This window comes from Protomyctophum parallelum (genome assembly GCF_964188405.1).
Source record: "Protomyctophum parallelum genome assembly, chromosome: 10".
NCBI classification, from domain to species: Eukaryota; Metazoa; Chordata; class Actinopteri; order Myctophiformes; family Myctophidae; genus Protomyctophum; species Protomyctophum parallelum.
This window is the reverse complement of record NC_139704.1, coordinates 48,214,710-48,282,209: the sequence shown is the minus strand read 5'-3', so window position 1 is coordinate 48,282,209 and position 67,500 is coordinate 48,214,710. Positions and strand designations below refer to the sequence as shown.

Genomic DNA, 67,500 nt, shown 5'->3' with positions numbered 1-67,500 from the left:
AGCCTTCAGCTCTGAGCCTGTGTCCGTGGTCACCGAGCGGTCCTTCTGGGTGACGTTGAGCTCCAGGTCGGCCAGGTTGGTCACCTTCTGACCTGACACGACGAGACCATGACAATAACATTACTACTGGTCACCTTCTGACATGACGAGACCATGACAATAACATTACTACTGGCCCAGGCTGGTCACCTTCTGACATGACGAGACCATGACAATAACATTACTACTGACCCAGGCTGGTCACCTTCTGACATGATGAGACCATGACAATAACATTACTACTGGCCCAGACTGGTCACCTTCTGACATGACATGACGAGACCATGACAATAACATTACTACTGACCCAGGCTGGTCACCTTCTGACATGATGAGACCATGACAATAACATTACTACTGGCCCAGGCTGGTCACCTTCTGACCTATCACAACAAGACAACAGCTTTACTGACCCAGGTAAAACAAAGCACTAGTAGTCAATTAATCATTAGCAATTAAACTTAATGTTGATATGACTCACTGACTATCAAGAAAATAAAAACTTGGGCACGTCATGTCAAAAAGGCTGCCGACCCTGATCTACAGTTGTGTTATTTGTATTCTTTGATCTACACGTTAGTGTATTCTTTGAGACATGCATGCAGGTTATTTACGGGTCTTTCGAGGCTTGCTTGAATCCTCCATTGCTTCATTAGTTAGGTAAGGTTACATTAAGTTGTGGCAAATCTGGGGAAAAATGCTTACCACTAGCTTTCTTCACAGACACATTTTTCTGTGATAGTAGACACCTTTATTAACACATCTGTGAAGAAAGCTAGTGGTAAGCATTTGCCACAACTTAAGGAAACTTTACCTAATTACATGGGGTGAAAACATGCAACACAGCTCACCATTGGAACTGCATTGGGCATGCTACATGTTACATTTCATGGGTTTATTTTGTCATAGTGCAACATAGTGGTGAAGTAGCCTACAGTATTGAAGTGCAGGTGATTGCAACAACCACCACAACCTTCTGTGATTCATTTGGCCAAAAAATTGTGTTCTTTGAGACACAAGATCTGAGGTTTTTTTTTGCAGGGCCAAACAAATAATCACATGACGTTGATCCCCACTCCCTATTGGCTGGTCCTAGGACATGTGACCGTGTTGTGTGTTTACCCAGAATGAGTTTGACTCCTTTCTCCAGCAGGATTTCTTTGGCCTGTCGTCTCACGCTGGGGAGAAGCTCCGGGTCGCCCAGACCCACGTGGGAATGGACCAGGATCACCTGACAACACACGCACGCAGGCACGCACATGCACACACACACACACACACACACACACACACACACACACACACACGCACATAGGAGTAAGAGTGTCATTGTTGCGTTGAATTATTGTTACAGTACTGTATATAGGCCTGGAAATTGGAATAATTATTCTGGAAAAGTTTGGGGAATTCATTGGTACAAAATTGTGTTGGAATCCTGTTTCTAAGCCTCATGTACATGAGCATCGCGCCTGTCACAGACATGATGTCACAGACATGATGTCACAGACATGATGTCACAGACATGATATCACAGACATGATGTCACAGACATGCGCAGAGCAAGTTCAGTCAGGAAACCTCAGTTGAGTTGCCGGCGGCCATTGATTGGTCCGCCTCAGCATCACGTTCTCATTCACATGATTCACTTCAGCCAATCACACGCACTCATTCCATTTTCATACCGGCTATTTAAACTGGAGGTTTGCACTGCTCATCCCTGCTTGCTGCTGAACACTGATACTGCTGTGCTGCTGTCTGCTTAAACCTTTCTGCGCAGGAACCCATTTTGGTGTCAGCATCATGTTATGCTTTAGCTATTGAAAAATAGCAGATCTACAAGCTCATAGCGCGCCACCGAGTGGCGCGCTATGAGCTTGTAGGTCTGCTATTTTTTGAAAAATCGAAGAACGACTGACATTTTTAGAATCTGATCTCAGGTCAGAATGGGTTGATCAGACCAGTGTGTGTCCAGTGGAAACCTCGTATGAATCTGATCTCAGGTCAGAATGACTTGCTGCTCACCCTTCTCCACCCCAGCTACCACGGACCCTCACCTTCTTGCCTGGGTGTTCCGTCTTGACCTCGGCAGCCATCTCCACGCCGGTCGAGCCTCCTCCGACCACCAGCACCGTGTCTGCTGCCTGGATCTGGACCCACCGAACCGACCACAACACAACGCCACTAGACATGTATGTACAGTATGTATCGTAAAGCTATAAATTCAATTGTCTCGCATACGGTGCCTACATGTGTGCATACTGTACATGTGCACAGAACAAACAGCCGACAGCTGACAGCATGACGAGAACCATGCAGCATTAAGAAAATATCTTCTTAATGAACTTAATGTGTGATTAATATTAATATATAATTGTAATATACTTCAGGGAGTGGCAGCTTGCATAGCTAGCTGGGCATCCACTGTTTGCTTTGAATGATTTCTTTCGGCAGGGGGAGGTATAGCTTAAGCCCTACACACACCGTCTGCGAACGACCGCACGTCAAAACAGCCGCCTACGTTATTTTCAATGAACCTATCCCACACCGGCGGCGTCCAACGCGCGTTCACGCCTCGCCTGACGCTCCGATACGCCACTGTTCTATTTTCCGCCGCGCGGCAACGCCTGTACACGCGTCGCTGCACACGCGGTGTGTGTTGGGCTTTAGGGAGGTAGTGGCTCAGAGGTAGAATGGGTGTGTGTTGGGCTTTAGGGAGGTAGTGGCTCAGAGGTAGAAAGGCCAGATGGGTACGTGAGGTTCCCAGATCGATCCCTGTGGTCTCCTCCCCCAGAGTTACTGTCGAAGTGTCCTTGAGCAAGACGCTGAACCCCCGATAATGGGCAGGTTGGTGCCTTGCATGGTTTCCGCCGCCATCGGTGTGTGTGAATGCAATACACAATCTATGTAAAGCGCTTTGGATAAAAGCACTATATATAAATGCACCATTTTACCATTTTCTTCTTCAGTGGAGGACGAGGCATTGTTGTTGAGTGTAGACAGAACCCCAGAAGGAGTACGGAGCCATACTGCTGTGTTGCTTTTATACAGTGTATGAGGACGGGTGGCTTGATTTCCTGTAAAAGTTGCTAAAATGTTGGTATAGTTGCGTGTTGCTGTTTGTCTTTTTTTTCCTTCTTCTTCATTTTGGCTTGTTTCTAAAGTTTAGTTGCTTATTTGGGCTCGCTTCCCAATTTAATTTTTCGATTATCGTTTTAAAATAGCCGATCTGCAAGCTCACAACGTGTCACATCACGCCACGTTGTGGGCTTGTAGATTGTCTATTTTACTGTATAGACAACTGTACAACTGTACGTGTACTGTAACTGTACCTCGTTGACAAACTCCTGGTACTTGTGGATGGCAGTGTGGTAGGAGGCCAGGCTGTTGTACTTCCCAGGGAAAGGCCCGTCAGTCCCAGTACACAGAACCAGATGAGAGAACTGGATCTCCTGATGGGAAGGAGAACAAAACAAAACACAGAATTCAGTTAAATTCCAGTGGTGGATAAAGTACTCACATTCTTGTATTAAGTAAAAGTATCAATACTGCAATATAGAAATACTCTGTTACAAATAAAAGTCTTAGAATTCAGTAAGTAAAAGTACAAAAGTATTGGCTTCAAAATGTACTTAAAGTACCCAAATAAGTAAAAGTACTAATTATGCAGAATGTTCCATTCAAAGTTATCAAATGTATAATAATCTTTTGAAAATAGCAAAAATAGAAAATACTGTATATCTGGGGCTGAAGTGGTTAATGCATGTTTTGTAATAATAATCTAAATCTACAAAGTAACTAGTAAACTAAAGTTTTCAAATAACTGTAGTGGAGTAAAAGTACAATATTTGCCTCTGAGATGTAGTGGAGTAGAAGTAAAAGTACTGAAAATTGGAAATACTCAAAAGAAGTTACCTCAAAATTGTACAGTACTTCAACTTAGTTACTTTACAGTACTTTACAATCGAAACTGGCCCCCGTAAAATCTGAATCCCCCCCCCACCGCCCCCCCCCCTTTTCCCCCTCACTGTATATGTTTCTTTTCTCTTTTTACCTCCTTTATGATGAATTCCTGTTCTGTTCTTTAACTATATAGAAGTGTCTATTTGTACGTCTGATTGATTGATTGAAATATTTATTAACAGTTTGCAGAATTACAGTACATTTTAAGCACAAACTCAATACAAAGACTGTCAACTGTGAGTGGACGACCCAATTGAGCATTACACTTGTTTACAACAGGGTCCACCATGTTCAATTCATCAAACAACGTCTCTAAATGTTTTGATGAATTGAACAAGGTGGACTCTGTTGTAAACAAGTGTAATGCTTAATTGGGTCGTCCACTCACAGTTAACAGTCTTTGTATTGAGTTTGTGCTTTAAATGTTACTGTAATTCTGCAAACTATTTCTGCAAAATATGCAAAGTACATGACTGCCCATACGTTTTGTGTGTGTTGTCTCCCTCTCCTGGCGGAGACAGGCAAATGCTCTGCAATCCATTAATGTAGTTGTGTTCAGGAGTAGACTAGAGACCCCCCTCTGCTTAGCACGGCCACCTCCCTATCTACCACACCCTCACTCATTAGCCACTCCCCCGTTCACAATCACCCTGTATCCACAACACCTGCCTCCACTCTCCACAGCCAATCCCTGCTGCAATCACCACCGTGTAAATACACCTGTGATGTCTCGGCCCCGGCTTGTCTGTTCTGCTTCACAACAACAGATCAAACGCGGGTCGTGAGTACTCTGCTCTTGTAGATCGTTCTATTTCTGCCATTCACTGCGTTCAAATTCATCGTCCTCCTCCTCCACCCTGACCTCCTCCTCCATTCTCGCTCTTCCTTCTGTCTCTATTTCTCTAGGAATCGCCCCCACCCCGAGTCTCACGGCTCTCGCCCTAACCTTGGGTTCCTCATTCATCCCATTCCACATTCATCTCATTTTGTTTCAATAAACTGTCAAACTCAAGCAGAGGTGTGTGTGTGTGTGTGGTCTCTTACTTAGTGAAACTACAATAAACAGACATGTGAGGGAAGTTAGGAAGAGGCCTATCTATACTTTCTTTCCAGAATCATCTTTATTGTAGCATCACAGTTTTACAAGTAAAGTGGGTCAAATTCGTTTTTTGTGCATAGTTCCCATCGTGCATAAAAAATAAAGAATTTCACCCAGTCTGGCTGCTGTGTAGTAGAGCCTGGTGTGTTGTGTGCCAAAGGGGAAATTAAGCCACACGGTGTTCAGCCGTGTGTGTGTGTGCAGTGGCGTGCACAGATAGACACTAGGGGGTGCTAGAGCACCCCCTGCCCTTTTGGCAATTTTGCTCTTAAAAAAAAAGAAAAAAAGTTTATTTTTCTTAATTTGTAGTGTGTGGACCATGCGGTGACATTGATCAAATCTTGATTAAAAAAAAACGCTTCTACTATATTATTTAGGCCCCCACAATCTAAAGCTATGTTTCTGTGTCAGTGGTTATTCGATTAAAGAAAAATAGCAGACCTACAAGCTCGTAGCGCGCCACTCGGTGGCACGCTATGAGCTTGTAGATCTGCTATTTTTCAATAGCTAAAGCACCAAAATGTGTTCCCGCCCCAAAATGCGCTGCACAAGGTGCCCCTTTTTTTTCACTTGAGCACCTGCCCCTCTAAATGTCTGTGCACGCCACTGTGTGTGTGTGTGTGTGTGTGTGTGTGTGATTCAGTGTCTTATTTGTCGAGCGATGTGTTGTTTTAAATCTGTGTTGAGAACATGAACCGGAAAGGTGTTTGTAAAACAAACATTAAATCACCAAGGATGCGAGACGTGGACATTGTTTCATTGTACCTGTCTCGCTAAACTGAACCTGTTCGCCCCTCACCGTCTCATTCGCTGAAGTAACTACGTCATTTACAGTTATAGATTTGTTGTCTCCACCAGGCCGAAGGCATGTGGGGAGAGTATGTTTTGCACTCCGTCCGTCCGCGTGTCCGTCCGTGTGTCCGTGTGTCCGTGAACAGCTAATCTCGGCCACCGTTAACCCGGTCGATGCCATATTTTGCACACACACTCCCTGGATGCCAACCATGAACCTCTGCCCCAAACTTTCCAGAACGGCCTGTTATAGCGCCACCAGGAGGCCGCTTTGTGCAAAACAAGTTTTTCGATGCCATATTTTGCACACACACTCCCTGGATGCCAACCATGAACCTCTGCCCCAAACTTTCCAGAACGGCCTGTTATAGCGCCACCAGGAGGCCGCTTTGTGCAAAACAAGTTTTTGCACAGTACACCTACAGATTTTGTCCAAACATCACGCAAATTGGTACACAGTCTCTCTAGAGCCATTCAACGAAACGGGTCTTTCAGATTTATCAGACTCCATCCTGATTGGTTAAGATTGGCTTCCAAAGTTCACAGGAGTGCTCAGTTTCAAACAAAATGCTGCAAATCATGAACACATCGCGTGATTTCCGTGAAATTGTGCACCCACATTCCCACTAGGCCCAGGACGAAATGCCACATGAACAATTTCAACTCAGCCTCAAGGTGGCGCTATAACTGGCCGAAAAGTGTTTTTACCTCTAACTGCACGGATCTGTGGATAACCTGGTGGAGACCTGTGCCCGGAAGGGCACTTTTTCTAGTTTGTAATGCTTTGAACTCAGTATTGTATACATGGATGCTGTTTAGCTACTGTATATGAAACATAATAATCAAATCGTATCCCTCAGTGAGATTTTGGTCTATGCTGGTTTTTGTTTTTGTAGAATGAAAACTAGAATAGATAGATAATCTTTATTGTCATTGTAACATAACATGTACAACGGAATTAAAAGTGCCACTGCCAACCAATCAGTGCATCCTATCACAAAACAACATGAAGCTAAAACTATGAAACAACAAAACACTTCCCGTTATTGCACAACCCCTGTAGCACTAGGCATATTATATTGCACAAAAACATGTAATTGCAGCTGTTGTTGCACAAACCCTTATTGCACATTCTGACCGGGCACCCATTTTGGTGTCAGCATCATGTTATGCTTTTAGCTATTGAAAAATAGCAGATCTACAAGCTCATATCGCGCCACCGAGTGGCGCGATACGAGCTTGTAGGTCTGCTATTTTTGAAAAATCGAAGAACGACTGACATTTTTTAGAATCTGATCTCAGGTCAGAATGGGTTCATCAGACCAGTGTGTGTCCGGCGGAAACCTCGTATGAATCTGATCTCAGGTCAGAATGGGTTAAGACATCAGAAGAAAAGAACAAAACATGTATCGCAACAACGGATCATTTCTTAGCAGCATTGTGTGCAACTACCGCTGTGGGACAGAAGCTGTTATTGTTGTTGAATCTGTTGGTCCCTGAACTTGATCACTCTGTACCGTCTGCCTGATACAGTTCAAACAGTGAGTGACCGGGGTCAAGGGTCAAGGGTCTTTCATAATCTGTGCTTTTTTTAAGACCACCACTATTCATATATATATATTTTTCATTTTGTCCTAGCTTTGCTGAATGACCTTTAATTAAACTTGAAACATTAAAATATCAACTGGGACAATTTGAGCCACACGGTCACTTGTGTTACCACCAGGGACATGCAGAGAGTGTCCCAAGAGGGCAATTTGGACAAAAATAGAAGATCTACCAGCTCACAACACGTCACAGCATGACTCATTGAGAGCTTGTAGATCAGCTATTTTCGGGGCGCAACCCTGCACTCTATAGCTAGTGGAGATGCAGGTGTGTAACGACATGGATTTATAAACACATTTGTTCAACGCAAAATACTGTGTTCAAGTTCAGGAGACTTTCGGGGGAAAAAAATCAATTCTCCTGAATGCTGCCTTCCTTCCGGCATGGCATGGAAAGGAGAGGAGTGCATTTTGCATTTCTGTCACCATGTATACAGTAAATGCTGCATTCGTGGTCTGGAGAGGGCAGTTGTTTTACAGACGGGTAAACGGGCAGGGGCTGAAGCCCCCTTTGATGTCTATGTGTTCACGTCCCTGAGTGTTCTCCCCTACTTTACCACTGACTGCGCCACCCGAACACCGCCCTCTGGGTCCCACCTGCCCTCCTCCCAGTACCCTGTAGTTTACCCCTGTAGTTTAGCCCTCGGGGTCCCAGAGCTTACCTGTCCTCCTCCCAGTATGACGGTCTGCCTCTCGGTGTCCACTCGCTCCACTCTGCCCTGAACGAAACTGTCCCCGAAGGTCTCTGCATACGGAATGAAGGTCTTCTGGGCGAACCCTGCGTGTGTGTGTGGGGGGGGGGGGGGGGGGGGGAGCAGTGATGACAGTGAACTCCAGACACCGTGAGAGCATGACAAACATACTGTACAGTCCAAAGGCAAACAGTGGCAGCTACTGTTTAAAAAAAAAGGTTACAGGTCAGGTCATTACTATAGGCTTTAGAGTTAGAGCTAAATCTACAGGTCCATGAGTACTAGTGGTTCTCTTTGTACACTCCCTGGTTTAAATGGACACTGGTTGTCATACCGTAAAACAGAGAACCCATTTATCAGTGTTCCAAACCCTGTTCAGTCTGCTCATTGTTTTTGTAATTTGAGCTCAATTGAACATGAACATTTAACATTCAGTAGATTTTCCTGTGGTCTGGGGTTTTCTGGCTCAAACAATGGCTCATGATTTTCCTGTGGACTGTGATGTAACAGTCCACAAATACCATATAGAGCGTCGCAGTCCCGCCCCCTCGAGAGACCCGGAAAATAAATCGCCGTTCATTTTCCTCATAGACTTTTCAGAAAGTATTTATTTAAAGACGTTTACGCCGCGGACAAAGACAACTCGGATCGTGACAAATCATGACAATGAACACAATGTTTTGGGCCAAACAAATAATTAGAAAGTAGAAAAAAAACGGCAGGTTACAACACTTTTTTTGTTGTTTTTCTTCTTATAAATTATTTGATCGGCCCAAAACATTGTGTTCATTGTCGTGATTTGTCACGATCCGAGTTGGTTTTGTCCGCGGCGTAACCGTCTTTAAATAAATACTTTAGGAAAAGCCTATGGAGAAAATGAATGGAGAACCATTTCCTGGGCCACTCGTTGTTCTGAAAGGGGGAGGGACTGCGACGCTCCATACCGGTATGACGTCACATAACAATTTGCCAGCAATGAGGGATTTTGCCTGTTTTCATTTGCAAGCTAAAAGAAAAGCAAAAAAGAAAAGAAAAGCCATGTCATGGAGCCGTCCGTCCGTACGCACCGGGCTGCACCGAGGCGCGAAGCGCCGCCACGTTGTGGTGGAAGGCGTCGCGCTGGTCCACCAGGGTGAACGGGACGCGGCGGGACTTCAGCTGCAGGGCGGCGGCGATCCCTCCGAAGCCGCCGCCCACCACCACCACGTGGACCACCCGCTGCTGTGTCCCCCCGACGCCGCCCCCCCTGTCCAACGCGGAGCCCTGGGCACCCATCCGTCCGTCCGTCTGTCTCTCCTCGCGTCTGTCCACACACCTGCTCCGAGAACAACAGAAGGATTTACACTTTAATGCCACACGCGTGAGAAATAAGGAATATAACGTCTGCCAGGGGTCAGGGGTCATCTCCATGCTGGCTCGGGGTGGACCTTTTTGTCAAAATTCCATTTTCTTCTTCTTTAGGCTCATACATAGTCTGGATTTTGCGGTGGTTAGGTGACCACCACCGAACTACAACATGGCGTCACTGAGCCGTGGTGAAGAGCAAGCCACCGCCACCGCTCCAGCCCTTCTCTCTGTTTTTTACTCACCACCGCTCAACGTTGTTTCAGCTCCGGTGGTCAGCTCACCACCGGAGCGGTGGTCACCTCACCACCGGAGCGGTGGTGGTCACCTCACCACCGAAAATCCAGACTATGAATAGGCCTTTAGTAGGGTCGGACCGGGCGGTGAGTGCGCCGGGCACTCAGCATACCCACCCACCCGCCCCGGGTGTGCTGAGTGCCCCGCAGCGCACTGCCCCGGTGCGCCCCGCACTGCCCCAGATTCTCGAACGACAACGCACCAAGTAAGTGCACCGAACATATGAACGACAAAGAGGGCACACCGGTGCGCTCAGTGCGAGTTTCCGAACGCACCCCTTATTAGCCTATACTTGTGTAGTTGACAGTTGTGTAATAATACTAGGCTAAACTAGTCCCAACAACATCAGTTATGCTTACATGGTACATTTTGAGGCATTTGTCTTGGCATTGGGTTGCAATCAGAAATAGCTCAAATAGCTCTGTGTGCACACAGAGTAACTCTTCCTACTTCCGGGCCCTTTCCGTTACTCCCCACTTCCTTCAGGTGTTACAGATGACACTAATGAAGGCTCTGTTTCATTCTGGTCAAACAGAGTCAGGGTGCTGCTAGTGTTGGCTAGTATTGTAATCATGTCTTTCATAACTGTAGAAACAAAATGAAGGGGTTTCTGTGAGGAATGCACATTCTTTAACCCATTCTGACCTGAGATCAGATTCATACGAGGTTTCCACTGGACACACACTGGTCTGATGAACCCATTCTGACCTGAGATCAGATTCTAAAAATGTCAGTCGTTCTTCGATTTTTTTCAAAAGTAGCAGACCTACAAGCTCGTATCGCGCCACTCGGTGGCGCGATATGAGCTTGTAGATCTGCTATTTTTAAATAGCTAAAGCATAACATGATGCTGACACCAAAATGGGTTAAAAACAGAATGAGCCTGTATGCCAGTCTTTCATTCACCCTCATCCATGACAGCCTGGCAGGCATAGCATCCATTCCACACTATAGTCCCGACAGAGCAATGTGCTATAGCAGGGGTCCTCAACTAGAAATTATGAAGGTCCACAAATATTTTTTTGAATAAGACCGAGGTCCCGTCCCATGCGCGGCGTCCATCGGAGAGCGGGGCTCTATGCCCGTTTAGTATGGTCAAGCCAAGCTTATACAAATCAGATCGCCTTCCACCCAACCAATAATGGGGTGCAGAGTGCAGGCCCGGAGTGGAACTCCAAATCCAAATCACACTTTGGGGGCCCTTGGGGGACATTTTGGGGGCCTTTGCAGCAATTTCACATGAGAAATGTACCATCTGATGTTATTTATATTATTAACTTCTTCCCTCCATTAACATAAGACACACAATGTATAGTTGTGCTGCAGCAACACTGCCTGAATTGAATTGAAATTGACTGTGGCTGGCCTGGCCTGAGTTTTTCTTTCTTTTTTTGCCTAGGGTCCGCAGAGAGGTGGTCCGCGGTCCGGTCGTGGACCGCGGACCACCAGTTGAGTACCCCTGTGCTATAGTCTTGCCGCCCTGTTCTGAGCAAGCTGGAGTTTACTACGTTCTTGCTTTGATGCACGTAGACCAGATAACAGGACAGATCACAGGTATTTTTTTTACAAGAAAAAGGTTACCAAGGGGACAACGGTCAATTAATTTCACCCCGATAACCCTACAGCACCCTTCACCTTGTTATCATTGTTGACTGAGAACTGTGTGTAGAGACTGATCGACTCTGGTCATTATGTTTTGTAACTTGTTTAACTGTTCTTTATTCTAGTGGTTATCAAGTTCAGCTCTTGTGGTTAGAGTGTCCGCCCTGACACTGGGAGATCGGGGTTCAATCCCTGGCCCGGTCATACCAAAGACTCTAAAAATGGGACCCAGTGCCTCCCTGCTTGACACTCAGCATCAAGGGTTGGATTGGGGGTATAAGTCCCTGCGACATACTAGCGTCATGTCCAGGGGGTGTACTTGTACATCAAGCTGCCTCACGCTACAGAAACAGGAGATAGGCTCCTGCCCTATGGGCCTCATGGCTCGGCAAGGCTACTTACTACTACTTATCAAGTTCAACCCTTTTAGTTTTCAGATATCAAGGTCCATTATTCATTCTGCATTTGAGCCACGGGACCACCATTTGATTCAGTTGAGATTTAGCCTCTCAGACCCAAAGCTAAGAATATTGTTGTTGTTGAATACACTTTTTGTCCACAATTCCATGCTGTATTGATGTTGGTACCATACAAGAGATAACAGACAGGCAAACGTTGATCAAAATAACAATTGTTCTACATTCTCGACTTGTGTAGACTTCTTGTAAGTCGAGTAATGCAGATGTTTAACAATAATTTAACTCTTGAGAGAATACAATGAAACCATTTAGTTTCATTTTACGCACTCTAGCGTTGGAATGGAGATCTATGAGATCTGTCCATTTGGTTACCAACTCTCCATCATTTAACTGGGGGACCCCCTGGAACCCCTTGAAAGCAATCATTTACGCTCTCTATATAGCTAAATTATTGTTAAACATCTGCATTTATCTACTTAATTTACGTCTAAAACAATTAGAGGATGTAGAATAACTGATATTTTGATCTACGTTTGCCTGTTATCTCTCCTATTATGGTACATTAACATCGTGGAATTGTACTGGACACACTCTTAACCCATTCTGACCGGGCACCCAATTTGGTGTTGGCATCATGTTATGCTTTATCTATTGAAAAATAGCAGATCTACAAGCTCATATCGCGCCACCGAGTGGCGCGATACGAGCTTGTAGGTCTGCTATTTTTGAAAAACCGAAGACACTTTTAGAATCTGATCTCAGGTCAGAATGGGTTAATAATGAAACTGTCAGGATGTAATAGACATTTTTAGAATCTGATCTCAGGTCAGAATGGGTTCGTTTTGGGTCTGAGTCTGATGGGCTAAATGTCATCATCAAATGGACCTTGATCTGAAAGGGGTTGAAAACCACTGGTTGTCTGGTTTAGAGTAGATTGATTGATTGGTTGATTTAAATATTCATTAACAGTTTGCAGAATTACAGTAGCCTACAATTCAAGCACAACCCAGTACAAAGACTGTTGTTAACTGTGAGTGGACGACCCAATAAAGATATACTTTATTAATACAGTTTACAAGAGGGTCCACCTTGTTCAATTCATCAAAACATTTAGAGACGTACAAATATACACTTCTATAAAGCCAACATACATAGGTCCTTGGTTTACCTGTGATTCTACCCTGCTTCAGTGCTTACTGTAACTTCTGATAAATGCCTACATAATCATTGTTTGTATAACAGAAGTTACAGATCCAAGAACACAAACGAAACAAGTCAACAACAGATATTTAAAGATTTGAAATAAGAACTTTCATAGAAAGTCAATAATACTAGCCTAAAGTTATATAGTAAAGTCAACATCTTGCGAAACCATAGCATGATATTGGGAAAACGATTTCTTAAATACATAATCAAGCTCCCATTGTGACAAATGTGACAAAATACACGAATCAATAAGATAATAAAACTCACCGCTGAGTAGAATCCAGATATAATGTGTCCACTCAACCATGAGTCCGTTACTTTGAAATCTGGTTACAGTGTAGCCTACAGTGACAGTCTGCCTCTCACTGGAGCTTCAAGTTCAGCCTGTACTCTGTTGCAAAACAAAAAACAAAATAGCTGATCTTCAAGCTCACAACGCGTCGTGGCGCGTGGCGTGGTGAGCCTGTAGATCTGCAATGTTTTCGCAGCACTATAGCCTCCGCCCCCTCGCATTTACGTAAACGCGCAGTTGTTGTCCACCAATAGGTCCCAAAAGAGGGCGGGGTCTTAGATAAGTATGATTCATGTGGTTCATGCGTCATTCGTCGCTCGCCCGCAGTGAATTATGGGTAGTGTTACATATTTGATATTCTAGCATCAAAGTATTGACTTTAAACGGCTTTCTCTGTCGATGTGCTCACATTCAATGTGTGTTGTGTAAAAGAATGGCCGTTTTAAACCATAGAGCGTCCAAGTGACATTTTTGTTTATTTGTAATACCAACCGTTACTCTAAGTGACGTTCACACGAATCACCTCTCCCTCGCGCCCGTTCCAACGGCAAGACTATACTTTCAGGGATCATTTCTATAGTTTTCGACTTGAGAAATGAGTTTCTAAAATGTTTGGTCTCGCTAGCCACGATGATGAGTCGTGACGTTCCCTTCTGAGCGCGAAGCGGGCAGTGGATAATGATTCAGTTCATACGTCCACTGTCATTGATGACCGTTCTTTGCTTCCCTCGTGGAGCATTGAGGAAGGGGAACGTTGTCAGAGTGGTTTTCTAGCTTACTGTTAAATGGAAAATGTGGGACGGGTCATTGGTGCTACTGTTTTGTAGACACTGGGTGGACAGTTTAAACATATTTAAAGGACTACTTTAGTTTTTTTCAACCAAGGTTCATGTTTTAGCTTGTTATTAGATTAAGTAAAAGGTGAGTGTTAATCTTTTTTCATTTGCTGCTTTCTTTCGTTTTAGGGATTTTAGCTGTTTTTGACAGGGGGCGGGGGCATTCGAGCATGGGGCTAAATATGTATTCTTTAACACAATTTTATGGTGATTTCTTTTTGTATTATTTACTATAGTCCTAATAAACGCCAGGAAATTACATCTGGCCACATTAGATCACAGGATCTACTGAATGTGAAGGTAGCCTACTGGGGGAAGGCTTATACTGTGTGTAGCTCAATATGTCAGTTTGTCACATTCAATAGATCCTGTGATCTAATGTGGCCAGATGTAATTTCCTGACGTTTATTAGGACTATAGTAAACCATAAAAAAATAAATCACCATAAAATTGTGTTAAAAATACATATTTAGCCCCATGCTCGAATGCCCCCGCCCCCCCTGTCAAAAACAGCTAAAATCCCTAAAACGAAAGAAAGCAGCAAATGAAAGAAAATTAACACTCACCTTTTAGTTTCTCTAATAACAACCTAAAACATGAACCTTGGTTGAAAAAAACTAAAGTTGTCCTTTAAAGGAGAATTCCATACTAAAAGGCTTTCTTACCTTTCTTTGTAGTTGTTACGTCCCCACCAAAGAGGTCCAGGTGTTATTTTGTGCAAAAGCTCCTTATTTTCTATTTCCCCTACCATAAGCCCTAAATGATTTGCATTGAATTGAATGGGAATTGAATGGGGCTATGGGGTGTTGCGCTAATTCGCTTATTTCCATTGCTCAAAATTATAATTTCTTTGTATATAATCCTCTGTTCATAATGTAAATAATATCCCAAGCGGCACACTTTACTACTTCTTTCGATGGAAATAAGCGAACTAGCATAACACCCCATAGCCCCATTCAATTCCCATTCAATGCAATGCAATTCATTGAGGACTTATGGTAGGGAAAATAGCCAATAAGGAGTTTTTGCACAAAATAACACCTGGACCTCTTTGGTGGGGACGTAACAACTACAAAGAAAGGTAAGAAAGATAAGAAAGCATTCTAGCATGGAATTCTCCTTTAAAGCTCAGGCTTTTTATTGTATTTCATTAGCCTTGAGGAGAAAGTCCTGCTATTTGTCCCAAAGTAGCCTCGGAAACAGTGTAAAAATATTGCTGTTATGCTATTTGTTTCAAAAAAGCTTTGTAACCTATAGAACATGTATATAACGAGGCAATGTGAAATGGCTCTGTTCTTTATTTTTCTCTACACTTTCCCCATTTTCAACTGTTATTATTTGACACTTGCTTTGGCAATGCATGTTTTCTCATGCCAATAAAGCTCATTTGAATTGATCAAAATGCATCCTCACAGCCCACTGCCCACATGAATAAACATTATACTCTGTTTAGGTGTGTTTATGTTAGCATAACATATTTTACAATTGGACGTCATGTCACTGTTCAACTGTTTCTGAGGTGTAAGTGTAGTAATAGTATTATGGCGTTACAGTATGTTTTCACGTGAATCTGAATGGCCCCAAACTCCACTGTCTGCTATGGAAGTCCCAAGTCCAAAAATTAAAGTAATAATAATAAAAAAAATATTTAATTGTATTATTTCTTTAATTGCATTATTTATTTATTTCATTGCAGTATTAAACTTTTGGTATTTATTATTAGATCTTTGGACCTATGGACTGTAGCATACTGCAGTTATAATGGAACTGCGATGGTGTGCAGTGGGTAGCTTTCAACCACAAGGCGGCGCCATTGTTCCGCAGACAAGGATAGTTATTGTATTATGTATGACAGGGTTGTTTGATCAATATTCCATGTTCACTAACTCTTTGTTTCAAGGTGTTTTAACATAGCTTTCTGAAACAAGCCTCTCCCATACTGTGTGTTCCTCACCGACACTTGTGAGCTTGTAGATCGGCTATTTGAACAATTTGATTTTTTTTTTCAAAATAGTAAAAAAAACAAGAAAGGCAAAGAAGTTTAGGGATAAGGGGGAAAGGCACCAGCGTACTAACTAACCGACAGGCATTAGTCCGACACCCTACCCCAAACCTTAACCACGGGTGAGTCTTAACCGGCCACGCATGTGTCTTAACCGGCCACGCATGTGTCTTAACCGGCCACGCATGTGTCTTAACCGGCCACGCATGTGTCTTAACCGGCCACGCATGTGTCTTAACCCGGCCACGCATGTGTCTTAACCGGCCACGCATGTGTCTTAACCAGCCACGCATGTGTCTTAACCAGCCACGCATGTGTCTTAACCGGCCACGCATGTGTCTTAACCGTCCACGCATGTGTCTTAACCGGCCACGCATGTGTCTTAACCATCCACGCATGTGTCTTAACCGGCCACGCATGTGTCTTAACCTGGCCACGCATGTGTCTTAACCGGCCACGCATGTGTCTTAACCTGACCACGCATGTGTCTTACCCAGCCACGCATGTGTCTTAACCGTCCACGCATGTGTCTTAACCGGCCACGCATGTGTCTTAACCGTCCACGCATGTGTCTTAACCGGCCACGCATGTGTCTTAACCGTCCACGCATGTGTCTTAACCGGCCACGCATGTGTCTTAACCGGCCACGCATGTGTCTTAACCAGCCACGCATGTGTCTTAACCAGCCACGCATGTGTCTTAACCAGCCACGCATGTGTCTTAACCGGCCACGCATGTGTCTTAACCAGCCACGCATGTGTCTTAACCAGCCACGCATGTGTCTTAACCGTCCACGCATGTGTCTTAACCGGCCATGCATGTGTCTTAACCGTCCACGCATGTGTCTTAACCGGCCACGCATGTGTCTTAACCGTCCACGCATGTGTCTTAACCGGCCACGCATGTGTCTTAACCGGCCACGCATGTGTCTTAACTGGCAACATGTCGGGAGCCACGTGTCTTAAAGGGATAGTTCCGATTTTTACTTAAGCTGTATGAAATACTTTACATTAATATAGTGGTTGCAACTACTACGTGTATAATATAAAGGAGTCTCTATTAGAACAAAAGACAAATTCAGTTCAGTCCGTGCAGTGACACCAGACCTACAGTAGTTCTTGCAGCAGTCTAATTGTTGACAAATAGAAACTTTTCAAGAGTCTGGTGGTGCTGCTCTTGATGCTGTAACGTTTGCCCGGCCGTGGGCGTGGCAGTGGCTTGAACAGGCTATGGCTGGATGGGGTGATGGATGTCCCTGACGTATCTCGTGTGTTTCCTGGAGCGGGGGAAGCTCCCCTCCCACGATGCGCCGTGCTGTTCGTACCACTCTCTGCAGTGCTTTCCGTTCTGCGGCGGTGAACGTCATACCTAATCAGCCTATACAGTGCTCAACCTATAGATTTAACTAGAAATGCACTCTGTCGAGGTGCAAACTTGCGCCTTGCACACAGGTATAGGCCATACTTGTGCGCAAGCAGAGCGCGCAAGTATACTGCTACTAACTAATGTCTATTACAACTGCTGTAATAAATCAGTTTTTGACCTTATACCTACAGTACCTTGAAGCGTACCTTAGTTACGTCACCATCAACATCCAATAAGGGACCACCAAGTTACCCTTTACCCACCCAACATTGAAACATTAATTACGTCACCATCAAAAGCCAATTATAACCATACATACATACATAACACTTTCAGTCCAGCCGACCACAGTACACGCTCTGCTTGCACAAGTAACAAGCAGATTTGCCTGTCCAGTGTGTGACAACACCCTAACCTTAACCCTAACCCTTTGCCTGTCCAGTGTGTGACAGATCTTCCAGCTGGAAGTATCGGTCCTTTCCTTACTTAGGGCCGATTCATACTTCATACTTTAGAGCCGAATAAAAGTTGGTTCGGCTCTGTAGAGCCTACAATGTGACGTCATTTGAGGTTCGGGGGGGGGGGGGGTGTACCGTCCTAAAGTCGGCTCTTCGGTGCTACTGAAAATCTCTGACGAGCCGAAATCATTTCGGCACTACAGCGCCGAAACAGCGGTAAAATAGGAGTATGAATCGGCCCTTAGTCAAGCGATCCCAGCTTTATGTTTGTCCTGTGTGTGACGTCAGACCAGTGCTTGGTCAGCTATATAATGTGCTTGCCTTCGAAACATTCACTAGAACCTTTTAGATTAGGAGTAGATTAGATTTAGGAGTCTCATACACATAAACGTAGTTAGTACTTGCGATATTTGATCGGTCTGTTTTGCACTTCGAGACAATGCGGGAAATTGTAAGTATGCAAGCTGGCCAGTGTGGCAATCAAATCGGAGCCAAGTTTTGGGAGGTCATAAGTGATGAACATGGGGTCGACCCCACTGGGACATACAACGGGGACAGCGATCTACAGCTGGAAAGAATCAACGTCTACTACAACCATGCGACAAGTGGAAAGTATGTTCCTCGGGCAGTCCTGTTGGACTTGGAACCAGGGACCATGGACACCGTGAGGTCTAGTCCTTTTGGTCAGATCTTCAGACCAGATAACTTTGTCTTTGGCCAGACCGGCGCTGGTAACAACTGGGCTAAGGGCCACTACACTGAGGGAGCAGAGCTGGTGGACTCTGTCCTGGATGTCTTGAGGAAGGAGGCAGAGAACTGTGACTGCCTCCAGGGTTTCCAGCTCACCCACTCCCTGGGAGGTGGAACCGGATCAGGGATGGGTACCCTGGTAATCAGCAAGATCCGAGAGGAATACCCGGACAGGATCATGAACACTTTCAGCGTTGTGCCTTCTCCTAAGGTGTCGGACGTGGTGATTGAGCCTTACAACGCCACGCTGTCCGTCCACCAGCTGGTCGAGAACACAGACGAGACATTCTGCATCGACAACGAGGCCCTGTACGACATCTGCTTCCGCACCCTCAAGCTCACCACGCCCACCTACGGAGACCTCAACCACCTGGTCTCTGCCACCATGAGCGGCGTGACCACCTGTCTGCGCTTCCCCGGGCAGCTCAACTCCGATCTAAGGAAGCTGGCTGTAAACATGATTCCTTTCCCCAGGCTGCATTTCTTCCTACTTGGATTCGCTCCGCTCACCAGCCGAGGCAGCCAGCAGTACGTGCAGCTCACCGTGCCACAGCTGATCCAGCAGATGTTTGATGCCAAGAACATGATGGCCGCCTGTGATCCGCGTCACGGGCGCTATCTGACCGTCGCCACCATGTTCCGAGGACGCATGTCCATGAAGGAGGTCGAGTCCGAGATGACCAAAGTGCAGAACAAGAACAGCAGCTACTTCGTGGAGTGGATCCCCAACAACGCCAAGACGGCCGTCTGCGACATCCCGCCTCGCGGCCTCAAGATGGCCGCCACCTTCATCGGCAACAGCACGGCCATCCAGGAGCTCTTTAAACGCATCTCGGAGCAGTTCACGGCCATGTTCCGCCGCAAGGCCTACCTCCACTGGTACACGGGCGAGGGCATGGACGAGATGGAGTTCACAGAGGCCGAGAGCAACATGAACGACCTGGTGTCCGAGTTCCAACAATACCAAGACGCTTCCCCTGAGGAGGAAGGAGAAGGTGAGGAAGAGGAGGAATTTGACTGAACCAAATCCTGCATTCAGTTGAACCGCGAAACAAAATGTCTCGTGACGTTCGGTCTTGCAATGTTTTATATGGTTAACTTTAATTTATAAGGTTCACCATACATATAATATATACATAAATGACAGGAGCTTTTATGTAAACAACATTTTAACGGGTGTAAACCCGTAAACCTGTGATGTGACAATAAAGTTGAAATTGAGTCAAAGTTAAAATTAAACCTTCAAACCTTCAAATATTAAATAAAATAATAATAATGTAAAATATAAAATAATACTAAAACTAATAATATAATACTGTATAATATAATAAATAATAATCCTAATAATATGAATCATCATATGAAAAGGAAAATTTGCTTCAGAGACCTTCGAAGTGAGAGAGAGAGACAGACAGACAGACAGACAACCATCTGGGGACATGTCTTGTTAAAGGACTAACAAAGTGTCCAAAGTATGACCCTATGGAATATCTTGCCACGGGCTTTACAGATATGTGTGAAAACACCGGGGCAAAGCCAGAAGAGCCACAGGATGAGGCGATGAACACCAGAGAGACCATGGAACTCGGCCACAGAATCCTCGCAGATATTGAGGATCTATTGATATTGATATTGATTGATATTGATATTGAGGATCTAAGGATCTATTGATGTTTGGATTGGACACATTAAGAGATGATTGGACACATTAAGAGATGTTGATGAGAGAGTTAATGAACAAAGTTCTCCCATCTTCCAATTAAATACTAATAATACAATTAATACATTTGTCTAACTCACCCGAAGACTACTCCATCTTCCTTCTCTCCTCTCCAGACGAGCTTCTACCCCTTCCTAGATGTTCCCGGCCGTTGCCCCATCCCCTTCCCAGATCTTCCAGGACGTTGCCCCATCCCCTTCCCAGATCTTCCAGGACGTTGCCCCATCCCCTTCCCAGATCTTCCAGGACGTTGCCCCATCCCCTTCCCAGATCTTCCAGGACGTTGCCCCATCCCCTTCCCAGATCTTCCAGGACGTTGCCCCATCCCCTTCCCAGATCTTCCAGGACGTTGCCCCATCCCCTTCCCAGATCTTCCAGGACGTTGCCCCATCCCCTTCCCAGATCTTCCAGGACGTTGCCCCATCCCCTTCCCAGATCTTCCAGGACGTTGCCCCATCCCCTTCCCAGATCTTCCAGGACGTTGCCCCATCCCCTTCCCAGATCTTCCAGGACGTTGCCCCATCCTCTTCCCAGATCTTCCAGGACGTTGCCCCATCCCCTTCCCAGATCTTCCAGGACGTTGCCCCATCCCCTTCCCAGATCTTCCAGGACGTTGCCCCATCCCCTTCCCAGATCTTCCAGGACGTTGCCCCATCCCCTTCCCAGATCTTCCAGGACGTTGCCCCTTAATCTACTCCCATTCATTGCCAGTTACCTAGAGTTACCCCACCACTCACGACACCGACCCCTCAGATCACGTCAGGAACCCCCTTTTCCCGTCTTTCCAAAACTCCTGAACATGTCCTGTTCTAACCAGCCGGCACCCCTGTGACGATAACGCACTAGAACACTCCCCCTGCCGCCAAAATGGCACGACGACTGCTGCCCTGATCTCTCACGTTACGGGAAATGGAGAGGAACGTCGACCGGTATCGAGGAAGGTTAGCCACGGCTGAGAGGAAGTATATGCCCATACTGAAACGGGCTTGTTCAAATCCATGGATCATTTAGGTTTGACCACGACTATGACTATATGAAGGATATTTAGGTCTTGGATTGCAGCCGAGTATTAGTATTATAGGTTCCGGCTATTGGCCGGAACCCTTAAAATAGACATGGAAGCCATGCATGTGAGAGACGGGGGGACATGATGGACGGGGGGACATGATGGACGGGGGGACATGATGGACGGGGGGACATGATGGACGGGGGGGGCATGATGGACGGGGGGACATGATGGACGGGGAGACATGATGGACAGGGAGACATGATGGACAGGGGGACATGATGGACGGGGAGACATGATGGACGGGGAGACATGATGGACAGGGAGACATGATGGACAGGGGGACATGATGGACAGGGAGACATGATGGACAGGGGGACATGATGGACGGGGAGACATGATGGACAGGGAGACATGATGGACGGGGAGACATGATGGACAGGGAGACATGATGGACAGGGAGACATGATGGACAGGGGGACATGATGGACGGGGAGACATGATGGACAGGGAGACATGATGGACAGGGAGACATGATGGACAGGGAGACATGATGGACAGGGAGACATGATGGACAGGGAGACATGATGGACAGGGGGGACATGATGGACAGGGAGACATGATGGACGGGGAGACATGATGGACAGGGGGGACATGATGGACAGGGAGACATGATGGACGGGGAGACATGATGGACAGGGAGACATGATGGACAGGGAGACATGATGGACGGGGAGACATGATGGACAGGGAGACATGATGGACGGGGAGACATGATGGACAGGGGGGACATGATGGACAGGGAGACATGATGGACGGGGAGACATGATGGACAGGGAGACATGATGGACAGGGAGACATGATGGACAGGGAGACATGATGGACAGGGGGGACATGATGGACAGGGGGGACATGATGGACAGGGAGACATGATGGACGGGGAGACATGATGGACAGGGGGGACATGATGGACGGGGAGACATGATGGACAGGGAGACATGATGGACAGGGAGACATGATGGACAGGGGGGACATGATGGACAGGGGGGACATGATGGACAGGGAGACATGATGGACGGGGAGACATGATGGACAGGGAGACATGATGGACAGGGGGGACATGATGGACAGGGAGACATGATGGACGGGGAGACATGATGGACGGGGAGACATGATGGACGGGGAGACATGATGGACAGGGAGACATGATGGACAGGGAGACATGATGGACAGGGAGACATGATGGACAGGGAGACATGATGGACGGGGAGACATGATGGACGGGGAGACATGATGGACAGGGGGGACATGATGGACGGGGAGACATGATGGACGGGGGGACATGATGGACGGGGAGACATGATGGACAGGGAGACATGATGGACAGGGAGACATGATGGACGGGGAGACATGATGGACAGGGAGACATGATGGACAGGGGGGACATGATGGACGGGGAGACATGATGGACAGGGAGACATGATGGACGGGGGGACATGATGGACGGGGGGGACATGATGGACGGGGGGGACATGATGGGGGACGATACACGTTGGTAGACGATGGAGCATCATCTGTACGTACGATGCTAATAGTAGATGTCAAAGTTATTGTGTTTTTATAACCAGGTGCAGAGTTTGGGAATTAATCTTTTACAAATTTAGGAACACAAGACCTTATAATAATTAATAATCCCCTCATGGGAGCGTAGATGTTGTTGCTTTATTTTAGAATTTTCACTCAAGGGACCGTAGATTTTATTGCTTTACTTTACTTTACAATGTTCACTTCGTAGATTTTATTGCCTTACTTTAATATGTTCACTTGGGGTCGATCGTAGATTTTATTGCTTTATTTTAGAATTTTCGCTCAAGGGACAGTATACAGTTTACTTTAGACATTTTCATTCAAGGGACCGTAGATTTTATTGCTTTACTTTATAAATGTTCATTCAAGGGACCGTAGATGTTATTGCTTTACTGTAGACATTTTCATTCAAGGGACCGTAGATTTTATTGCTTTACTTTCGACATTTTCATTCAAGGGACCGTAGATTTTATTGCTTTACTTTAGACATTTCCATTCAAGGGACCGTAGATTTTATTGCTTTACTTTAGACGTTTTCATTCAAGGGACCGTAGATTTTATTGCTTTACTTTTATAGAAATGTTCATTCAAGGGACCGTAGATGTTATTGTTTTACTTTACCAATGTTCACTCGGAGGGTCGTAGATTGTATCGCCTTATTTCAGGAATTTCAGTCACAAGGTCAGTAGATCTTGTTCTTTTATTTTGATAAGACCCAGATCGAGGCCTTTTGTTATTACCGCTAACTACAAAGGTGTGCTCCACGGAGCACAGATCTAACTACAAAGGTGTGCTCCACGGAGCACAGATCTAACTACAAAGGTGTGCTCCACGGAGCACAGATCTAACTACAAAGGTGTGCTCCACGGAGCACAGATCTAACTACAAAGGTGTGCTCCACGGAGCACAGATCTCCGCCAGTCGCTGCTTTTAAAACCAACATGTAAATCAACTGTTTTTAACTTAACTCAATGCTTGAACTTCTATTTCTTGTTGGAACGGGCAGCCTCTACAGCGGGGTACTCTGTTACACAATTTAATTTAGGTTCATTTACTCGTAATTCTTATTTACTCATTACGTACGCATTTATTTTTATTTATAAATTAATGTCATGTCAGCAATGGCCCCCTACCGCTGCTTAAATATGACCTATTTGAATATTCTTTTTGAATTGAATCTTTGTATTTTCTTTATATTATCTTTTCCACAGGACTACATACTGTACCAACAATAACGATAATAAGTAAAATAAGATAAGAAAAATCCCCATGGAGAATAACAATAGCAACATTATATACTATAGTAAGCAGTAGCTCCCAGTGGTCTCTAGTGCATTGTAACGGGGACAGACTACATCTCCCAGGGGTCTCTAGTGCATTGTAACGGGGACAGACTACATCTCCCAGGGGTCTATAGTGCATTGTAACGGGGACAGACTCCATCTCCCAGGGGTCTCTAGTGCATTGTAACAGGGACAGACTCCATCTCCCAGGGGTCTAGTGCATTGTAACGGGGACAGACTCCATCTCCTATAGGGGTCTATAGTGCATTGTAACAGGGACAGACTCCATCTCCCAGGGGTCTAGTGCATTGTAACGGGGACAGACTCCATCTCCCAGGGGTCTAGTGCATTGTAACGGGGACAGACTCCATCTCCCAGGGGTCTCTAGTGCATTGTAACGGGGACAGACTACATCTCCCAGGGGTCTCTAGTGCATTGTAACGGGGACAGACTCCATCTGCAGGGGTCTCTAGTGCATTGTAACGGGGACAGACTACATCTCCCAGGGGTCTCTAGTGCATTGTAACGGGGACAGACTCCATCTCCCAGGGGTCTAGCACATTGTAACGGGTAGGGGAGAGCTGCCATGGTTGTAACATGCACGTTATCTCTTTATTGGTCAACGCCATCATGACGTCATTGCATCAGTATGTGTGCAGAAACGTACTCTATACGTGCCCAGGAAGTTTCAAGTGTTTACCTTCATCCTACTGGGAATTATTGGCTTTTCTCAAAATGCGTAACATTTTTAACCTGGAGTATCTGTGGGCTACAATTCTTTTCTTTGATGTTTGTGAGTAAGAATCCACATGGATTCATACTTATAATAATAGTAATAAGCTTTATTTGTATAGCACTTTTCATACATAAATGCAGCTCAAAGTGCTTCACAGGGCAGGACACAAAAATAAAATACAATAAAACACAAGTAGTTAAAATGATAAAACAATAGCAGAGAACAAAACTGAATATAAGAACATAAAATGAATAAAAACACATAAAAAAAATAAAAATAAAAAATAAAACTCAACTAAAAGCAAGGGTGAAGAGGTGAGTCTTGAGTTGAGATTTAAAAATGTCTACAGAGGGTGCGTGTCTGAGCTCGAATGGAAGTTTATTCCAGGCTGTTGGGCCATAGAAGCAAAAAGCTGCCTCACCATACTTTTTTGTGCACATTTTTTAGGCACTTCAAGTAGGCCAGCATTGGAGGACCTGAGGGGGCGGCTAGGGACATATCTAGGCAGGCAGTCACGGAGGTACGGAGGTGCGAGACCATTGAGAGCTTTATAGACAAGTAACAGAATTTTAAAGTCAATCCTAAAAACAACCGGAAGCCAGTGCAGTGATGCCAGAACTGGAGTAATAATGTTCTCTCATCTTAGTTCTAGTTAAGACTCTAGCTGCTGCATTTTGGACAAGTTGTAATCTGTCAGTCGTATTCTTAGGGAGTCCTGAAAAAAGTGCATTGCAGTAGTCAAGCCGAGAAAAAACAAAGGCATGGATTAGCGTTTTTGCATCGTCCAAGGACAAATAGGCTCTGATTCGTGCAATATTTCTAAGGTGAAAAAAGGCAATCTTGGTAACATGATTAATGTGTGAATTAAAATTCAATTCAGAATCAATAATAACCCCCAGGTTCTTTACTGTACTGTTACTTTCTACAGTCAGGTTGCCAAGTCTGCTAATTATTGATTATTTTTGCTCGCTAGAACCGATTATGAGAACTTCTGTCTTATCCTCATTTAGCTTGAGAAAGTTCTCACTCATCCAACATTTGATGCTAGACAGGCAGGTCAACAGCGGGTCTAAAGCACAGGGATCATCTGGGGCCACAGAAAGATATAGCTGGGTATCATCAGCATAGAAATGAAAATTGACTCTGTGATTGGAAATGAGTTCACCCAATGGCAAAATGTATAAGGAGAACAGCAGAGGACCAAGAATCGAGCCTTGTGGGACACCAGAGCTGATGTTGTGTTTTTCTGAGTCAAACTTGGCTAGATTGACAAAGTAACTTCTGTTTGAGAGGTAGGAGGAGAACCAGGACAGGGCCGTACCAGACAGGCCTACCCAGTGCTCCAGGCGCTGTATTAAAATTGAATGATCAATCGTGTCAAATGCAGCCGTTAAATCTAGAAGTAAGAGAACGGATACATGTTTCTTGTCAGCAGACACCCTAAGATCATTCATTACTTTTACCAGTGCAGTTTCTGTGCTGTGACTTTTCCTGAAGCCAGATTGGAATTTGTTGTGCACATTATTGTTCTGTATAAATATATCCAATTGATGAGAGATGCATTTTTCTAAAACCTTGCCCAGAAAGGGTAGATTTGAAATGGGTCGATAGTTACCCAAAACAGAGGGATCCAGGTTGTGTTTTTTGAGTAGGGGCCTAACTACGGCCGTCTTCAGTGAGTCTGGGAAGATGCCTGATAGTAGAGAGCTGTTTACAATTTTTAGGATATCTCCAATCACACTGTCTAAGACCTCTTTGAGAAAGGTGGTGGGAATTGTATCCAATGAACAGGAGTAAGATGTCATCTGTGATATGGTTTTGCGGAGTTCGTCTTCATCAATTGCGCAAAACGATAATAGGCTCCCCCTGGAGAGATCTACCCTGGGACCATGAGCTGCTGTTTGAAGGTTTGCGCTAGCAGCAGCACCATTCATAATATCAGCTCTAATGTTAAAGATTTTGTTATCAAAAAAGCATGCAAACTCATTACACTTAGCTTTAGAGGCAGGGAATGACTGTTTGTAGGACTGGGGGGGGTTTAAAAGTCGATCAATGGTAGAGAAAAGGGCTCTGGCATTATTCTTGTTCTCATTAATAATGCCAGAGAAATATGCCTGCCTTGCTAGACGCAAGGCTTTGTTATAGGCGACTGTTGACTTTTTAAGAATCTCTAAGTGGATGGTGAGTTTATATTTTCTCCAAGTTCGCTCAGCTCTACGACATTCTTGCTTCAGTGAGCGTGTATGCTCATTTAACCAGGGCGTTACTCTGGTGTTATGTTTCTTTTTTGTTTTAAAAGGAGCCACTATATCAAGAGCTGACTCTAGTTTAAGATTAAAAATTTGAACCATATCATTTACTGGGGGAGTATCGGGCAGGGGAGGGCCCAGATGACGAGAGAACTCGTCGGCTGCAGAAGAGCTAAAAAAACGCTTTGTTATGGTATATTCAGTGTTATTTTTCTCAACATCAGGGACAGCCATACTGAAACACAGCAAAAGGTGGTCCGATAGCTCAGGCCTCTCGATCATATCGTTAATAGTGATGGTTAGACCTCTAGTGATCACCAAGTCCAGGGTGTGGCCATGTTTATGGGTTGGCCCAACAATGTGTTGAGCGAAATCAAATGAATGTAATAGATCTAGGAAGCCCTTGGCTACAGGATCCGACGCAGTGTCCATGTGCAGGTTGCAATCTCCGGTAATCAGAGTTCTGTCATGATTGGTGGAGCAGATAGATAGAAGTTCTGATATTTCTGTTAAAAATGTGGCTTTATTACACTTTGGGGGGCGGTAGATACTAATCATTACCACAGGGGATGGACTCTCTAATATTGTGGCCTGATATTCGAATGATGTAAAATTGCCTAGACACAGAGGTTTAAATTTTAGGGTGTCTGAAAAAATGTTAGCTAGACCACCTCCTCTGCTTTCACGTACTGAGTGAATTAATTTATAATTTGGAGGGCATGCTGCAGCTAACAGAATATCTCCATCAGAGCCAAGCCATGTCTCTGTTAAAAACAGTACATCAAGCTTCTCTTTGCATATAATATCATTTACAGATGTTGGTTTGTTGGTTAATGAACGTATGTTGAATAATGCAAGGTTTAATTTGATAGATGATGAGGTTGATGATGGTGAGATGGCGCGACTCAGTGGACGTAGAAGGTAGAGTTCAGCGCGGCGTTTGGGGTGATGGTGATTGGATACTGTAGGGGGAATTCTGTTGCCTATAATAGTTGGGATGATGCATGGATGGGTGTCAACAGGATTGTTATTTGGGACAGTTGTAACGGGGTTGAAAAGAACAGGAATATGATTTGGGGAGCGGATGACAGGGGAGTGAGTTATAGCACTTTCACTGCGTCAGAGGGGATTTGCTTTAAAAGCGATGCAGTGAATGAAATTAGCAAATAACTGCTTAGTGCCTTTCAGGTTCAGATGCAGACCATCTTTTTTGAAAAGGAACTGCTTCAACCAGAAGTTGTCAAAGTTGCTAATATAATTATAGCCAGCAGCCAGACAGAAATTTTCCAACCACTGATGAAGATTAAAAATACGGCTGAAATGTTCACTACTCTTGGAGAGGCTAGGGAAGGGACCAGACATAATGCAATGCTTTCCCAGGCTCTCAACTGTGAGACACAGGGTTTCCAGGTCTGTATGAAGTTTGGCTGAGTTTCTGGCCATAACATCATTTGTCCCAGTGTGGACGATGATAGTGTGAACAGAGGGGTGACAGTCCAAGAGTATGGGGATGAGTTCAATAAAGTTGCCAACCTTCCCACCGCTTAAACAGTAAGTAATGGCGCATGGCAGTCTGGCAAATCTGACAAGAGAATCGCCGAGTATCAATAGTTCTGGCACGGGGCTGTTCCCATCGGTGTAGACTGACAGCTTGGGGGGGAGGGGGGAGAGAACATGTGCATTTGTTGACATTCGGCCCGGGGGTGGAGCAGTGGTGGTCATTAGTTTGCATCGTGTCACAGTGAGACACAATGCACGTTCGTTCTGATCTGTAAGCAACGCCAAAGAAGGACTTGCAAAGTGGTTTAATTGTAATACACGCCATACCATTTCATACCATTATGTAATATTTACATATTTGACATATTGGCCAATATTATGTTCAGTCAGCTGTCTTTCAATTACAGAGTATATTCTAAATTAGTTTAGGGTTGTATAACATTGTACAACAATCGACCAAGAGAGAGGGAAGATGGCGACGCAGGAGAGTGAAGCAACTGAAGCCCCCGTGAGCAACGGCGAGGTAAGCTTAAATGGAACTGCTGCAGCGGAAGATGGCCAAGCTGTGCAGACAGCTGAAAACGCACAGGATCCTCCTCCAGCAGCATGGCAGGTCATCACAGGATCCTCCTCCAGCAGCATGGCAGCTCATCACAGGTGTCGTCTTCAGAATCTTCATCATTTTGGCGATCAGCAGCTGGTTCCGTAGAGGGCCGGGGGTCCCAAGATTACCCAGCCGGAACCTCTTCCCCAAAGATACCCTCATGGACCTGTATATCTATATCTCCCAGGACGAGGTCTTTTCTGACTTCAACAACACTGAAGCCCTGTTCTGGTTCCACAGAGACCTGGTCTATGGAGACTGGGCCACAGGGGAGGATGGGGATGCGGCTGCTATGAGCAGTACAAGGAGATGGAGATCCCAGAGCCTGTGCAGCACAATGGTTCCCTTTACATACATGTCTACTTCACTAAAAGTGGATTCCACCCAGACCCGAAACGCAAGGCGCTCTATCGTAGACTGGCAACAGTCCATTCGACAAGAATGCTGAATAAATACAAGCGTAGAAAGTTCATGAAGACCAAGAATCTACTCACAGGAGAGACAGAAGCAGATCCCGAAGTGACCAAGCGGACAGAGAGCCATGGTCCTGTAGACTCACAGGAGATCATCTCTCATTGGCACCCCAACCTCACCATCAACATGGTGGATGACCATACAGCCTGGGTGAAGGGCTCGGTCCCCCGATCACTTGACCAACATGTTAAGTTTGAGGCTGTGAGTGGGGACTACTACCCCATTGTGTTATTCAATGATTACTGGAACCTCCAGAAGGACTACTATCCTGTCAATGACACCCTGAAGACAGTGCCACTGCGCCTCTCCTACTGCCCGCTGTCCCTGTGGCGCTGGCCGCTGTACGCGGCCCAGAATCCTGAAGACACCTATGAGCAGTCTGATGAGGACCAGGACTCTGTCAAGACCAACCCCTACCTCTTGGGAGTGACATCGGTTGTCTCCATCGGACACAGTATCTTTGAGTTCCAGTTCTGGAATAGCCGTCAATCTCTGGAAGGCCTGTCAGTGCGCTCCATCGCCTTCGGTGTTTTCCAGTCCCTGGTAGTGTTGCTCTACATACTTGACAACGAGATCAACTTTGTTGTCAAGGTCAGCGTCTTCATGGGCCTCCAAATCGACTTCTGGAAGATTACCAAGGTTATGGATGTCAAGTTGGACAGAGAGAACAAAATCTTTGGGCCAATCCCACGACTGGTATTCAAAGACAAGTCCACATATGTTCAGTCCTCGACTAAAATCTATGATGACATGGCCTTCAGGTACCTGTCATGGCTGCTGTATCCTCTGTTTGGCTGCTATGCCGTCTACAGTTTACTCTATGTGGAGCACAAAGGATGGTACTCATGGGTACTCAGTATGCTCTATGGCTTCTTGTTAACATCTGGTTTCATTACAATGACACCACAGTTGTTCATCAACTACAAGATGAAGTCGGTGGCTCACCTCCCATGGAGGATGCTCACCTACAAGGCACTCAACACTTTCATTGATGACCTGTTTGCCTTTGTCATCAAGATGCCCATGATGTGCAGGATAGGATGCCTCAGAGATGATGTGGTGTTCTTCGTCTACCTGTACCAGCGCTGGATCTATCGGGTGGATCCCAACCGGATGAACGAGTTTGGCACTAGCGGAGCAGGCCCTTCCAAGGACACCACAGAGCAGGCAGAGACCACCACTCCTCCTCCACTCGCCATCACAACAATTTACAATTTACAATTTAGGCATTTAGCAGACGCTCTTAATCCAGAGCGACTTACATGTAAGCAAGAACAAAAGCATGGGAATACATCACATGAAAGCATTTATCAATGTCATGAAACATGCGTAAGCTAAGAAAGTAACAGTGGAATATCTATATAATGAAACTATACATACACTATACATATAAACTATACATATTTACTACTATGCTATATATATGTACTATGGCGTGCTATGACTATATACAATACAATTATAGTGCTGTCTACATAACATGCTATAAGTCTGTGTCAAATGCTATCTAAGCCAACAGAAATGCTATCTAAGGGGTTAGGGTAAGTGCTATGGGTCACAGACAAAGCAGAGGAGGAGAAGAAGAATGATTAACAAATGTATCTTGTATCTTTTTTGTTTAATCAATGTATTTTCCCATTGAACTGACTCAAACGCCCAAATTAATCCTATATGTGTAGCAAATGTAACACTCCCGACCTATACTTATAACCCTATAGCAGCATGGGATAGTAATTTTCTAAAATCTACCACAACATGAGTGGCAACAGTAGACTTTGGATAGGTTGGAGATGCATCAGAGATGCTGAGAGCACATCAGTATCTCCTGGACATTCATGCCCCGCTCCTTAGCATTGTCCATACTCCTATGTGCCTATAGGCCATGTATTTGGACGAAACTAATTCCTACTCTTTCAGAATGGTTGTTGGTGTCTTCTGTGGTTCCTCGTTGGAATGAGGTAGCTTCCACTTTGGTATGGTTGGGCAAGTGTTATTTCATTTTGTGTTATTATTTTGTTTGTATACCACATTTATTTTGTCATAGACTTATGTTCGAATTAAAGCACCCAATTAAAATAAAAGTTAAAGGGGGACATTTAGAATTGTTATATTTGTATGTATGTTCATTTCTTTTGTTATAATAAATAAAACAACTGATTACAAAAAATACAATAAAAGTGAAAGTAAAGACAAAAATCGTATTTGAGCTATTGAATAAAAAGATTTATATTGATATCTCAATGATAAGATGATCCTTAATGGTCAAAACAATATCAGAAATGAATTATAAATGTCAGAATTAGTTGAAGTAGACTTATTGCACTTATTTTTACTCCTAACAATGGCCAAGCTATGGCCAATGTCTTTGTTATAGCTAAATTACCTTGACCATGACCTTTCGAGGTCAATATCACCCAAAACGATTAAATTAGTATCAGAAATGAATTCCACACACGTCAAAATGGAGAAATGACATGCGCAAATACACCCAGAAACAAAATAAGTTGTATTTTCATCATAGCCGATGCGGCCATATTTGATGTGGCCATTGCGCCATTCGTGGCACCTCGTTGATTGTTCATGTCTAGGGACCCATTGACTCAACTCAGTTCAAGTGAGAAATTCCCTCAACACCAAAGGAAACTGTGTGAAACTCCTTTGAACAAAAAAAATCACACCCTTGTGAAGTGAGGGGTGCTCTTATCATCACATATCATCTCATTCCACCCAATCACAATTTGCGTCCTCACTTTTTGTCTTCAATGTTAAGTTAAGTTAAGTTAAGCATTCATTTCGCAGCAGCGGCAGCATAGATCTTAATGTAAGGCATCATACAAATACAGGCTCTTGCCTTTTGTACATGAATACATTAAAATTCTTGAGCGGAGCTCCCCGTGTCCGCTTATTAATCAGTGTCAACAGAAAGAGTACAATTAAAAGAAATGTAAAAACCAAAAAAAAAAAAAGCTCTGAAATATATTTCAAAGTCACTTCTATGGAGGATCACAGTGAGCCCCTCCCCTCCCTGCTGGATATTTACAATTTACACCATTTAGGCATTTAGCAGACGCTCTTAATCCAGAGCGATTTACATTAAGCAAGAACAAAAAAACATGGCAATACATCGAAAAAAGCAGTTCTCGTGAATCATACGTAAGCTAGGAACGTAACAGTGGAATATAATGAAACTATGCATATACATACTTTAGTGCTGTCTACATAAAATGCTATTATAGTGCTATGTCTACATATTTACCACAGCAGGTGCTTGGGGAGAGGGAGGGAAAAAAAGAATGACCAGAGCCAAGCACCACCCTGGGAAACACCATTGTCTGGGCTTTAATGGTCACATTTGTGACCATGTGTAATAAATATAATAAAACTTTAAATAGCAAACAAAAAAAGGTGTATTGGCACTAGTATTTACCGAGTTATTTGTATATAATATATTTATTCCTCAAACCAATATTGCACAAGGTATTTGGTTATGCCTTTGTTTATATTCAATAACGTAGACCCTCTCCCTATTGCTGCTATAGGCCAATAGTAAATCACTCACAGGGCATAATTATGTTTCTTGTTATTATCTTAGCATTATGATTATTATTGTCACGTCGATGTTGCTATTGCAACCATTCATGGGGCCTTTTCTGCCCTATTGACTCAGCTTCATCATTAGTTAGTATTGTGATGTTATCTCATGAAAATGATAGCAATAAAAAAATGAAAAAATTAAAGAAATAAAAAATACATTATACATTAAATACACACACAAACGTTCAAATAAAAAATATAATAAAAAATGAAATAAAAAAATGCATATGCCTATACAGGATAAAAAAAAGAAGGTGAACTACAGTTGCTTACTGAAACAATGTGTCTATCGGTGCCCATTCCGACAAGATCAAGCGTTGAATCGGGTCAAAACACAATTAATTCACAAGCTTGTTTCAGTAGCAACGGCTGGTGGAGATTTCCTGTCTCGAAGCCTGCGACTCAAAGCTCAACGATAGACAGACCAATAGACCTGTATTGATCCCACGGGGAGGAAATCCAGTCACCAGAGGCAGAACAGCAGTTAGTTAGTACAGATACAGGGGGGGGGGGGGGGGAGTAAAGTACTGTAGGCTACAGCTAGGAGTAGCGACCCGATAACTAAAGATCAACAATGAAGAACAATATCAGAAAATCACTATCAGGAGCTGACGACTGTATATCGACGATGAAGAGACTCTCGAAGAGCTCGATCTGTGGTATACGACAGCGTACACCAGAGGGAGCATGGTATACGACAGCGTACACCAGAGGGAGCATCCTGCACTGCGCTATGCACAAAGGAGAATGGTCACAGTGCTGTCGCTGCAGTACAAGCACCATCACAGCGTCTGAAATCAATGCAGTGTCGCCAGTATACATCATCACAATAACTGCAGTCCATATGAAGAGTCGCATACAACGTTAGCAATAAAACATACAACTATGAAGAGTCGCATACAACGATAGCAATAAAACATACATCTATGAAGAATAGCATACAACGATAGCAATAAAACAATACAATATCTATGAAGAACGGAATACAATGATAACAATATTCTAAAATATCTATCTATGAAGAATGGAATAAAATGACAGCACTAAAACCGTATCGGATCTATGAAGAATGGAATAAAATGACAGCAATAAAACAATACAGCATCTATGAAGAATGGAATTCAATGATAACAATAGAACAATACAGTATCTACGAATAATAGAATACAACGATTACAATAAAACTATCATTAGTCAGAAATGTAAACGGCACGTGGTACAGTCGGCTAAAAAGACAACGCAAAAATAGTCCTGGGGACTCGTTTCCATTGTGGTCCTATATGTATTCAATTCATCAACATGGCTACTACGCTGGTAACAATAAAATTATCCGCAAAGAATAAGACTACAATCCTAGCAGTAAAACAATACAGTATCTCAGAAGAATGGAATATGATGATTAATTACAGTAAAACAATACAGTATCCATGGAGAACAGAATACGACGATAACAATAAAACGATATCTAAGAATGTCAGTCAGTGTCGGTACAGTATTTTCCATCAAGAGCTTATTTCCAGCGGCTAAATAAAACTAAAGGTGTTTCGGCAGGTCTGGTTCTGTAGTCATCCCTGTACAGATTGCTCAAACCAAATATATACAATATTGATAAAAGGTTATGCCTCACAGCCTTCTATAATCAGACACCAATATTAGGCCTCCCTATTGCTGCTGTACTAATCCCTCGATGCCTCTCATCTTATTATCTTAGCTTTGTCGTCGTGGTTATAATAATAATAATAGTAATAGTATATAGTAATAATAATAGTAAATATTCGTTAACAATACTTGAAACATTGAAATGAAAATACATATAGTGCAAAATATTAGGTCCTACTCATGGTCACGCCTTTTATGGCCCATGAATCACGGACAGAAACACGTTATTGGGCCATAACGTTGGGCATAGCTTCTCCCCATCTTGGATCTAACTCTCCAACATCTAACTGGTCCAGATGCTCCAGGTAACGAAGACGTCTTTCACTCACCGTCCTCCTCGACCCACGCGCACCTTGCCTGGTTAGTCCAGGAACGGGCCTGGTTCCTTCAGGTTCGTTGGTTTTCGCGTAAAACGTTTCATTCTGAACAACTGATCGAGTCGATGTGTGTGTGTGTGTGTTGCCTGTTGTCTCTCGTGTGGTTTGAGGGTTGCTTTCAGGTTAGTGGAGCATCTGGTTAGATGTTGTGTCAGCCCTCCGTCTTCATTGTCCGTAAAGCCTGGGTAAGATGTTCCATGTTCCCAGATGATTTTGTAATTATTCATATTCCGTGTACTGTCTCACAGTCTGTCTGTAGCTGTCTTTCATCTTTCTGTTGTGGGTGATGTCGTCTACGTCCGAAGATGTCCGAAGATCTCATGTGTCGAATTTTCCTTCTTCATGATGATGAACACTACTTTTATTGTTATATTATCATGACTTTCATTAACATTGTTTTAATCATTAACATCGTTACTATTATGTGTTGCATACCTTATTGTGTAGCCTATTATGTATTTAATTTTATGGTGCACTAATTTATATAACAAGTGTGCAGGATTTTGGAACCATTGCATCAATTGCACCAATCAACCGGAACATTGCAAGACATTTGCTTCGCTTTGTTGTTCAAACTAAACGCAGGTATTTTCAGTCAAAGTCTTCTTCCTCTTCGCCACCCTCTCCCTCGTCCTCAGGTGAAGCGTCTTGGTATTGTTGGAACTCGGACACCAGGTCGTTCATGTTGCTCTCGGCCTCTGTGAACTCCATCTCGTCCATGCCCTCGCCCGTGTACCAGTGGAGGTAGGCCTTGCGGCGGAACATGGCCGTGAACTGGTCCGAGAGGCGTTTGAACACCTCCTGGATGGCCGTGCTGTTGCCGATGAAGGTGGAGGCCATCTTGAGGCCGCGGGGCGGGATGTCGCAGACGGCCGTCTTGGCGTTGTTTGGGATCCACTCCACGAAGTAGCTGCTGTTCTTGTTCTGCACTTTGGTGATTTCGGACTCGACCTCCTTCATGGACATGCGTCCTCGGAACATGGTGGCGACGGTCAGGTATTTTCCGTGGCGCGGATCACAGGCGGCCATCATGTTCTTGGCATCAAACATCTGCTGGATCAGCTGTGGCACGGTGAGCTGCACGTACTGCTGGCTGCCTCGGCTGGTGAGCGGAGCGAATCCAAGTAGGAAGAAATGCAGCCTGGGGAAAGGAATCATGTTTACAGCCAGCTTCCTCAGGTCGGCGTTGAGCTGCCCGGGGAAGCGCAGGCAGGTGGTCACTCCGCTCATGGTGGCAGAGACCAGGTGGTTGAGGTCTCCGTAGGTGGGCGTGGTGAGCTTGAGGGTGCGGAAGCAGATGTCGTACAGGGCCTCGTTGTCGATGCAGAAGGTCTCGTCTGTGTTCTCTACCAGCTGGTGGACGGACAGCGTGGCGTTGTAAGGCTCCACCACCACGTCCGACACCTTAGGAGAAGGCACAACGCTGAAAGTGTTCATGATCCTGTCCGGGTATTCCTCTCGGATCTTGCTGATCAGCAGAGTACCCATCCCTGACCCAGTTCCACCTCCCAGGGAGTGGGTCATCTGGAAACCCTGGAGGCAGTCACAGTTCTCTGCCTCCTTCCTCAAGACATCCAGGACAGAGTCCACCAGCTCTGCTCCCTCAGTGTAGTGGCCCTTAGCCCAGTTGTTACCAGCGCCGGTCTGGCCAAAGACAAAGTTATCTGGTCTGAAGATCTGACCAAAAGGACTAGACCTCACAGTGTCCATGGTCCCTGGTTCCAAGTCCAACAGGACGGCCCGAGGAACATACTTTCCACTTGTTGCATGGTTGTAGTAGACGTTGATTCTTTCCAGCTGTAGATCGCTGTCCCCGTTGTATGTCCCAGTGGGGTCGACCCCATGTTCGTCACTTATGACCTCCCAAAACTTAGCGCCAATTTGATTGCCACATTGGCCCGCCTGCATGCTCACGATTTCCCTCATTCTGTCTATAGGTATGTCTCTCTCAGTATTTTACTGTTATGTTTAGATACATAGAAACTTGACTATTCAAAACTAAGGTTAAAGAAATATAATGCATGCCATGTTGGCGCTGCAACACCTTATATTACTGACCACGTCTGACGTCACACACACAAAATAAACAATGTGTGATGTCAGTTGCTATCGCTCTTTGAGCGATTGGTTCTGGCTCACCTGAACCCACGGCTTAGGGACTACTCAGACCCGCCTGGGTTTGCAATAGCAGGTGAACATCATCTTCCTGCTTAACAGGGCCTTCACTGACCTTGACACCGACGGCAACACCGGATGAATCATGTAGTTCAACGTCTTCAGCTCCTTAAACACCATCCAGCCGCAACGGTTAGCTGAGAAGCTCACCTGCATCGCAGTAGGCCATATACATGAGGTATGCGTCGCAGTAGGCCATATACATGAGGTATGCGGTCAAGCCTAGCCTTGGCTCAGGGAGGAGGACGCCCCTGCCATGCAGTCGAAGGTGGATTAATGGATGGATGGATTAATTAATTCATTTCAATATTATTATTGTCTCCACCAGGCCGAAGGCATGGGGGGAGAGTATGTTTTGCACTCCGTCCGTCCGTCCGTGTGTCTGTGAGCAGCTAATCTCCGGCACCGTTAACCCGGTCGATGCCAAATTTTGCACACACACTCCCTGGATGCCAACGATGAACCTCTGCCCCAAAATTTCCAGAACGGCCTGTTATAGCACCACCAGGAGGCCGCTTTGTGCAAAACAAGTTTTTGCACAGTACACCTACAGATTTTGTCCAAACATCGCGCAAATTGGTACACAGTCTCTCTAGTTCACATCTGGCTTTTAGAGCGCCACCAGGAGGACGACTTTTGTAAAACACATTTTTGGATATTACTCCTCCGGACTTTGTCCAAAAATCCCGCAAATCGTTACACAGTATCTCCATAGTCATGTGCTCAAGACGGATGTGTCTGATATTTCATATTCCATCCTAATTGGCTAACATTGGCTTTCAAATTTTGCAGGATTGGCCTGTTTTGAACAAAAAGCCTCAAATCATGAACGCAGCGTGCAATTTGACATGAAATCTTTCACGCACTTTCCTACTAGGCTGAGGAATATAGCCCACCCATTTCACATTGGCCTGTTATAGCGCCACCAACAGGTGGATTGTGCATGCGTGCGATCAACACGGATCTGCACCATTTCCCATATTCCATCCTGATTGGCAAAGATTGGAACAAACAAACAAAAAACATGTTTATATTACTCCTAAACATTCCTATGCTCCTGGTGGAGACCTGTGCCCAGAAGGGCACTTTTTCTAGTTATATTATTCATTTGTTTATTCATTCACACATTTCAGGGGCCAAGCCTGAAGGGGCGATTGGCCCCTATATTGTTTTTCTACCGTTTTTTCTTCTTCCACGAAAATTCGGCAATATGTTAGAGGGTCATGGGAAACGGTCAAGAACTGAAGCTCACAGTCGTTGGTCAAAGGACCTCTGACCTTTAGATCTCCCAATTATTGCGAATGCACTGAGCGATTACTATAGAAGCCTGCCTAGCTTCGATCCACTATTCACACCTGGGATTATCGTATAGGTTAACTACTCCCCCTTGAAATGTAAACGGCATGTGGTACAGTCGGACATGAAGGCTAAAAAGATAACGCAAAAATAGTCCTGGGGACTCGTTTCCATTGTGGTCCTATATGTATTCAATTCATCAACATGGCTACTACGCTGGTAACAATAAAATTATCCGCTAAGAATAAGACTACAATCCTAGCAGTAAAAAATTACAGTATCTCAAAAGAACGGAATATGATGATTAATAACAGTAAAACAATACAGTATCCATGGAGAACAGAATATGACCATAACAATAAAACGATATCTAAGAATGTCAGTCAGTGTCGGTACAGTATTTTCCATCAAGAGCTTATTTCCAGCGGCTTTACGCGCCATACACAAAGACATGGACAATAAGGCTAAATAAAAATACATAAACAAACTAAATAAAACTAAAGGTGTTTCGGCAGGTCTGGTTCTGTAGTCATTCCTGTACAAATATATACAATATTGATAAAAGGTTATGCCTCACAGCCTTCTATGATCAGACACTAATATAAGCCCTCCCTATTGCTGCTGTACTAATCCCTCGATGGCTCTCATCTTATTATTATCGTAATTCTTCATCGCGGGGTTTCTTCTCATTATTATCTTGGCTTTATTATTGTCATGTTGTCCTCTTGTGCAAAATATAATAATAAATATAATAATACTAGTAATAATAATACTAGTAATAATAATAATAATAATAATAATAATAATAATAATAGTAATATATATAGTGATAAATAATAATAGTAAATAGTTGTTAACAATACTTGAAACATTGAAATGAAAATACATATAGTGCAAAATATATATTAGGTCCTACTCATGGTCACGCCTTTTATGGCCCATGAATCACGGACAGAAACACGTTATTGGGCCATAACGTTGGGCATAGCTTCTCCCCATCTTGGATCTAACTCTCCAACATCTAACTGGTCCAGATGCTCCAGGTAACGAAGACGTCTTTCACTCACCGTCCTCCTCCATTCGACCCACGCGCACCTTGCCTGGTTAGTCCAGGAACGAGCCTGGTTCCTTCAGGTTCGTTGGTTTTCGCGTAAAACGTTTAATTCTGAACAACTGATCGAGTCGAAGTGTGTGTGTGTGTGTGTGTGTGTTGCCTGTTGTCTCTCGTGTGGTTTGAGGGTTGCTTTCAGGTTAGTGGAGCATCTGGTTAGATGTTGTGTCAGCCCTCCGTCTTCATTGTCCGTAAAGCCTGGGTAAGATGTTCCCAGATGATTTTGTAATTATTCATATTCCGTGTACTGTCTCACAGTCTGTCTGTAGCTGTCTTTCATCTTTCTGTCGTGGGTGATGTCGTCTACGTCCGAAGATGTCCGAAGAACTCCGAAGATCTCATGTGTCGCCTTTTCCTTCTTCATGATGATGAACACTACTTTTATTGTTATATTATCATGACTTTCATTAACATTGTTTTAATCATTAACATCGTTACTATTATGTGTTGCATACCTTATTGTGTAGCCTATTATGTATTTAATTTTATGGTGCACTAATTTATAAAACCAAAGGTGCAGCAACAAGGGTGCAGGATTTTGGAACCATTGCATCAATTGCACCAATCAACCGGAACATTGCAAGACATTTGCTTCGCTTTGTTGCTCAAACTAAACGCAGGGATTTTCAGTCAAATTCTTCTTCCTCTTCGCCACCCTCTCCCTCGTCCTCAGGGGAAGCGTCTTGGTATTGTTGGAACTCGGACACCAGGTCGTTCATGTTGCTCTCGGCCTCTGTGAACTCCATCTCGTCCATGCCCTCGCCCGTGTACCAGTGGAGGTAGGCCTTGCGGCGGAACATGGCCGTGAACTGGTCCGAGAGGCGTTTGAATATCTCCTGGATGGCCGTGCTGTTGCCGATGAAGGTGGAGGCCATCTTGAGGCCGCGGGGCGGGATGTCGCAGACGGCCGTCTTGGCGTTGTTTGGGATCCACTCCACGAAGTAGCTGCTGTTCTTGTTCTGCACTTTGGTAATTTCGGACTCGACCTCCTTCATGGACATGCGTCCTCGGAACATGGTGGCAACGGTCAGGTATTTTCCGTGGCGCGGATCACAGGCGGCCATCATGTTCTTGGCATCAAACATCTGCTGGATCAGCTGTGGCACGGTGAGCTGCACGTACTGCTGGCTGCCTCGACTGGTGAGCGGAGCGAATCCAAGTAGGAAGAAATGCAGCCTGGGGAAAGGAATCATGTTTACAGCCAGCTTCCTCAGGTCGGCGTTGAGCTGCCCGGGGAAGCGCAGACAGGTGGTCACTCCGCTCATGGTGGCAGAGACCAGGTGGTTGAGGTCTCCGTAGGTGGGCGTGGTGAGCTTGAGGGTGCGGAAGCAGATGTCGTACAGGGCCTCGTTGTCGATGCAGAAGGTCTCGTCTGTGTTCTCGACCAGCTGGTGGACGGACAGCGTGGCGTTGTAAGGCTCCACCACCACGTCCGACACCTTAGGAGAAGGCACAACGCTGAAAGTGTTCATGATCCTGTCCGGGTATTCCTCTCGGATCTTGCTGATCAGCAGAGTACCCATCCCTGACCCGGTTCCACCTCCCAGGGAGTGGGTCATCTGGAAACCCTGGAGGCAGTCACAGTTCTCTGCCTCCTTCCTCAAGACATCCAGGACAGAGTCCACCAGCTCTGCTCCCTCAGTGTAGTGGCCCTTAGCCCAGTTGTTACCAGCGCCGGTCTGGCCAAAGACAAAGTTATCTGGTCTGAAGATCTGACCAAAAGGACTAGACCTCACGGTGTCCATGGTCCCTGGTTCCAAGTCCAACAGGACGGCCCGAGGAACATACTTTCCACTTGTCGCATGGCTGTAGTAGACATTGATTCTTTCCAGCTGTAGATCGCTGTCCCCGTTGTATGTCCCAGTGGGGTCGACCCCATGTTCGTCACTTATGACCTCCCAAAACTTAGCGCCAATTTGATTGCCGCATTGGCCAGCTTGCATACTCACGATTTCCCTCATTCTGTCTATAGGTATGTCTCTCTCAGTCTATAACTGTTATGTTTAGATACCTAGATGACTTGACTATTCAAAACTAAGGTTAAAGAAATATAATGCCATGTTGGCGCTGCAACACCTTATATTACTGACCACGTTTCTGAGTCTGACGTCACACACACAAAATAAACATTAATGTGTGACGTCAGTTGCTATCGTTCTTTCAGCGATTGGTTCTGGCTCACCTGAACCCACGGCTTAGGGACTACTCAGACCCACCTGGGTTTGCAATCGCAGGTGAACATCATCTTCCTGCTTAACAGGACCTTCACTGACCTTGACACCGACGGCAACACCGGATGAATCATGTAGTTCAACGTCTTCAGCTCCTTAAACACCATCCAGCCGCAACGGTTAGCTGAGAAGCTCACTGCGATGCAGGTGCACCTGCAATCCTGCATCGCAGTAGGCCATATACACGAGGTATGCAGTCAAGCCTAGCCTTGGCTCAGGGAGGAGGACGCCCCTGCCATGCAGTTGAAGGTGGATGGATGGATGGATTCATTCATTTCAATATTATTTATTATATTATTCATTTGTTTATTCATTCACACATTTCAGGGGCCAAGCCTGAAGGGGCGATTGGCCCCTATATTGTTTTTCTACCGTTTTTCTTCTTCCACGAAAATTCGGCAATATGTTAGGAGGGTCATGGGAAACGGTCAAGAACTGAAGCTCACCTTTAGATCTCCCAATTATTGCGAATTCACTGAGCGATTACTATAGAAGCCTGCCTAGCTTCGATCCACTATTCACACCTGGGATTATCGTATAGGTTAACGACTCCCCCTTGAAATCGCTTTTCCATTCATTTGTGCAGAAGACGCTGGACCTGCTAATGCATGCTAATACATGCTAATGCTGCGGGAGTACAGCGTTGACAGACAACGCCTTCAGCCAATCAGCGTAACGAATAAACTGACGTCATCTCCAGTCTCTTTTTTCTCTCAAGTTTGGTCAGCTGTGTTTCTATGGCTTATTGTGCATATTGCGTATAGCTTTTTTCTTTATATATATATATATATATATATATATATATATATATATATATATATATATCTTGTGTTTATTTTGTTTGTGACGTCAGACCAGGTACGGTATGTAAGTGGTTGTAGTGTGAGAATTCCTCCATAATTATTATTGTGTACTGTTTATTTTAGACTTCAACATAGTTAAATACAATATAGATAGAGGTTTTGGACTTCAAGGAAAATGAGGGAAATTGTGAGTATGCAGGCGGGCCAATGTGGCAATCAAATCGGAGCCAAGTTTTGGGAGGTCATAAGTGACGAACATGGGGTCGACCCCACCGGAACATACAACGGGGACAGCGATCTACAGCTGGAAAGAATCAACGTCTACTACAACCATGCGACAAGTGGAAAGTATGTTCCTCGGGCCGTCCTGTTGGACTTGGAACCAGGGACCATGGACACCGTGAGGTCTAGTCCTTTTGGTCAGATCTTCAGACCAGATAACTTTGTCTTTGGCCAGACCGGCGCTGGTAACAACTGGGCTAAGGGCCACTACACTGAGGGAGCAGAGCTGGTGGACTCTGTCCTGGATGTCTTGAGGAAGGAGGCAGAGAACTGTGACTGCCTCCAGGGTTTCCAGATGACCCACTCCCTGGGAGGTGGAACCGGGTCAGGGATGGGTACTCTGCTGATCAGCAAGATCCGAGAGGAATACCCGGACCGGATCATGAACACTTTCAGCATTGTGCCTTCTCCTAAGGTGTCGGACGTGGTGGTGGAGCCTTACAACGCCACGCTGTCCGTCCACCAGCTGGTGGAGAACACAGACGAGACGTACTGCATCGACAACGAGGCCCTGTACGACATCTGCTTCCGCACCCTGAAGCTCACCACGCCCACCTACGGAGACCTCAACCACCTGGTCTCTGCCACCATGAGCGGAGTGACCACCTGCCTGCGCTTCCCCGGGCAACTCAACGCCGATCTAAGGAAGTTGGCTGTAAACATGATTCCTTTCCCCAGGCTGCATTTCTTCCTACTTGGATTCGCTCCGCTCACCAGCCGAGGCAGCCAGCAGTACGTGCAGCTCACCGTGCCACAGCTGATCCAGCAGATGTTTGATGCCAAGAACATGATGGCCGCCTGTGATCCACGCCACGGAAAATACCTGACCGTCGCCACCATGTTCCGAGGACGCATGTCCATGAAGGAGGTCGAGTCAGAAATTACCAAAGTGCAGAACAAGAACAGCAGCTACTTCGTGGAGTGGATCCCCAGCAACGTGAAGACGGCCGTCTGCGACATCCCGCCCCGCGGCCTCAAGATGGCTGCCACCTTCATCGGCAACAGCACGGCCATACAGGAGGTGTTCAAACGCCTCTCGGACCAGTTCACGGCCATGTTCCGCCGCAAGGCCTACCTCCACTGGTACACGGGCGAGGGCATGGACGAGATGGAGTTCACAGAGGCCGAGAGCAACATGAACGACCTGGTGTCCGAGTTCCAACAATACCAAGACGCTTCCCCTGAGGAGGACGGAGAAGGTGGGGAAGAGGAAGAGGAATTTGACTGAAAACCCTGCGTTTCATTTGAGCAAAAAAGCAATTCAGCAAAGAAAATGTCTTGCAATGTTCCGGTTGATTGGTGCAATTGATGCAATGGTTCGAAAACCCTGCACCATGTTACTACACCTTGCTTTATGAATTCATTGACCATAATATAAAACAATCTAATATCATAAATTACATTATAAATTGTAATTATATGGGTCGTACGATCGTTATTGATTCCGTGGGTGGTATTCAATTGAAATAGAATAATGATGAGGACAATATTAACAATAATAAATAAAATGATAATATAATAATAATACTATAATAATAATATCAGCACGAAGAAAGTAATAAAGGAGTGATCTCCAGAGTGACGCAAACAGAGAGACGACTACAGGCTTACACAGAACGTGACATCTTTTTTAGAAGATCAGCATGGGGAACATGTCTCGTTGAAGATGGCCACTTGCCGATGTGGCCAAAGTAAGACCCGATGAACCCCCCGTGGAACATCTTACCACCGGCTTTACAGACACTGACTGAACAACACTTGAAGATGAAGACAAAGGCCACTTCATGGGAGCAAGAACAGGTCAACTCCAGAGAGGAGGTGTTGCACCGGTGCCGTGTCATTAGTCAGAAGGTTCATTGTTCCGAAATTACTATCCCTATCTCTAACCTAAACATAACCGCAAGCACGGGAGCAGTGCCTGTTCGCCAACCTTAATGCATGTTCGGACTAACGGGACTTCGGATCTATGGGCAGTTCCCGTTGCACCGGCAGCCGCAGGATGAGGAGATGATTAAGGTCAGAGAGAAGACGGAGGGCCGACACAACATCTAACCGGATGCTCCACTAAACCTGAAACAGATAAGCTACCGACTCCGCAACTTTTCGACCAGAATACCTGAAGGCCTCAGACCACACAGGAGACTACAGAAACACAGACACAACACATCACCTCACGTCACGAGCCGCGGTGAAGAGCAAACCACCGCCACCGCTCAAGCCCTTCTCTCTGTTTTTACTCACCACCGCTCAACGTTGGTTCAGCGCGGTGGTCACCTCACCACCGAAAATCCAGACTATGAATAGGCCTTAAGACATGCTTATTTCTCCTCTCGTGTGTTTTGTTTGTCAGCTACAGTGGATCCTCCAACAACTACAACTTTATTGTAGGGTGTACTTTTTTCCCCTTGCCTATTTTTATTTATCTTGTATACTGTTAAACTAGCCTTGGAGACCGCAGGCGTTTTGTTTGGGGTATTATATGTTTAGGAATTTAGACATTATGGTCAGTAGATTTTAGATTTTTTACATTGTTTAGACCTAGAGGCATTTGGTTTAGATTTGATGAAATACTGTTAACTATGAAATCCCCGACAGCCGTTTCTTTTACTTCACTCAATGCCATGTCTTAAATGGGCAGCGTCTATCGGGGTATTCTGTTTCAGTATAAGGTGCATCTGTAGTTCACCTTCACTTATCACGGTTTCACCTTTATTCATTTTCATTAGGATATTTATTTTAGTTTTTATTATTACATTTTTCATGAGAGGACAACGTTACATATCAACAATAACAATAATACAACCACGATGAGTGATTCATTACTATAGCGGGGGGAGAGAGGGGTGGATTAGTGATTGTAATAAACTACAGTACTGTTTTTATTTAGTTTTATTTATTTATATTTTAGTTTATTTGTTCCTCTCTTTTCCTATCTTCCATGTCCTTGTTTGCGGCTGAAACGGCGACCAGAAAGGATCTCTTGGTGACAAAACTGTACATAACTGATTGATCCATTCTTTTTGCATTCAACGCATTGTTTTACTGTCATCAGTTTGTTCTGTTCTTAACGGACACTGTGTGCTGCTGTGGTTATTGTAGGCTACTGTACTCTGGTGTACTGTGGCAGCACTCCATCGACTTCGGTTTCTCTCTAATGGCACGCCGACACGTTTGTGCACAGTCCAGGACGCTGCTTTTTTGGAATATTCTGTTTCTGTTGTCTGATTATTGTTCTTTATTGTTGATCTTTGAAGTTGTCGGGTCGCTACTCTTAAGCTGTACCAATACAGTACTTTACTTTCCCCTGTATCTGTAGTATAACTGCTGTGCTGGCTCCGGTGACTGGATTTCCTCCGGTGGGATCAATGAAGGCGTCACTCTTGTCTGCTTTGAGTCGCAGGCTTTGAGACACCTTCCAGAGCTCGCCCATGTCCACTCGGCCACAAACAGTCCCTGTTATGTATTAAAGGTATGTATATTCAGTGATTTCACAAAAAAAACCTTAGGTTTCGTTTTTGGCTGTGGGACCCAGCCTTTTGTCCAATCAGGATAGAGAGTCAAAAATGAAACCTAAGGTTTTTTGACCCCCAGGGGTTAACTGGGGACAGGGAGGAACTCCTTATATGGCCAGCACACTCTATAGTAGGGAGGATTATCACAACAAAACAAAAAAAGAAGTGATATTTGAATTAAGTGAAATCACTGAATATACCTTTAATTAAACAGGGCTCGACCCGTTGGCAGTGTCAGAGTTGTATGACTTCAAGATATTTTATATGTGGTAGATACTTTTCAATTTTAGCTATCATATTCATAACATGTTTGTTTAAACTTTTTTTGTTGTAGCATCATTTCACCTGCCTCTTTTTCTTGATGAAGATTTAGGGAGATATACAGTATGCTCAAGAATTCTATGTATTTCATCCAAACAGCAAAGTCCTGTCTGATTGTATTACACAACGTCAAACTCACCAACATTGCAGCTGTACGGAAAGCTTGAATTATCTATCTCTTTCTATCCTCTAAAGTGTTTATTTCATGAAAATCCACAGTGGACATGTTATGAGCTACTTTCTGTCCTTGCAGGTGATTCTTCTTCTTTAAAATATATTTTTTTTATCCCACGATTTTGTAACCCATTTTTCACCCCTGTGTCAATCATCTAATGTGATCCTGGGCTCTACACACCCTCCACCAACCTGGGGAGAGCAACGGACTTAACTCATGCTTCCTTCATGCCTGAGTGTCCAAGTTGCTCCTTTACACCTGACGTGGGGGAGTTTCCCTGGTTGGACGTAGCGCGTGGAAGGAACACGTTATTCCAACCAGTTCCTTTCCCCTCCATCAGGTGCCCCGGCTGGCCAGGGGGAGGCAGTTTAGAGACCAGGATTACTGCATGTTTTTTGTGAGGGTACCTACCCTAGGGGACACGGGGAGAACATGTGAGGGTACCTACCCTAGGGGACACGGGGAGAACATGCAAACTCCACACAGGTGATTCTTCTTCTAAGTGTTGAAGTGCTCGTTAGATATCACTCAACTGTCCTGCGTACCACCTGTTTTGAATTTGCACATAAAGCAGGAGGCAGCAGGACTCTGCTTTACTGAAAACGAGTGCTTCCAAACTCTGATGCCAAGATGGCCGTGGTCTGCAAATGGTCAATAGGCCTACATATGCATTTATATTTGAATGCCTAATTCTAGTTTTTATTTGTTTCCTTCATGAAAGGCCAACAACAACAGCATTAATAATGCTACATATTAAGATTAAAAAAATGCCCCATAGCAGTAATAGCAACCTTCCCTTTTTTACCTCCTTTATGATGAAATTCTGTTCTTTGACAGTGTCTATTTGTACGTCTCTACGTATGTTTTGATGAATTGAACATGGTGGACCCTCTTGTAAACAAGTGTAATGCTTAATTGGGTCGTCCACTCACAGTTTAACAGTCTTTGTATTGAGTTTTTTGCTTGAAATGTACTGTAATTCTGCAAACTGTTAATCAATATTTCAATCAATAAATCAATCAAACATCAACAAAATAACAAAGATAATAAAAGCCCTGTGAGGGATTACTATAGCAGCAAGAAACAGTCCGATTTCCCAACAGTTACGGGTCAGAGTTCAGAACAATGGTACTTTTGACCAGTATACGGGACATCCATCAGGCTAATGGCATCATACTGTAGCACCTGGAGCAGCTTAGCGTCTGGATTATGTGCGCAACAACGAGGCATAACCCCGTTGGCCCATGTGTACGAATACTACTGTACTTACTGTACTGCCCTTTATGCCGGCTGGCATGTAGGCAGTGTTGTTTTCGTCGACTAAAACTAAGGCGAAAGATGTTCGTCGACTACCTTTTTTCACTGACAAAAACAAATGGAAACTAAATGAAAACTAAGCTACTGACAATTTCGTCGACAAATAAAAACTAGACTAAAATGTTAGGAAGGGACTAGAGATCCAGTACAAGTCATTTTACACTTGGTTGCATGCTGAAAATAGCTGATCTACAAGCTCACAACACGTTGCGTTGTGAGCTTGTAGATCGCCTATTTTCAGCAAGTGTAAAAACACTCATTACGACGGCATCAAGACCCGCCAAAATACATTTTAGTCGACTAAATCAACTGTAGACTTAGTCGACTAAAATCTTATGACATTTAGTCAACTAAAACTAGACTAACACTAAGACATTCCAGGTGACTAAAATGTGACTAAAACTAAATGAAGTTTCAGTCCAAAGACTATGACTAAACTAAAATAGAAATTTGCTGCCAAAAACAACACTGCATGTAGGGCAGCAACAAATAATAATATATAAACTTTATTTGTATAGCACCTTTCATGACATGAAATGCAGCTCAAAGTGCCTTACAGAACAATGAAGAAAAAATATATTATTATTATTATTATAAATTATTATATTATTATATTATTATAAACATTATAAAACAAGAGCAGTAATGCAATACAGTGAGGACATGAATAACAAAAAAATTAAAGATCAATTAAAAGCAAGGGTGTAGAAGTGGGTCTTGAGCTGTGCTTTAAAAATGTCTAACAGAGGCTGCCTGTCGAAGGGAGCTTGTTCCATGCCGATGGCCCGTAGAAGCAAAAAGCTGCTTCCCCGTATTTTTTAGTTGCCATTTTTTTAGGCAAAGCGAGCAGGCCAGCAGTGGAAGACCTTAGGGGGGCGGTTTGGGACATATTTAGGCAGGCAGTCATGTACAGTAGGTAGGAAGGTGTGAGACCATTGAGAGCTTTATAAACAAGTAAAATAGTTTTAAAATCAATCCTAAAAACAACCGGAAGCCAGTGCAGTGATGCAAAACCTGGAGTAATATGTTCTCTCATCTTAGTTCTATAGTTAAAACTCTGGCTGCTTCAACAAAGGATCTCCACTTCGGTCTGTCCTGGGCCAGCGTCTTTATTTTATTTTTTAAGTACATTTTATTCAAAGAGTTAGATCATGTGCAGTTTTCACAGAAAGAGAATACGACTCTTCGTTTTTTTTACATTTTCTCCCACAACTCCCTTCCCAGTCCTCCCCACCCACCCACCATCTTTCCCCACGAGGCCAGACATACAAACAACATACAAACACAGGTATAAAAAAAATCAATAATTTGAATACAAAGCAATACACACAACATACAGTATAGTACTTAGATAGCATCTGATACAGACTTAGACTTAGATAGCATCTGATACAGACTTATAGCATGTTATGTAGACGGCACTATAATTGCATTGTATATAGTCATAGCACGCCATAGTACATATGTATAGCATAGTAGTATATATATAGTTTATATGTATAGTCTCATAATATAGATGTTCCACTGTTACTTTCTTAGCTTACGCATGTTTTATGATAAATGTTTTTGTGATGTATTCCCATGCTTTTGTTCTTGATTATTGTAAATCGCTCTGGATTAAGAGCGTCTGCTAAATGCCTAAATTGTAAATTGTAAATTGTATATACAGGTATAAAACCAATAGGTAGATAAGATACTAAGACACAAAGACCATGGTTATAGTTAATAAACAACTTCAATGGGGGGTAAGATTAACAATAATACAAACAGGTAAATAAAAATAAAACTAAGTACTATTGTGGGCCAGCGTCTTTATAGATCCCCAGGTGTGATGCAGGGTCTTCAACTCTCCCTCCACTGTCCTGTATAGCATGTACTGTATACAGATAAAATACATGCTATATCGGTTTGAGCAATATGTACAGGAATAAGTACAGTACACAGATAGTGCCAGCCATTAGATTTATTTCATTATGAGGAATCAAGCCCGAAGGGGCGAAGAAGACCCCTTGTTGTTTTCGTACGGGTTCTGCCATTTTTCGGCAGTTCTCGGCGGTTCTATGTTCTGCCGTTTTCCACGAAATTCACCAATGTGGTGGTAGTTGGGTCGTGGGGATCGCTTTAAGAACTGAAGCTCACAGTCGTTCATTCGTCAAATGACCTCTGACCTTTAAGTTCTCCCAATGAGTCAATTATATGGTTATATGGTTTGCTCTTGACGACGTTTAAAAAGCGACGTCAAGGAATTCCGTAGCCTGGCTTAACCTGGCTTGAACCACACTTCATGCGTGCTGAGTCTGGCCCCTGCTAATGCATGATTGGCTAGTGGGAGTAGTTCAGCATTGAGTGGAATAATATGAGAGTGACGACACTAGCGTTGACTCCCATTGTAACAGTGGAATGCGGAAGTGCTCATTCTATCTCAATGGGATAGTTCCAATGTTTGGAACTATAGACCATATAGGCAGATCAAAGTGTGTCAACACTGTCTTACTATTCCACTCGGTGACAACCAACCCCTTCAGCCAATCAGTGTAAAATAAAGAAACTGATCTATGATCATATTCTATATATTTTTTTAGTTTTTATTCTTTTCAGGGAGACCTTTTCACAGCAGGTTACACTTTTATAGACACTTAGTCATTTTGAACAAAAGACAATTTATTGGAGTGTTTATTTGTTTTTCACTTCACCCGTGTGAAGTGAAATTATTTTAAACACTCCAATAAATGGTCTTTTGCTCTTATCGTACATAATACGTCATCTCTTTCCGGCCAATCTCAATTTGCGTCCTCACTTTTTATGGTAGGCCTATACTTTGCTCAGCCAATCGAATCATCGCTATGGGGTGCTCAGCCAATCAAATCATCACGGGGTACACACAAACACACAAAGCTGGGCATATAATAGCCTAGGAGGCCTCAAAAATAACAGCAATGCCGTGCATGCATGTGGCAAATGCTTTTGTGTTGTTCACATGTATATTGTATAATATATAATATAGTAGTATGTATAGCTGACATATAGATACTCCACTGTTACGTTCTTAGTTTATACATGATTCTGATTCATGATAACTACTTTTTATATAATTATGTGATGTATGCCATGCTTTTTGTTTTTGCTTAATGTAAGTCGCTCTGGATCAAGAGTGTCTGATAAATGCCTAAATTGTAAATGGTACACATCTGAGGTGTCATCAGCACTGATTAGCTACACCTGGCCAACAGGGCACAGTGGATGGACACTGCTGCATTAGCCCTTGTATGACATAGCCGAATACAAGAAGACTCACCCCGTTTCTGTTTTCCTCCCAGAATTTCCCCCAGTGAGGGGTGGGAGAGGCTGGACAGCAGACGGCTGGATTTTGAATTTCTCTAACTATAAACTTTTATGACAGCAGTACAAATATAATTTATGAAAAGCTACTACAGTGAAGTCCTACAGTGTTGTAGGATATGTGGGGATTATCTGATGAGGTACCATTTGAGGGGGCAAAACCTTACATATACTAAATAATACTAAATTGTTTATAGGGTCAATATAAGTAATATAATATAGCCTTTCCACAGGAGTATCTTTTTATATTTTTCCAAAAAGAATACAAACAGCCAATAGCATATTACAAAGTTATCCCCCTCACTGGGGAAAATTCCGGGAGGAAAAACGGGCAAGCACCGGGGTGAGTCTTCTTGTTACCCTATAGCCTACAGGTGTATGCAAACAAACTTATGTAAATTAGATATTTATGTAGACAAATACTCTTTCATCATTATATAGATATGGCCACTGTTAGGTTCTTGGCTTACACTGTATGATTCATTATGTATTTCATCATCATATTATTACCATGTTTTGTTCCTGCTTATTCCGGGATTCGAACCCTGCTTATTCTGGGATTCGAACCCTGCTTATTCTGGGATTCGGTCTCCCTCGTGAAAGTCCAACATCCTCCTAGATCAAAGGCAGTGGCGTGCACAGACATTTAGAGGGGCAGGTGCTCAAGTGAAAAAAAAAGGGCACCTCGTGCAGCGCATTTTGGGACGGGGACCCATTTTGGTGCTTTATAGCTATTGAAAAATAGCAGATCTACAAGCTCATAGCGCGCCACCGAGTGGCGCGCTACGAGCTTGTAGGTCTGCTATTTATTTATTTTAAATCGAAGAACCACTGACATAGAAACATAGCTTTAGATTGTGGGGGCCTAAATAATATAGTAGAAGCGTTTTTTTTTATCAAGATTTGATCAATGTCACCGCATGGTCCACACACTACAAATTAAGAAAATAAATTAAACTTTTTTTTTTTAAGAGCAAAATTGCCAAAAGGGCTCTAGCACCCCCTAGTGTCTATCTGTGCACGCCACTGATCAAAGAGATATCATATCCCTATCGGACCAGGGGAGATATTGAGTCCATCATGCAGGCAGAGGCTCTGAGACACTCTGCTGCACTTACTGTATAAATCGCTGCAGATCAATTAGGAGTGTCTGCTAAATGCCTAACATGTGTGGAATCATGCAGTCAGTGCCCCGTTGACCAGAAGCCAATGAATTTGATGAATTGAACAATGTGGAGTGGACCCTGTTGCAAACAAGTGTAATGCTTAATTGTGTCGTCCACTCACAGTTAACAGTCTTTGTATTGAGTTTGTGCTTGAAATGTACTGTAATTCTGCAAACTGTTAATACATATTTCAATCAATCAATCAATCAATCAATCAATCAATCAATCAATCAATCAATCAATCAATCAATCAATCAATCAAATGGTTGGTCATCTCAGCTCATCCACCACACGCTGTCCGCCGGCGCCACCTTGTGGTTGACATGTAACATTGAGTCCATTTGGGGGTTTGTTACCTCCTCCTCCTCCATACATCGGGTCGGTTCCAGGCTCTGCTCTGCGGACAGAAAGAGCAGCAGAGACTGAGAGGAGACGAGAGGGGGAGCAGAGAGCCGACTGACTGAGTCGTCCCCGGCCGCGTTTCTTTCCGAGCCTAGCCTGGAGTGGAGAGAGAGAGGAGAGGAGAGGAAAGGACGGAGGTGGAGAGAAACACATTGTAACACCATCCATGGAGGAACCGTGACTCTGCCGTTAACCGTTACAGGATAGGGACCCAGAAGAAGGCTTCACTTCCCCGCAACGCGGCGACCCGCCGGTGAGACATTAAAAAAAACACATCATATCGTATTTCATTCTGTCTGCTTTTCATTTGATTGAGCTAGAGAGAGAGAGAGAGAGACACGCACGCACACACTGCACATACGTACGTACATAAATAATAAGTTGTGTGTGTGTGTGTGTCTGTCTCTCTCTCTCTCCGCCGTTTCAGTGTAGAACAGATACATTGTGTTTGACTTTAGTGACTTTAGTTACGGTTTGTTTTATTTAGCCTTGTTGTTTTTTACCCTCCGACCTCCGTCTCACAGTCTTTTGTTTCGGCTGCTCTCTCTCTCTCTCTCTCTGTGGCGCCTCGCCGTTCCCATGGTGAAGCTACACCAGCAAGTCATTCCGTGTGTGTTTCTGTGTGTGTGTGTGTGTGTGTGTGTGTGTGTGTGTGTGTGTGCGAGCGCGTGCGTGCGTGCGAGGCTGCGAGCGTGTGTGTCTTGCTTTACATACCAGCAGCAAGTGTGTGTGTGTGTGTGTGTGTGTGTGTGTGTGTGTCTGTGTGAGTGTGTGTGTGTGTGTGTGTGTGTGTGTGTGTGTCTGTGTGGATGTGTGTGTGTGTGTGTGTGTGTGTGTGTGTGTGTGTGTGTGTGTGTCTTGCTTATTCAGCAGTAGCAGCATGCTTTAAATAAATGGAAGGTAGCAGCTATAGTAACATTTAACTATTATAAGATGAGTGTTTTTGTTGGCAGATAGTATGTTTGTTTATTTATGCCATGGCATTGTGTTAGACTAGACACCTACAACGATTGGTCTGCTTTGGCTACTGTGACTGTCTTATAAATGTTGTCTAGTAGTAAAATATTATTTACCAAATCGTGGACAACAGTAATTACTTGCAGCATATAGGCCTATGCTATAATCCAGGTGGTATTATGTATATGGGTGCACTCACTGTTTGATCATTGCACAGTTACTTATTCGCACGACAAGCACACTTTGTTGTCTGTTAGAGATACACCAGTTGGTTTTCAATTATTTTCATATCAAGGTTATTTATTCTGCATTTAAGCCACGGACCAACCATGACATTTAGCCTCGCTCTGATCCAAGACTTAGCATATTTTGTCCCCAGGGCGGCTGTGGCTCAGGAGGTAGAGCAGGTCGTCAAATGATCCCTGGGTCGGGGGTTCGAATCCTCCACATGTGGAAGTGTCCTTGGGCAAGACACTGAAGCCTACATTACCTCCAATGAGTCAGTCGGTGTGAACTCGCCACCATTGGTGTGTGAATGTGGGAAGTGAGGACGCTGGCGTTGTGAAAATGCAATTCATTGTTGTCGTTGGACGAGATTTTGCACACAATTCCATGCTGTAGGTGTAGGGTGGGCTAGCTCTGGTCCATAGCCCTGATGCGTCTATATAGGGCAGAGAATCATAGAAGCATTAGGGCTATGGACCAGAGCTAGCCGTAGGCTATTCATTGATGTGGTACCATTAGGAGAGATAACAGGCAAACAGGCTCGATCAATTCTTCTACGTTGTCTAATTGTGTAAATTAAGACATAATGCAGATATTTAGCAATAATGTAACTCTTGAGAACGTATAAAATGAAACAAATTGCGGACCAGGTTTCATTTTATGCTTAAGGTGTAATATATAAGGGGTCCATTTGGTTACCAGCTCTCCATCCTTTAGCTGGGGACCACCCCCCCCCCCCCCCCTCAAGGACCACTGGTGGTCCCTGGACCACTGGTTGAGAACCACTTCTGAGTGGGCAGTCAGATTGAGAAGTCTGCCTGGGTACCTCCATGATGTGAAATGTACTTTTTCTTCCCAAAATGTGAAAAAGTAAAGAATAAAAGTATGATTTATTGGAAAATGGTGTGACATATTGTGTAGGTCAGGAGACTGATTTGGACATGTCATGCACGCTACATCATTATCAGACCAAAATGTACCTTATTGACTGGTTAAGTTGCAATTTGTAGCAATTGTTGAAATTGGCCTTGAATGTCAAACGTTAATAACGCCAGTTCAGTTTGTATTCATTCGTAGGCCCCAATTAAATATAGGGAGTCTCTGTAAATGTCACAAACAAGTAGCGGTGGACTAGGGGTTAGACTAGAGGAGCACTCTTGTTGCCGGTTCGATTCCCCGGGCGGGCAGGAAAAATCTGGTTCGGGAAGTGATTGGTCATCAACTCACCCAACACCGCTGAAGTGCCCTTGAGCAAGGCACTGAACCCCCAACTGCTCCAGTGGAGCTGCTTAGTGGCCAACAGTATAAGACTGTGGTTGTACTGGACTGTGTCTGTGTGTTTCTATGTGCAGGACGTTGTTGAAAATGAGCACTTGTGCTCAGCTACTACCCTCAGTACCCTCGGTAAATAAAGGAAAAAAATAAAGAAAAAGTAATAGAACAAAACACATAAGGGCAGATTCACACTGAGTCCGTTTGATTCAAAGGGCTGTATTTTGCGTGTCTTAAGTACCAGGTCTTATTCCCTAACTTGAGTAAACTAAAGACCTGGAGGCGTGATCAATGCCATTTGGCTATTCTGAGTGGCCAAAGAGCATTGATCACGCCTCCAGGTCTTTAGTTTAGTCAAGTTAGGGAATAAGACCTGGTACTTAAGACACGCAAAATACAGCCCAAACTGTTCCCGAATACGATTGCCTGGTCCCCACTGGCCATGATTCACATTGGCCGAGATTCTTTCGTATCAGAGTACACTTCATTCAACTGTATTCAATGCTTTCACGTTGCATCGATCCGTATCCGAGTACACTTCATTCAACTGTATTCAATGCTTTCACATTGCATCGATCCGTATCCGAGTACACTTCATTCAACTGTATTCAATGCTTTCACGTTGCATCGATCCGTATCCGAGTACACTTCATTCAACTGTATTCAATGCTTTCACATTGCATCGATCCGTATCAGAGTACACTTCATTCAACTGTATTCAATGCTTTCACGTTGCATCGATCCGTATCCGAGTACACTTCATTCAACTGTATTCAGTGCTTTCACATTGCATCGATCCGTATCCGAGTACACTTCATTCAACTGTATTCAGTGCTTTCACATTGCATCGATCCGTATCCGAGTACACTTCATTCAACTGTATTCAATGCTTTCACATTGCATCGATCCGTATCCGAGTACACTTCATTGTAGTCAATGCTTTCACATTGCATCGATCCGTATCCGAGTACACTTCATTCAACTGTATTCAATGCTTTCACATTGCATCGATCCGTATCCGAGTACACTTCATTCAACTGTATTCAATGCTTTCACATTGCATCGATCCGTATCCGAGTACACTTCATTACAACTGTATTCAATGCTTTCACATTGCATCGATCCGTATCCGAGTACACTTCATTACAACTGTATTCAATGCTTTCACATTGCATCGATCCGTATCCGAGTACACTTCATTCAACTGTAGTCAATGCTTTCACATTACAGCGATCCGTATCCGAGTACACTTCATTACAACTGTATTCAATGCTTTCACATTGCATCGATCCGTATCCGAGTACACTTCATTCAACTGTAGTCAATGCTTTCACATTGCATCGATCCGTATCCGAGTACACTTCATTCAACTGTAGTCAATGCTTTCACATTGCATCGATCCGTATCCAAGTACACTTCATTACAACTGTAGTCAATGCTTTCACATTACAGCGATCCGTATCCGAGTACACTTCATTACAACTGTAGTCAATGCTTTCACATTGCATCGATCCGTATCAGAGTACACTTCATTGTAGTCAGTGCTTTCACATTGCATCGATCCGTATCAGAGTACACTTCATTGTAGTCAGTGCTTTCACATTGCATCGATCCGTTTCTGGGAACACCTCAATCGGTCTCGAGACCACCTCCTCCATGTCGTCACGGGAACGGTTGGCTGCTCCGCTCCCGGGAACGCTACGCAGCATTCACACTACACGCCACAACACCTGCCAAGTAGTCTCACCCAGGCCGGGACCATAGTGTGAATCTGTCCTTAATTACCATACATGCCAGCACCTATAGAGCGGCGCAGTCCCTCCCCCTTTCAGAACAACAAACGGCCCAGGAAATGAAATGCAATGCATTCTGACCATAGGATTTTCTTTAAGTATTTATTTAAAGACGGTTACGCTACGGACAAAGCCAACTCGGATCGTGACAAATCATGACAATGAACACAATGTTTTGGGCCGATCAAATAATTTATAAGAAGAAAAACGAAACAAATAGTGTTGTCTCCTGCCTTTATTTTCTTCTTTCTAATGATTTGATCGGCCCCAAAATATTGTGTTCATTGTCATGATTTGTGACGATCCGAGTTGGCTTTGTCCGCGACGTAACCGTCTTTAAATAAATAAAGAAAAATAGAAAAAAATCCTATGGTCAGAATGCATTGCATTTCATTCCCTGGGCCGTTCGTTGTTCTGAAAGGGGGAGGGACTGCGCCGCTCTATATGGTCAAACAATCAACGTTCATATCATAGGCATTAGGCCTACCATTTTCCAAAGCATTACATTTATTTTATTACCAGTTCCACATTGCTGTGCCCAGACTTTCTCTCTCAGGTGTCACAACAGCAACGAACAGTTCAACACCCGTTGGGTTTTTTCCACCTTTTGGGCTGAATTAGCCCCTATATATATACTGTATAGCAACATTAACCCATTTTTTGGGGCATTTTATGCTTTAGCTATTGAAAAATAGCAGATCTACAAGCTCATAGCGTGCCACCGAGTGGCGCGCTACGAGCTTGTAGGTCTGCTATTTCTTTTTTAATCGAAGAACGACTGACATAGAAACATAGCTTTTTCCGAAAACTGTAATTTTCAAACAGACGTTTTTAGAATCTGATCTCAGGTCAAAATGGGTTAACCCATTCTGACCGGGCACCCATTTTGGTGTCGGCATCATGTTATGCTTTAGCTATTGAAAAATAGCAGATCTACAAGCTCATATCGCGCCACCGAGTGGCGCGATACGAGCTTGTAGGTCTGCTATTTTTGAAAAAAATCGAAGAACGACTGACATTTTTAGAATCTGATCTCAGGTCAGAATGGGTTCATCAGACCAGTGTGTGTCCGGTGGAAACCTCGTATGAATCTGATCTCAGGTCAGAATGGGTTAAAGTAGCCACACTGTATCACGTCAGTCAGTGGGGAGGAGAATACTACTAATAGCGTAGTTTCTTCAGTGCAGCTCAGCCCAAAACAATCTCATTTCCTATCCACTGCTTTTATGCAGCCTGAGCCAGGCTAAGGAATGTGATTAAAACAACAATCTGCTGCCGTAGGCCAGTGGTTTTCAACGGGAGCGTACCTATGTTCCCCAGGTTCTATGTTCCCCAGGTTCTATGTCCCCCGGGTTCTATGTTCCCCTGGTTCTATGTTCCCCAGGTTCTATGTTCCCCAGGTTCTATGTTCCCCAGGTTCTATGTTCCCCAGGTTCTATGTTCCCCAGGTTCTATGTTCCCCAGGTTCTATGTTCCCCAGGTTCTATGTTCCCCAGGTTCTATGTTCCCCAGGTTCTATGTTCCCCAGGTTCTATGTTCCCCAGGTTCTATGTTCCCCAGGTTCTATGTTCCCCAGGTTCTATGTCCCCCAGGTTCTGTGTTCCCCAGGTTCTATGTTCCCCAGGTTCTATGTTCCCCAGGTTCTATGTTCCCCTGGTTCTGTGTTCCCCAGGTTCTATGTTCCCCAGGTTCTATGTTCCCCAGGTTCTATGTTCCCCAGGTTCTATGTTCCCCAGGTTCTATGTTCCCCAGGTTCTATGTTCCTATGGTCCTCTGTCCAACACATGATTCTTTTTTTTTGGGGGGGGGGGTCCAAACAATTTAACCCATTTAGGCCTGACGTCGAAATTTAAAAAATGTCTTCTAAATGGTGACAATTTACTGAAAAACCTCATGTTTCTGTATCAGTGGTGCTCAATATTTCATGTCAAGGACCCCGAAAATGATATGTAATTGGCCACCGACCCCCATCCATCTGAAAATAATGTTGTTCCAGGAACCTCTCAGGAGCAAAGATTTGAGACACATTTCCAAGATTATTCAAAAATAGCAGACCTACAAGCTATGAGCTTGTAGATCTTCTATTTTTCAATAGCCGAAGTATAACATAATGCTTGAAACACCAAAATGGGTTCCCGCCCAGAATGGGTTACGGACTTTTAATTCGTCCCCAAAAAGGCGCCAGAGAAATACTATTACTGCGTCGAACATTGGCCAAATTGTCGAATAATATAAGAAAGAGGCAATTCATTTTGACATTATTCATATCTGTGGAACCAAGTCAAACTAAATATAATGCCTCAAAAATCTCACAATTCCAAGTGCTTGTCAAATATGATTATTCTGGCTTGTGGCGATATAGGGTAAAAAAAAAGAACGATTGTTCAGAACTCAGAAGCTGTGTTCACTTCTCCCATTGGAAATAATAAACCCTTTTCTTTTCTTTTATGGGTTTTATTTATTTCTTTATTTGGTTGGTTGGTTGTTTTTATTATTTTCTTGTCTTGGCTGCAGTTATGCACAGAGACGTACGATTTGTCACCGCAGTGAAATTTGTTCTCCGCATTTGACCCATCTCTTGTGAGCGGTGAGCCGCCGCCAAGGAGCGGTGAGCCGCCGCCAAGGAGCGGTGAGCCGCCGCCAAGGAGCGGTGAGCCGCCGCCAAGGAGCGGTGAGCTGCAGCCGTGCCGCGCTCGGGAATCATTTGATTAGTAGATTCGACCCCCCCAATCCAACCCTTTGATGCTGAGTGCCAAGCAGGGAGGCATTGGGTCCCATTTTTACAGTCTTTGGTATGACCCCGGCCGGGGATCGAACCCCGACTTCCCAGTTTCAGGGCGGACACTCGAACCACAAGGCCACTGAGCTGGTTACGGTTAGAGACTAGTACAGTGAAGTGGGCCAGTAAGCTAATCGGTGGGTGAGTCTCAACTCAATGTGTCAGTTCCATTCTCCTCACAGCTCTACTGTCTCTCCACAAAAGTGGGTTCTCTACCAGTGGTCCGGGGAGTTATTTTTGTTAAACTTCTGCATTAGTTAATATACAAGAAGTCTACACAATTAGAGAATGTATAAGAATTGTTATTTTGATTAATGTTTGCCTGTTATGTCTCTCCTAATGGTACCAACATCAATACAGCATGGAATTGTGGACAACATCTTATCCAAGGACAACTTCTTCTTTGGTCTGAGAGGCTAAATAGAATAGAATAGAATAGACTTTATTGCCATTTGCACAAACGAGCGCAGCTCCCAGGGTCAGCATTAAAAAAGAGACAGAAAATACAGATAAGACAGGGAAAAATCATACAATCCTACTTATCCTGCCAGTTCAAACCCAGGCTCCCCCAGTTACTGTCGAAGCGTCCTTGAGCAAGACACTGAACCCCTAATTGCTCCCGATGTGCAGGTCGGTGCCTTGCATGGTTTCCGCTGCCATCGGTGTGTGAATGTGTGTGTGAATGGGTGAATGTAATGCACAATCTATGTAAAGCGCCTTGGATAAAGGCGCTATATAAATGCACCATTTACCATGTCCTAGAGTACTTCATGTTCTATCTAAAAACAGTGCAAAAGGTAGTAGTGCCACTCAGCTATCATGATTCATAGTTCATCTTTTGTGATTCAGTTCATCTGTCATATTGACTACCTCCATCCAGGGGCGGCCTTATAATCTGGAGGCCTGTTTCAATATAAAATATGAAGGCCCCATATACACCTATCATTATATACTTCTTCTGTTGATACAGTAGTATTGATACAAATAGTTTTGACTGTTCAGTATGGCATGCAGCCATTACTCTCGACAATTACGCAGCAACACCTCACCTCATCCTGACGTCCCTTCACAAAAAAGTGTCTCCCTTTACCTCCCAATGCCGCACCTTTTACCATGTTACCCATAACATCGTGGGAGAGAGCAAGGCAACGAGTGAGCGCGCGAGAGAGAGAGAGAGAGCCAAGGGTGGCGCGAGGTTGACTGACGCCTGACGGTCAGTCAGAGCTCGGAGGCCCCCCTGAGGGTGGAGGGCCCGTTTCAATTGAAACCGGTGAAACATAGCTAAGGCCATCCTTAAATCTCATCAAACGGTGGTTCCGTGGCTCAAACGCCGATTAAATAATGGACCTCGATAGGAAAAGGGGTGAAAGTCAGTGGACTGTTGGATCCTTCACACGTTGTATTTCAACTCCTCCTCCTCCTCCTCTCTCTGGTCAGCTGGTTTCTGGCCCTGAGGCGGATAAACATACAAAGTCTACCTGCAGCCACTGCACTACTTAACAAAGACAACACCAGATGATGTATCTCGCCTTTCCTGGGCACTGGGCACGGCACTCGAGCTCTGAGTAGGTCAGCGTGTGTGTGTGTGTGTGTGTCTGTTGCGTGTGTGTGTGTGTGTGTGTGTGTGTGTGTTGCGTGTGTGTGTGTGTGTTGCGTGTGTATGCGTGCGTGCGTGTGGAACGATTTACAATTTACAACTAGTCCAACTCACTGTTGTGTGACGGTCTCTCTCTTCTCAATACAAAGTTATGGTCACTCGACCATGAATGACCGTTTGTTGATTTTGTCCTCTCTCTCTCTCTCTCTCTCTCTCTCTCTCTCTAGCTAGCTTGCTTTGATATTGTGGAAATTATTTTGGGTAGTTCTTATTCAGGGGCGGATTAATCCCCACGAGGGCCCCTGGGCCTGTACATTTTCTGGGGTCCACATAGCCATCGGGCCACATAGCCATCGGGCCGATGTCTAATTTGGCCCTGTTCTTATTCTGGTTGTGGTTTCCTGCCTGATGACTACGAAGCAGTGACTACAACATTGCGTAAGTTATTAGCCGGCGGATTACGGTCTGGAGAGGCTCAATTGTACGCCCATTTCCTACACCAGAGAACTGGTGTGGCCAATCGGGACACGGTATGCAATATGGGCGGGCTTTGGTACAGTGACGTTCAATGCTTGAGATTCAATGCTTTGACTGACAGTAGCTCTGACCAATTGCGTGAAAGAGAAAATGTTTGAACCCGCCCCCCCCCCCCCCCCCCCCGGGAAACAAGATCCATACACAGCATCTCCAGACTCAAATACCACACGACGACAGTGTGGTTTGAGTCTGGCTTATTAGCCAGGCTAGTAAGTTATACCATCCGCTCCCGGCCGGATCACGATTTAGTAACACAGGCTGCGAGGTTAGGTTGTTTTACTAGTAACAGGAGGTTAGGTTGTTTTACTAGTAACAGGAGGTTAGGTTGTTTTACTAGTAACAGGAGGTTCGGTTGTTTTACTAGTAACAGGAGGTTAGGTTGTTTTACTAGTAACAGGAGGTTCGGTTGTTTTACTAGTAACAGGAGGTTAGGTTGTTTTACTAGTAACAGGAGGTTCGGTTGTTTTACTAGTAACAGGAGGTTAGGTTGCACTGACGCGAGTCACGAGGAATCCACTGACGGGTTCACGTTGCTGGCAAAAAAAAAGTCTTGGACCGAGAACAATAACGAGACGTGTGTCACCTTTAGGAACCTATAATCAAGTTATTGTCGGTGACTTTCAGGTACTGGGGGCGGAGCCTGGGTGGCGCCATGGAGGAGGCGGAGGAGGCGGAGGAGGAGCAGAGCCGCTACGTGGCGCAGCTGAAGGCGGAGTTCGACAGCTGCGACACCACGGCCACGGGCTTCCTGGACAAGGAGGAGCTGACGGCGCTCTGTCAGAAACTGCACCTGGACGCTCACCTGCCCCTCCTGTTGGACACGCTGCTGGGACCGCGGCACTACGCCAGGGTAGGACACGCTACGCTAGTTAAATCACGCTACACTAGTTAAATCACACTACTGAACACGCTACACTAGTTAAATCACACTACTGAACACGCTACGCTAGTTAAATCACACTACTGAACACACTGCTGGGACCACGGCACTACGCCAGGGTAGGACACGCTATGCTAGTTAAATCACACTACGCTAGTTATCTAACACTACGCCAGGGTAGGACACGCTATGCTAGTTAAATCACACTACGCTAGTTATCTAACACTACGCCAGGGTAGGACACGCTATGCTAGTTAAATCACACTACGCTAGTTATCTAACACTACGCCAGGGTAGGACACGCTATGCTAGTTAAATCACACTACGCTAGTTATCTAACACTACGCCAGGGTAGGACACGCTACGCTAGTTAAATCACACTACGCTAGTTATCTAACACTATGCTAGGGTAGGACATGCTACGCTAGTTAAATCACACTACGCTAGTTACTGTATAAATGGTAAATGGTAAATGGTGCATTTATATAGCGCCTTTATCCAAGGCGCTTTACAGAGATTGTGCATTACATTCACCCATTCATACACCGATGGCAGCGGAAACCATGCAAGGCACCAACTAGCACATCGGGAGCAATTAGGGGTTCAGTGTCTTGCTCAAGGACACTTCGACAGTAACTCTGGGGGAGCCCGGGTTCGAACTGGCAACCTTACGGTTACCATCCAGGCACTCCTGGATGGTACCCCTGAGCCACCGCCGCCGCCTATATATATGTATAGAGTGGACAATGCTTTTACTCTGGCAGTCAATGAGTTTAACTAACAGTATACATGGGGTTGACTTAACACTAAGTTCTCAGGTCATGTTCAACTGGCGACCCTATGATGTCGTGCAGGGGAGGGACTAGGAATGTGAGGAACGTGTGGCACAAAAAAGATTTCCCTTTGGATTTTCAATAGAAAAAAAAAATAGCTAAAATACTTCTGTGACCAAGGGCTAGCGGGAGCGATGTCGTTGCTCTGTTTGTAGGGCTTAGTGGTTATGAAGCAAGCGAGGCACGTTGCTGTTTACTGACATGATGTAACAAAGGCCTGTGTTGTTGTTGTGTTTCTAACCTGTAATGACACATGATGCGTGTCACTTTGTGTACTGAACACATACGTGTGCGACAGTTGCATGTTTAACCCATTTAGACCTGCAGAACAGATTCTACAAATCAGAAGCAAAGAGTTAAAAAACGTTTGCTGTGAAATAATATATATTCAAAGATTTGAATACACATTTTCACGTTTTTTTCCAAAAATAGCAGATCTCCAAACTTGTAGCGCGGCACTCGGTGCCAAGCTATGTAGCTTGTAGTTCAGCTATTTTTCAACAGCTAAAGTTTAAAATAATGGTAAAAGTGGTTAAACGCTATAAGACGCCTTCCTCCGGTCTAAAGGGATTCACATTTACACGTTTAATGAACATACGTGTGCGTCTGTCTGCGTTGCGTGTTTAACGTATAGCGTGTGCTGAACATACGTGTGTGTTTCACAGGTGAATTTCGAGGAGTTTAAGGAGGGCTTCGTGGCCGTGCTGTCGCGGTCCCTGGACTTCAGTACGTCAGAGGAGGAGAGCAGCTATCTGGAACCAGGTAGGTCCTGCATCCATATATTGTGACCAGGCTTTTCTCTCTGCCTTAGGTTGTGACCAGTGTGACAGTGTGACTCTCTCAACAGTCAATCAGTCAGTCAGTCAGTCAGTCAGTCAGTCAGTCAGTCAGTCAGTCAGCCAGCCAGTCAGTCAGTCAGTCAGTCAGTCAGTCAGTCAGTCAGTCAGCCAGCCAGCCAGCCAGTCAGCCAGTCAGTCAGTCAGTCAGTCAGTAGATCAGTCAGTCAGTCACTCAGTCAGTCAGTCAGTCAGTCAGTCAGTCAGTCAGTCAGTCAGTCAGTCAGTCAGTCAGTCAGTAGATCAGTCAGTCAGTCAGTCAGTCAGTCAGTCGCTGCGTGGCTGGCTCGTCTTCCTCGTCTTCCTCACAATCCTGTAACAAAACACAAACTATTCACGGAGCCAAATAAAGGTGGGGTTCTGGTCCAGGGCCTGTTCTGGAGAGAGAGAGAGAGAGAGAGAGAGAGAGAGAGAGAGAGAGAGAGACTACCATCTGACCACAATTGCAAACAGACAGCCGGGGTAAATGTAGGGCAGTGAGTGAGCGAGCTAGCGAGCGCACAAACCAGCGCAGTCACCATATAGAGAGTGTGTGTGTACTGTGTGTGTGTGTGTGTGTGTGTGTGTGTGTGTGTGTGTGCGTGCGTGCGTGAGCCAGAAATCATCATCAAGCGTCATGGTAAATTAGAGGTTAGCCAAAAGTCTGTCAGAGAAGAATGCCTCGCTGCTACAGAATGCTACAGCGAGGCCTGTCATTGTAACTAAATAGGATGGCGTCTGTGATTCGCATCCCTTTCCCATTCAACGTGAAACTATATAGCTTCATTTATAGACCTGGGGCAGATTCTACAAAACGGCTTCTAAATTAAGACCGTTTTATGTTTCTATGTCAGTGGTGCTCAACCTTTTTCATGTCAAGGACTCCCGGAATTATCTTTATTTTGCTGCGGACCCCCCTCATCTTAAAATATGTTCTTCCAGGCATCTGCATTTCTTAATTTACAATAAGTCTATACACAATTAGAGAATGCAGAAGAATTGTTCTTTTGATTTTGCCTGTTATTTTGCCTCTTAATGGTACCACATCAATACAGCATGGAATTGTGGACACATTTCTTTCCAACGACAACACAATATTCTTTAGCTTTAGGGTCTGAGAGGCTAAATCTCATCTCATGGTGGTTCCGTGGCTCGAATGCTGAACAAATGTGACTAAATTTGACTGAGGGACTGCCATTGGATTGTTTTGAATTTCCGTTTGTTCATGTCATATGAAAGCAGGGAATCATAGCTGACATAATTGGTTGTTCAGTTTGACCCACCAGTTTTGGAGATGTGGCTTATAGAGTAATGTCTTGCAGAGAAACAGCGAGTTGAGAAAACAGGCTTGAAAGGTTCACTTCTGTGGTCTCTAACATTACACCTAGCTACATGTTTAAGCATTTATTTCATATTTACATGTCTTCTGTGGTCTCTAACATTACACCTAGCTACATGTTTAAGCATTTATTTCATATTTACATGTCTTCTGTGGTCTCTAACATTACACCTATAGCTACATGTTTAAGCATTTATTTCACATTTACATGTCTTCTGTGGTCTTTAACATTACACCTATAGCTACATGTTTAAGCATTTATTTCATATTTACATGTCTTCTGTGGTCTTTAACATTACACCTAGCTACATGTTTAAGCATTTATTTCATATTTACATGTCTTCTGTGGTCTCTAACATTACACCTAGCTACATGTTTAAGCATTTATTTCATATTTACATGTCTTCTGTGGTCTCTAACATTACACCTAGCTACATGTTTGGGCATTTATTTCATATTTACATATGAAAAGCTGTAATTTGCGCGATGGCAGTCTCTAAGTCAAATCTGGTCACAAATAATGGAGCACCTTGATATGGAAAGGGTTGAAATCCACTGTCCATTAGATAACCTCCTTGGATCGAGACATTCCTTTATCGATTCTCACGTTTTGTGTGTGTCAATATTATGACATTCTTTGTGACTTCTTTCCCCTGATAATATTGTTTGGAGTGTTGCGTTTAAGGCCATTCACATCTCTGTCATTTTACTAATTCTCAATAGCGAGTGCTTAATTACCCGATCTGCTTACCCGTGTCCTCTCTCTCTCTCTCTCTCTCTCTCTCTCTCTCTCT

General features: G+C 44.3%; 5 protein-coding genes and 1 pseudogene across 6 annotated transcripts in view; 3 read left to right on the top strand and 3 right to left on the bottom strand.

Moving 5' to 3' along the window:
* The window catches only part of aifm2 (AIF family member 2), a 17,589-nt gene extending 4,245 nt beyond the window's left edge, over window positions 1-13,344 (bottom strand). The window contains exons 1-7 of the mRNA XM_083775622.1: window positions 13,325-13,344; window positions 9,257-9,504; window positions 8,160-8,275; window positions 3,369-3,488; window positions 2,094-2,186; window positions 1,162-1,270; window positions 1-92 (exon numbers count right to left, since the gene is read on the bottom strand). The exon at window positions 1-92 is cut by the window's left edge and continues 61 nt beyond it. Coding sequence (XP_083631748.1) covers window positions 1-92; window positions 1,162-1,270; window positions 2,094-2,186; window positions 3,369-3,488; window positions 8,160-8,275; window positions 9,257-9,464 — 738 coding nt within the window. The 5' untranslated portion in view covers window positions 9,465-9,504; window positions 13,325-13,344. The remainder of the gene's footprint in view (window positions 93-1,161; window positions 1,271-2,093; window positions 2,187-3,368; window positions 3,489-8,159; window positions 8,276-9,256; window positions 9,505-13,324) is intronic.
* Window positions 13,345-18,449: 5,105 nt separating this feature from the next.
* On the top strand, window positions 18,450-19,781 carry LOC310866176 (tubulin beta chain-like; the record flags this gene model as incomplete). Its single annotated transcript, XM_083775621.1, has 1 exon — window positions 18,450-19,781. One exon carries the CDS (start codon window positions 18,450-18,452, stop codon window positions 19,779-19,781), a length of 1,332 nt encoding a protein of 443 aa, XP_083631747.1.
* Window positions 19,782-29,313: 9,532 nt separating this feature from the next.
* Window positions 29,314-34,308, top strand: LOC310865879 (putative lipid scramblase CLPTM1; annotated as a pseudogene). The gene is made up of 2 exons: window positions 29,314-31,183; window positions 34,184-34,308. The product of its transcript is annotated as a putative lipid scramblase CLPTM1 (transcript).
* A 1,832-nt stretch (window positions 34,309-36,140) lies between these two features.
* LOC310865878 (tubulin beta chain-like) lies at window positions 36,141-37,475 on the bottom strand (the record flags this gene model as incomplete). Its single annotated transcript, XM_083775086.1, has 1 exon — window positions 36,141-37,475. One exon carries the CDS (start codon window positions 37,473-37,475, stop codon window positions 36,141-36,143), a length of 1,335 nt encoding a protein of 444 aa, XP_083631212.1.
* Window positions 37,476-40,757: 3,282 nt separating this feature from the next.
* Window positions 40,758-42,097, bottom strand: LOC310865877 (tubulin beta chain-like; the record flags this gene model as incomplete). Its single annotated transcript, XM_083775085.1, has 1 exon — window positions 40,758-42,097. Exon 1 carries the CDS (start codon window positions 42,090-42,092, stop codon window positions 40,758-40,760), a length of 1,335 nt encoding a protein of 444 aa, XP_083631211.1. The 5' UTR covers window positions 42,093-42,097.
* Window positions 42,098-43,340: 1,243 nt separating this feature from the next.
* LOC310865876 (tubulin beta chain-like) lies at window positions 43,341-44,675 on the top strand (the record flags this gene model as incomplete). The annotated part of the gene is made up of 1 exon (XM_083775084.1): window positions 43,341-44,675. One exon carries the CDS (start codon window positions 43,341-43,343, stop codon window positions 44,673-44,675), a length of 1,335 nt encoding a protein of 444 aa, XP_083631210.1.
* Between the last annotated feature and the right edge of the window lie 22,825 nt (window positions 44,676-67,500).